Below are 51,208 nucleotides of genomic sequence, written 5' to 3'. Positions count from 1 at the left end.
CCGCTGAAACTTTTGAACCCCCATCCACCCCCCCTGCGCATTTGCGAGTCAATTTGACCGCAAGCCCGACAGCAGCTTGCTTTCCCGCCAGCTCGCTCGGTAGTTTATTTTTTTGTACGGCTCTATTTTTTGTTTGTTGGCGTTTGTTATTATATACATGCGCAACTAATTATCCTTATTTACAATTGTTTCGCGAGCATTGGCCCTCAAGCGCTGCCGGGGGGGAGGGAGGGTTGATGCTGATGTCACGTTCTGGTGGCGTCTCCTGCAGCAGCAGCAGCATCAGCAGCAGCATCAGCAGCAACATCAGCAGCATCAGCAGCAGCAGCAGCACGGGGTCACTGAGGTCGCGAGGCGCAGTGTGTCACGCAGTGTGATGAAGCGTGCGATGACCCAGGTAACACACGCGCGGCGTGACCATGATGGTTGTGACGATGACGTTAAATTGTGATGGTGCAGCTATTGAGATGAGGATGTTGATGCTGCTGCTGCTGAGATGTTGATGATGATGCATGTGATAGTTCTGCTGCCAAGGTTGATGATGATCGTGGCGATTGTGATGATGTTGGTGGTTGTGAAGCTATTGAATGCTGCTGATGCTGCTGCTACTGCTGTGGTTGAGTGGATGTTGCTGCTGGAGATGATCCTTATCGTGGAGGTAGTGATGATGATGTAGATGTGGTAGGTTTGCATTGTGTGGTGATGGTGCTAATGATCGGGATGATGGTGATGCCTTTGCTGCACGCCATCGCAACCACTGCTGCTGCTGATGATGATGATGATTACCCTCGATTCACAGGTTGGCGTGCTCTGTATAACAGCTCCAGTAACTCCACACACATGCTTACACACACACACGCACACATCACCCCGCATGATTGAACACAGGTTCAGTGGCAGCCCGCGTGCGCACGTGTTGCGTTTGCAGAGCACTGATTGAAAACTGGATTACTTACACGTATTAAGAGCGCCGCTTTAATTGCTCGCGGGGTCTTTTTTTTGCATCTCTCTCTCGCCCTGCTGATAACGTAGACGGTGTGTGTAGGGGGTGCGTGGGGTGGGGGTGCGTGGGGGGGGTGCGTGGGGGGGTGCGTGGGGGGGGGTGCGTGGGGGGGGGTGCGTGGGGGGGGTGCGTGGGGGGGGGTGCGTGGGGGGGGGGTGCGTGGGGGGGGGGTGCGTGGGGGGGGTGCGTGGGGGGGGTGCGTGTGGGGGGTGCGTGGGGGGGGTGCGTGGGGGGGGTGCGTGGGGGGGGGGGTGCGTGGGGGGGAGGGTGCGTGGGGGGGGGGGTGCGTGGGGGGGGGGTGCGTGGGGGGGGGGGGTGCGTGGGGGGGGGGGGGTGCGTGGGGGGGGGGGGGGGGCTGCGTGGGGGGGGGGTGCGTGGGGGGGGGTGCGTGGGGGGGGTGCGTGGGGGGGGTGCGTGGGGGGGTGCGTGGGGTGGGGGGGGGGCGTGGGGAGGGAGGGGGGGGTCAGCGGGTTGAGGCGCTCACGTGGCGGAGCGCCGTCCGTGCTGAGCACTGCCCCGCCTGCTCTCCAGGTCTGGCCACCGCGATAATTAATCCATGGGCGAGGTAGGGGGGGGGGACTGCGTGGGTACGGAACTTGGGGCAGCAGCCACGGCAGCAGCAGTGCGCACGTGGTTACATGCGGCGATTGGCGAGCACGTGGTGTTCCTGGTGGTGGCCGGTGGTGTAGATGATGAAAGTGGTGGTGGTGGCGGTAGTGTAGATGATGATGATGCTGTAAATGCGGGTGGACGTGGTGATGATGATAATGATGATAGTGTTAGATCCTGATGACTGTGATGGTAGTGTAGATGATGGTTGTAATGTAGATGGGGTCGATTGATGATTGTGGTGGTGATGATGGTGGCGGTAGTGATGATGATGATGGTTGCGTAGGTAATTGTAAAGGGGTGGAGATCATAGTGTAGATGCTGTTGACTGTGTTGGTAGTGTCGATGGTGGCTGTAATGTAGATGATTTGTGACGCTTGATGGGTGCGGTGGGGTGATGGTGGTAGTAGTGTCGGTGACGATGACAGCGATCATTGGTGTCGGGGTTGGTGGTGGTTTGTGGTGTCGACGCTGATCATGCTGACAGAATGCCATTTCGAATGTGTGAAGCGTCTAAATGCAGTTGCATCTCAACACGGAAACTGTGGAAGAGACGGTGTTCTGTGTGTGGGTAGGAGGGGATGATGGGTGTATTTGATGACGCTCATAATATTGCCGCTACAGCTGCTACTGATAATGATTATGGTGCTGCTGCTCATGCTGCTGCTCATGCTGCTGCTCATGCTGCTGCTCATGCTGCTGCTCATGCTGCTGCTCATGCTGCTGCTCATGCTGCTGCTCATGCTGCTGCTCATGCTGCTGCTCATGCTGCTGCTCATGCTGCTGCTCATGCTGCTGCTGCTCATGCTGCTACTGCTGATACTGCTGCTACTGCTGCTGCTACTGCTGCTCATGCTGCTGATCATGCTGCTACTCATGCTGCTACTGCTGCTACTGCTGCTGCTACTGCTGCTCATACTGCTGCTCATGCTGCTGCTGCTGCTGCTACTGCTGCTGCTGCTACTGCTGCTGCTCATGCTGCTGCTACTGCTGCTGCTACTACTGCGGCTGCTGCTACTTATGCTGCTGCTGCTACTCATGCTGCTCATGCTGCTGCTACTGCTGCTGCTGCTGCTCATGCTGCTGCTGCTACTCATGCTGCTGCTACTTATGCTGCTGCTGCTGCTGCTCATGCTGCTGCTGCTCATGCTGCTGCTGCTCATGCTGCTGCTGCTCATGCTGCTGCTGCTCATGCTGCTGCTGCTCATGCTGCTGCTGCTCATGCTGCTGCTGCTCATGCTGCTGCTGCTCATGCTGCTGCTGCTCATGCTGCTGCTGCTCATGCTGCTGCTGCTACTCATGCTGCTGCTACTGCTGCTGCTGCTCATGCTGCTGCTGCTGCTACTGCTGCTGCTCATGCTGCTGCTCCTGTTGCTGCTGCTACTGCTGCTGCTACTCATGCTGCTGCTGCTGCTACTGCTGCTGCTGCTCATGCTGCTGCTGCTACTCATGCTGCTGCTGCTGCTACTGCTGCTGCTGCTCATGCTGCTGCTGCTGCTACTGCTGCTGCTGCTACTGCTGCTGCTGCTCATGCTGCTGCTGCTCATGCTGCTGCTGCTACTCATGCTGCTGCTACTTATGCTGCTGCTGCTGCTGCTCATGCTGCTGCTGCTGCTGCTCCTGTTGCTGCTGCTACTGCTGCTGCTACTCATGCTGCTGCTACTGCTACTACTGCTACTACTCATGCTGCTGCTGCTCCTGTTGCTGCTGCTACTGCTGCTGCTACTCATGCTGCTGCTACTGCTGCTGCTACTGCTCCTGCTACTGCTACTACTGCTACTACTCATGCTGCTGTTGCTGCTGCTGCTTATATGGAAAGTGTTGCTACCTGCCCTGGTTTGCCCAGGATCCGGGAGTGGGGAATTGGCTTCTGTTTTCAGGCGGCAGGAATCGATTTCTACCCGACGTCTGGTAGCGGTATTGCTGTTGTTGTAACTGTATCGCAGGACACTGCACACAGAGAGCTCGTGCAGACTGAGGAATATGTCCAGGGTTTGGTCTACAGTGGGACATGTGGCGAACCTCCACAGCGACGATGTTACTGTTGCCTGCAGCTGCTGCTGCTGCTGTTGATGATAATTGTGACGCTTTTACTGTTGCCACTAGCGATATTTGTTTTGCTGATGCTGATCTTTCTGCTGCTAATGCTGCTGCTGATATTGCTGCTGCTGCTGCTGTTGATCATGGTATTGCTGCTACTAATTCTGATGCTGCAGCCGATGATGCTGCTGTTTCCACTTATCTCAACACGGAAACTGTGGAAGAGACGGTGTTCTGTGTGTGGGTAGGAGGAGATGATGGGTGTATTTGATGACGCTGGTGATATTGCCGCTCCAGCTGCTACTGTTAATGATTATGCTGCTGCTGCTGCTACTCATGCTGCTGCTACTGCTACTCATGCTGCTACTCATGCTGCTGCTGCTACTCATGCTGCTGCTGCTGCTGCTACTCATGCTGCTACTGCTGCTACTCATGCTGCTGCTGCTACTCATGCTGCTGCTGCTACTCATGCTGCTGCTGCTACTCATGCTGCTGCTGCTGCTGCTACTCATGCTGCTACTGCTGCTACTCATGCTGCTGCTGCTACTCATGCTGCTGCTGCTACTCATGCTGCTACTGCTGCTACTCATGCTGCTGCTGCTGCTACTACTGCTGCTGCTGCTGCTACTCATGCTGCTGCTGCTACTCATGCTGCTGCTGCTGCTACTCATGCTGCTGCTGCTGCTACTCATGCTGCTGCTGCTACTCATGCTGCTGCTGCTACTCATGCTGATGCTGCTGCTACTCATGCTGCTGCTGCTGCTACTCATGCTGATGCTGCTACTCATGCTGCTGCTGCTACTCATGCTGCTGCTGCTGGTACTCATGCTGCTGCTACTCATGCTGCTGCTGCTGCTACTGCTACTCATGCTGCTGCTGCTGCTGCTACTCATGCTGCTGCTGCTGCTACTGCTACTCATGCTGCTGCTGCTGCTACTCATGCTGCTACTGCTGCTGCTGCTACTCATGCTGCTGCTGCTGCTGCTCATGCTGCTGCTGCTGCTACTCATGCTGCTACTGCTGCTGCTGCTACTCATGCTGCTGCTGCTGCTGCTCATGCTGCTGCTGCTGCTACTCATGCTGCTACTGCTGCTGCTGCTACTCATGCTGCTGCTGCTGCTGCTCATGCTGCTGCTGCTGCTGCTCATGCTGCTGCTGCTGCTACTCATGCTGCTGCTACTCATACTGCTGCTACTCATACTGCTGCTACTCATGCTGCTGCTGCTGCTACTCATGCTGCTGCTACTCATACTGCTGCTACTCATGCTGCTGCTGCTGCTACTCATGCTGCTGCTACTCATACTGCTGCTACTCATGCTGCTGCTGCTACTCATACTGCTGCTACTCATGCTGCTGCTGCTGCTCATGCTGCTGCTGCTGCTACTCATGCTGCTGCTGCTGCTACTCATGCTGCGACTGGTGCCAACGATTGGGCGGCAGGGTAGCAGTGGATAACCGAACTCGCCATAAGGGCATCGGGGGCCTTGTTTTTCCTCCCGGGGGGGGGGGGGGTTCCCGTGTGGGTATTCGGGGTCTAGGCGAGTTCGCGGGTCCGTGCGCGCTCGGTGCACGCACGCAGCGCGTTCCAGCGCCACGCCGCGACTCGTGTTGACGTCGCGATTAGTAACGGGACGCGCTCCCTCCCTCCCTCTCTCTCCCTCCCTCTATCTCGCGCGCGCAAAGACAAAGATCCCCCCTGTAGCCTTTCAGCAGGCTCATGTGGCAAGTGCCGTGGAGCAGGCAAATGTGGCATACGAGTGGGGGTGGGTTGGTGTTGTGGTCAGCGCCACGGCCGACTGGCTGTCCCGTTTGTTTGACACGCACCCACCACACCAGGACCTAGGGGAGGCCCAGGATCGGTTCGAATATTCGCCAATTATTGGGCCGTGAACCGGGATCGAACTTGGCTCGAGTGGTACGGATGTACATTGAACGTCTTTCGCACCGTACGTAGCCAACCGTGCCAACAGGGGGGGGGGGGGGTGGTAACGAGCTCTGTAGGGCGGTGCGCTAACCACTGCACGACCGCTCCTCCTCCTCCGCCACACGCACGCACGAATACACGCACGCACATGCACACCCGCACACGGACACGCGCGCGCGCACTCACTCACTGTGCAATAGCAGCAGTGATTGCACGATGAGCAAAGGCACCGTGCGAGGTTGTGTCATCACGCAGGTTTCTGCTCCCGACACAGATGGTCGCACTCGTTTGCTCGGGATTCCCCGTCGGCAGCTTGAGGATTGCAGTCCGGGTTCGGGTTGGGGGGGGGGTAGGTCGGACGGGGGAAGGTTCGTGGAAGAGGGAGGTTGCACGCAGCGGCAGAGTCGTCTTGGGTGGACGGCAGCAGGAGGAAGAGGTGTGGGTAGAGAAGATGAGAATGATGAGAGTCGCGGGGTTTCACCACATCGCTCGCCGTTCCCACGGTGTCCCTTCAACCCCCTCCCCCCCCCTGCCGCCAACCCTCCCCTGACATCGCCTCACTCTTCTGAAGGTGCCGCGTGACATGGAGGGATGGGAGTCGTGGCAGATCGACTCCCCGGCGCGGGTTACGAAAGCGTTGATTGAGACGCTTGTACGGGAATCGAGATGTGGACACGTTCCCTCAATAACGGCGTTTGTGTTCACGTTCAGGGCGGTGCTATCGACCAATGTGCCGTGATTTTTCTTTTACATTAGCGCATCACCGCCAACGCAAGGTTCACACTTTTTGTAATTTTTGTCTCATGCGGGCGTTGTTAATTTTCGCTCGTAACCGCCTCGCCGAGTCTCGAGACTCGCTTGCCACGAGGGTGCTGCTACACCGCGAGTGTTTGGCCAAATCCTTGAACGCGTGTTTTGGCTTCCTGCGAGAGGAAATCGGAGAAGTCGCTCCCCAGAGGATACCCCAGGGGCAAGGCAATCGCCCCGATTTTATCGACCTAGGATCGATGATGAGCGCGCGACGACGCACGCGACTCTGTGAGTCCACGTGTTTGCACGGTTCAGTTTCACGATTCAAACGCAAAGTGCCCAGCTCACTGTGCTGTCGACGGGACCACCTGGGTTTGATTCCCGGCCACCATCAGTTGGCAGTGGCAGCCGGAACCGGTCCTAGGACGAGATTTTTCCTAGGGCCACCAAACCGACACAGATCAGCGTGGCCAAGTATAATTAAACCAGTACCCCCCCCCCCCCCCCCGTTTCCGCGATATTCCGCGGAGGTCTTCATCTAGCAGTGGATGTGGAGAGGAAACGTGACATTTCCGTTACTGGACGTGGGAGACGTGACGGGGACGCGCCACCCACCCCCCCCCCCCTGTCTCTCTCTCTCCCTCCCCCCCACCCCTCCTCCTCACAAAGATATACCCCTGGAGTTGGTCTTACTCAATATTGCACTATTCGGGCTATTGCGGTTTAGGGTCTTTGCCCTCAATCGGGGGTGGGGAGTTTAACCTACTTTTCAACCTTGATGTTGTCACACGCACGCGCATTCTCGCACACGGCGGCGGGCCCGCATGTCGCAGATGTTGCAGCATGCCAAGCTCACCAGGCTGGCCACCGGGAGGGAGTTCGATTCCTGGGCCACGGCTCTGACATCGTAGTGGCGAGTCGCGCCTCTCCTTAAACCTTTTCTGGGCCTTCGCTAGGTCGAGCGGTGAGTACCTGATACATACGCCAGCCACGTGACTTTAAAACTACCATAAGACAATGATCACCCGTGTTGCCGTTACAGACTTTTGGGGCAAGTGCTTTTAGCGAACACCTATGAAGGCACTCCGCCCAGCTGCCTTTGTCTCCCTTGTGGCAATGTTTACAGATCGCGCTACGTACTAATTTTGAGGCCGAATCGATCTAGGGCAGGAGGCCCAGGACCAGTTCAGATAATCGTCAATTGGTGTTGGCCGTGAGCGGGAATCAAACTCGGTTCACCGGGTTGGTAGCGCTAACTGCTACACTACTGTTCCCCATGAAACCCCCATAACACATACACGCACACGTACAACTACGTACCCCACAAACATATTTCGTAGACGGAGATCCCCCATGCAGCTTTCACAGACCACAGCCGTTTCGAGGTCAAGAGGTCAGAATGCCACGTGCCCCCCCCTCCCTTATTCCACCATGCGCCGTACCGTTGTGGGTCCCTCTCTTGTGCTAGGCCTGGAGAACATTTCCTCTTTGACCCTTTCCCTGCACAACCCCCACGACCATCACCTCTGGGTGGCCCTGACATGGGCTGTTGGGGGTTGTTAGCGAGCACCTATTAAGGTTATGGTTATATTGCGCGTACACACACAGACACGTGCACGGCCATCGAATCGGAATCTTTATTGATCCTGGAGGAGGAATCTGATGAAGCTCTTTTTTCACAGATGTCCAGTCAGGGTTGTGGGTGAGCAAATTACATCACCAGCAAAAGTGCAATAGAGGCTACCAAAATAAGACGGCGAAGAGTCAAGCGAGTCGCCAAGACATGCATTTAAATCAAACGTGGAAGTACAAATTGAGAATGACCACATGGGATCAATCATTTATAGACAAATCACGTGTCATGACTCTGGGTTTCAGGGTCTTGTGGACTGGGAACAGTTGGAGAGCTCCCAAAGGGGGGAGGAGGGTTGGTTTGGGACTTTCGTCAAAGCTGTTTTTTGGACGGTGCTTCGATTGGTTTGGTGGGGAAAAAGGGGGGTGCTGGGGGAGGGGGGGGAAGCCGCGCGCGTGCTGACCCCAGCCCTCCGTGGATGTTGGGCAGGACACGTGCGGGCTCGTGTCCTGCCCCAACAGGGCAAGTGCGAACAGCACTTGCCCCAACAGTCTGTGGAAGGCTACAGGGGCATCTTTGTTTGCATGTGCACGTATCGATCCCTGTGTATGTATTTGTATGCGTTGTGCAAGTGTATGCGCTCTGTGAGATTCCCTCGATCTGTATGGCCGCGTGAACGTGTGTATTTATGGCTGCACGTGTTTATGTGCAATGTAGATCTAGGTCGCGACCCGGCCTTAGATGTGAGTCGCTGGTGTGGTGCTAAAATCATCAGCACTGGGGAGACAAAGGTGGCCGGGCGTGGTGTTGGCCACCCACCTCCTCCTGCGCCGTGGCGGCCTTTAGAGGCTACTCGCTCACAGCACTTGCCCCGACAGCCTTTTAAAGGCTATGAAGGGAATCTTGCATCTGTACAATGGTTAGCGCACTGCACTATAACCCCGACGACCCAAGTTCGACCCCCACTCACGAGCAATAACAACAGCGGCGAATATCTGAACCGGTCCTGGGCCTTCCCTCGGTCGACTCAGCCTTAAAATGAGCACCAGGTGCGGTGTGTAGAGAGACAAATGCGGCCGAGCGTGATGTTGGACCACACTTTCTCTCGTGCGCGTGATAGCCTTAGTAGGCACCCGATAACGGCACTTGCCCCCAGCGTGCTGTGCCTGTATGGGGGACCTTTGTCTTTGCCTTTGCGTCCCAAAGGGGCATTGGAACATCGGGTACTCGTGGACGTTGGCAGGGTGGAGGAGAGGGGAGGTTGGCGCTGAACCTTCACTGCCCCCCCCCCTCTTTAATTAATAACGGTCATTACCCCCTCGGCTACTCAACACGAGGCCCCAGATCTACTCCCCCCCCCCCCCCAAAAAAAAACATTCACAATCATTCCCAAACCCCCCTCCCCCAACAACATCCCCACCACCTCGTCCAAAAACAATCGTACAATCCTCAGCGCTCAACGCAAACGCCAGGCCACGTTCGCGCTCTGTAACGTTGCAATCAACCCGCCCAGGTTTCCTTCTTAACTCGTGCCCCAACGGTGTTCGTCGGGGATGCCGATGCTGGCTGAAAAACAGGGGCTCGTGCCGACACGGCAGGAGACGGCGTGATTGTGTGCAAGGGTCCGCGTGTGCGTTGGTGGGTTACCCGCGCACACCCATAGATTGACGAGTCACACCGCCGCCGTCCGGAGTGGTTGCGTGCGCACGCACGCGCTTGCAAGTCTGCGACGCCATACGCAAGTCCCGCGCTACTTTGGTGAGACGCGGATGAAGTTGACACCGGCCTAAAGTTTTGCTTGTGTTTCACGCTGCTAAGGTGTACCCGAAGACGAAGGCAGCGAGTGGCTCGTGAAGGGTTGTCAACAATAAAAAAATGCGGAGAGACGCATGGAGGAAGGAGGCGTGATGTTCGTTTATTTAGTTTGTGCCTTGAAATGTTCGCTTAGCAACTGAATGAGGCTCACGTAGACACGAGGGGAGACTGCGCGGTCAGAGATAGTGCGCGTTCGACAGTTTATCTTCGGAACGTTGTTTGACAAACTTGTCACGCCGCCATCATCATCGTCATCATCCGGTGTGGCAGTGTGCGCGCGCGCACACGTGCTTGAAAGTCTGTGTTGCGATGCAATTCGATACTGATGTACGCAACGACCGTGAGTCGGTGACTGATACGAATTTGTATGCGTGTGTGGGGTGGGGGGGGGAATCTTTGTTTAAAACGACTCTCATTGTTTCCACAATTTTGTCCTGATTGTGCTATCGACGTCTCTCACAGAACAGCGCAACCCATGCTTTAGAAAAATGACCCGCAGAAGCGGATATCGCAGGGCTACCTCCCAGATCCCTGCAAGCGACGTCTGGTCCACGCAAGTAGGAGAGGGGAGCACTGTCGCATGGGAGTAAAAGCAGTATTTAATTCTCGGAGCTGGAATTCAGCCAACTGAAGTGCAGACCCACGTTTTATCTAAACACGTCCGTGTGCAGTCATCGGTGTCTGGGATCCTGAACGAACTGCACCGTGGAGCTGGTGTGAGCACAGACCACTCGCTGCCTGAATCCAGTCACCCGGCCACCTACAAATGACGCAAAATGATCGGCAACTATCTCTGTCGTGGCTAGAAAGATGACAATTAGCACAGTCGAGCCTGAGCGCACGACCTAGCCACAATCCAAAACGTTAGAATTTGGAACCACGAGGAATGTTGAAACCGGAGAAAACCCACCACGCATGCCGGAGGTGTGGTGAGGGGGGGGGACATTCAGTCGCAGCTATCTACTGGCCTCGCCTTGCAGCCCCGTGCCCACAATACCTCCGATTAGCGCGGTTGGCTACGTACGGTGCAAAAGAAGTTCCAACGTACAACACATGGCGACCCCTGGTGCGCGCCCGCCACCAATGACGGGACGTGTGTACCTCGCTGACATTGCGCCTTGTGTCTCTTTCCACCTGCCCCCCGTGACCCCCCTCCCCTCCCCGGTGGTAGAAGAAGCATGGGCACAGCCCGCGTCGCTCAGCTCGGTGTTGCCGCCGCGCTTCTCCTGTCGCTCCTCGCAGCGCGCGCTGCCCCTCTGCCCGTCGCCTCCTCCGTGCCATCGTCATCTTCTCCCTCGTCCTCTTCATCCACCTCGTCGGAGCCGTGCATATCGGCCGATCTGCACAAGGTCATCCGCGGCAACATGGGGCTGCTGCAGTTTAACGCGGACCGGGTTCTGCGGGCATTCGTGAGTAGTGCAGTGTGTGTGTGTACGTGACTCTGTGTGTGCGCGTGTGTGATAGGTGCTCGCTAACAGCACTTGTCTCAGTCTGTCAAGGCTATATTGGGGATATTTCTCTTTGCATGTGAGCCGGTACTGTGACCACTCAAGAGTGATTTCCTGCTCAATCGCCTGCTTGCAGCAGCCCTGAGCCAGTGGTGGAAATTCCAGATTCCACAGAACAACAACCACCCTTTGGCTCAACCTCACAAATTTGTAGTTATTTTAGCGACCACAGCGGCAGGGATGATGGGCTGAGTTAACCCCCCTCCCCCGCCCACTTGACCAGGATTTGAACTTGTAACTTTCCAATTGTGAGCCGCTCGCTCTACCGCTGAGCCAACCTGATCTCCGACACCACTATAAATTGCCATAAACTTTCACAATATCTCTGTTAAAATCTTCACCCTCCACCACGACCCCAGCTTGCCAGTCGCTGACTACCTCCGGAGACTCGGAGCCGATGCCGTTGGTCGGCAGAGTTGGGACGGAAGGGGTGGGCAACGAGAGGATTTTTTGATCAGGCGTAATGTTTAGAAACGTGCTTTTAACGTATTTTGCTCCTGCTGCTGCTGCTATACATGTCCACACGGGGCTAGGCCACTTCGTTGGGCTATACTTTGTGACAGCCAGGTCGCTTCTGAAAAAGAACTACGTGGCCCAGTGGGCCTTACCTGGTAAAATAAAAACTGGTTTTATCACTTTTTGTAGGTTTGGACTATTGGTGGGACAGACTTCTTTTGTGAGATCAGTGGCAGTAGGATTTGCGGGGAGGATATTTGTGGTCCCGGTGAAACTATGTGCGGTTGTGGCAGATGTTTCCAGCTATTAATTGTGGGCAGATAAACCATTTAGGAACTCATTTTGGTCAAACCAACACTATTCGGGTCAGACCACAGCCAATGGTTGTTAATTTATGTTATGTTCTAAACCGATGATTATTTATTTAAATGTCGGGGTGGGGCCTTGGCACGAGGTCAATGTTGTGCTGCTGGGCTGCCAATTTGTGAACCGTCACGCCTTCGGCATGACTCCTCGTACTCATCGCCGGACTCGACGCCGAGTCATGCTGCCGGTCTCGACGGTCGCGAAACCCCGGCGGACGCGTCTGAAAGGGGAAACGTGAAACGGGACGTTGAAACTCGTGATGAAATTTCAACAACAAAAACTGCTGATATCATCGAACGGGTTTGGCCCTAATTTCAGACAGTAACTCACCCGCCTCGACTTCATATCTGAGACGCCGCGCGAAATCAGTTCTGGCTTCAAATCGGGCGGAAATTTAAAAGTTTAGAGAGACAGACAGAGGCTTAGATGCAGGGTCGTACATGCAGAGTTCAGCTTAGTTGATGTTGTTTGTCGAGGTGAGAACTCAAAGGGACCAGGATGAGTCTCGCTTGCAAGAGCTATCCAGGGCATTCGTCTGCCAATCAGGCAAATAAGACTGTGGGAGAGAATACAACTTGAATACTGACGTGGAAAGAAGCAAACGGGGCAGACATGGAGAGAGACGGATGGACAATTTCCATGGCAGTCAGACATGACTGCAAATGCAACGCCACCATCCCCAGTGAATGTGCGAAGTGATGACATCACTTCGCACCTGATAGGCCCACAGTGATGACATCACCGAAATGGGAGGACTTTTGTACGAATCTGGCTATCGCCTGATGAAGCTGGTTGTAATCACTGGTGAAGCGCTGTACTCGAATGGCAAATGTTGTGTGTTTACTCTGCAGCGCACCGGTGTGCTGAAGTAGTAACTAATTGTTTACGTGACAAACCTTACCAATTGTCTGTGTCAGGTGGTGGCGGGTTTGACGACACGTTTACATTCACGCGATCTAACACATATTTGTTTTTTTATAATGGACAATATTGCTCGCGAAAGCCTACGTGTTAAACTTTCCAAGGGGAATCGCATTCTACAGTGATGCAGCCTTGCTCAAGGTTATGATGCACAAGGGACATTTTAGGGCAGTCATTGCCAGCAGACATCACCAGCAACGTGATCACTCCAAGAAACCATGGCAACTTGGTACGGTGGTGGCATAGAGTGACGTTAAGTTTGCCGAGCCTATGAAAACAAAGTTTGCTGCCGTAAACCGTAACCGTATTTATTTTAAATGTAATATCACCTCCACTCAAGGGAGTATCGAAACATTGTGGACTAAAATAAAATGCAAAGACAAAATTAAGCTTTAGTAATAGCCGTGAGAAAATAGTGAGTCTTGCACTCCCTCCTAAACACACTGAGTCTCGTAGCATGCTGGATCACTTGAGAAGGCCCGAACCCCAGCGTCGAGCACAAGAGCCGAGGCTGGGAGAGTGGTCGTAGGTCCTGCTCTGAAGAGCGTGGCGTATGAACCCCAGTCGTATGGCAAATCAGTCGGGCCCGCAAGGTACATTGGTCCGAGCCCGTGCAGAACAATCAAACTGAGTTTAATTGTAGTAGTAGATTTTTACCTTTTAAACTGGTACAAAACTGACACCTTTATACAAGGCATCATGTTTGCAATAACCATAACACAAGTAGTCAAAATGCAAACAAAAAGAAACAACTCTGATAATGATAATAATATGCACTGTCCTTGAAGTTGATTGGTCCACACCCGAGACAGCTTTCCTTAGAGCCTAGTCTCCATTGGTGTTGGACCAGATGACACCAAAAGGCGTACAACTACTTGTGTTGTGGTTATTGCAAACATGATGCCTTGTATAAAGGTGTCAGTTTTGTACCAGTTTAAAGGGTAAAAACCTACTACTATATTTTGCCACTGGTAAAGGAGGTCTAATAGTGAGTTTGATTGGTCAACAGAGCACGCAACCTCAGGTAATCATGTGACCTCCTTATGTGATCTCATTGGAAGCTGTCACTAGGAGCAGCAGCAGCAACCAGTTTTTTCCCAAGTCTACCATGGTCTAAAGGAAGTCCAACTCTTAAAATCCATTTGCAAAACGTTTGAAAATAAAAGTGCGGTAATATGGATTTTCTTAGCTCGGGCTTTTGCTAATCCTTTCCTATGAAAATGACTGTTTCAGTCCACGGGCCATTCGCAAATTAGCTGACCGCACTGAAAGAGCACAGGCGGGGGGGGGGAAAGAAAAAAATGCGGATCCAGCAGCGGCACAAAAAACGGCGTGTCTCAGCGGCGGCGAGCAGCTGCAAACGGAGACGATAAAGAGATAGAGGATGCAGGCAGCGCACTCGTTTGGCTACGTGCCCAGCCGCAGGACACCACCACCACCACTACCAGACACGTCGCCTTTGTATGTTGTAAAAAATAACAAATTCCCCGCTCATTATTTATGTTCTGTTTGTTTGCCGCCACCGCCGCCGTCACACGCAGAAAGGGATGGCCGACGTCGAGATCTCGGAGCACGTGGCCATCCTCTCCGCGGCGGAGCCCTGTGTGCGGCGGGCGGAGGCGGTGCCCTCGCCGTCCCACCTGAGCGGCGCCTTCGCGCTGTACGGCGCGCTCATCGCCACGCTGTGCGAGCGGGCGCACCTGCCCGACGGCTCCAAGGTGCGCGTCATCTGCCGCGCCGTCGTGGCGCTGCTGGAGGACACGCCGTTCCTGCCCCCCCGCAGCGGGGAGGAGCAGGGCGATGTGGAGGCGGCGGCGGCGGCGGCGGAGGTGACGACGGCGGTGGGAAGGAAGGAGGGTGAGCAGCAGCAGCAGCAGCATCAGACGGAAAAAAAGACGGTGAAGGCACAGAGCGGTGGCGGGAGCGCAAATGACTCCGTGGTGGTCGCGACAGAGGCTCCGGGAGTCGGGAATCGTACGGAGACGGCGGCAGCGTGGGTGGCCGGCACCAGCGCGGCATCGACGGCGCCCACGCTGAATCATTTAAGAGGGGAACAATATACTGAGGCCGGGATCGCGGACGTGAGGAACGTCACTGCGACTTCCGAGGAGGAGCAGTGGCGGCGAACAAATCAGCAGCAGCATCAGCAGCAGCAGCATCAGCAGCAGCAGCATCAGCAGCAGCAGCGGCGGCGGCCGCAAGCGGATGATAAACACTCGGAGGTGGAGAAGCATCGGAAGGAGGAGGTGGAAAAGGAGGAGGCGGACGAGAGGTCGCAATCACGTTGGCCTTGTTTGCCGTCGCACGTAAAACACGCGACCTCGTTGCACGGATCCTCTGACAGCCGCATCGTGATGTTCGCCCTCTTCCAGAGGTTCCAGCAGTTCCTGACAGAGGTCTCCAAGCGCCTCTACGTGTGCCGGCCATGACCGCTGGGGAGGGAGAACCTCCTTTCTCCTACTTCTGGCTCTGATTTCACACTTCCAACGCTCGACCTTTGACTCGATCTCTGACCATGATGATTCTGCACTCCATCGCGACCGCTGCTACCGCGTCAGACATGACGGAATGGTGTGCGGGGGAACAGTTGTCGTGATGATGGAGAGTCTTCTTAGCCCTGCTGCTTAAGGGACAATTGGTGGACATGGGTTGTGGCAGGAGAGGGATCAGGTTTTTTTTTATTAAGGAGGCCAGGACTTAGAGATTAAGACTTATCCCAGATTCAAAACTGAGGGTCTATCCAGGATCTGCAGTTGAGGATCGATGCGGGATCCAGGGCTGATAATCTATCGATGATTGAAAGTCTATCCAGAATCCAGAGATGACAGTCTATGCAGTATCTTCATCATCATTGGCAGCACCAGAATCGGAAGAATGAGTGGAGACCACACGGCTTGGACCTGCGTTCTCACCCCGGCCTTCCACACCGGCGATCACGTGACTTTTTTAAGCGTTGCATTTTTTTTTACCAATTTTTATAACGCGACTGGCGGAGTGGCACTGGGAGTGGCCGTGAATGTGGACATGAGGGGGGGGGGGGGAGTGGACACGAGCTCTGTCTTTTAAACAAATAAATGCTGCCTGGATTGCGTGGAATCGTGAAAAAAGCCAGTGTCTGTAAAATAAGACATTTCTGTTTAAAGTGAACTGAACAAAACTAAACAAAGCTCACAAAAAGTAAGGAACGCTGCCATTTAGCGGCACAAGAGAGGGCTCGGTGCAGCCCAGACTTTTGCACGATCTTACGAGAGCTCGTAACAGTTTAGCAAGATCCCATTATTATCTATTGTTTATGGTCCACATATATTTTTTTTATAAAAGACATATTCTCATTAAAAGAAAGACTGACCAATAATAAAATAATAATGCAGAGAAACGAACTGAAGACGGATCTCACTGCTCGTTCTTTTTATCATATCAGTGTTTTATTTTACTTAATGTTTTGTGTTGTTATTGTGAGGTGTAAGCATTGGCTTACAAGGGACGCAAGCCAGGGTTTGGCACCCACGTGGGTTAACGAGAACTGGCGAAGGCTGCAATGGATAGTAAGGTTTTATATTGCGACTGATTTTACAGCTAAATTGTACGGCTTGGTCTGTGTTTGGGAGAGATGTTTACAAGAATTGTTGACGTTGCACTTTCATGCATTATTGTAAGGCATTAAGGGAATATGTTTTGTAACAAATAAAACTCTTTTTTTCTTGCATCAAATAGTGGCGGTGAACGAGACGCGCTCTAAATCCAGCCACCCTGAGTTCGATTCAAGGCCAAAGGTTAAAATAACAAAAAATCAACGGCTAGCGAGAACTCAACTAGGCCTGGGCGCTCCAACTTTACACCGACACGCACTGACGAGTATGGTGAAGTATGGTCAAACAATACCCCCCCCCCCCCCGCGTAACCAGCAAAGTATGAGGAGGCCCTCATTTAGCAGCGTATTCACATGGCCTGTAAATTATTAAAATGATATGAAGACTATCCTTTCTACTTCGATGATAAAATATATAAGTCATTATGTAAGGCTGTGAAAATGGAATGGAGGACTGGTTTTATACGCGAGTATTTTTTTTTATTTAAGGCCACGTTTGTAATTGAGCGCATTGAATGTACCCACATTTTAAAATAAATTTGTTTAAAAAAGAGAGATGTTCTGTACTGACAAAGAAAAAGTATCCTGCTTCATGAACTTGTTTGACTCGAGTCCCACCATTCTTCCAGGGTCAATAAAGTGAGCACCGCTTTATGGGGTTGTCCTATGGATAGACTCGCCCTTGTCACGGGAAAGTGGAATTTCCACTCCTAGCTCAGTGCTGTGAACAGATGAGCACTGCCTCAATGCCCGTTTGAACAGGAAATCACTTTTACTTTTCTTTTAAAAGATATCAAATATTTTTTACTCGTTAGTTAATTCACCCACGCGTGCGTTCATACAGCCGTAACGATGGGATTGACTTTGTCTGGCATGAGGCCTGCTCCGTGTTTTGTCTCAGATTATGACTCGAGACCCGAGTCTGTAGTGCATGGTGACCAGCAATGAAGACCACTGATATGGTCAGGCACATAAACAAACTAAACTTTTATAGACATTGGTAAGGTTATTGGAACTTGGGAAAAGATGTAGGGGAGCGAGTTCCACAGACAGAAATATGACCGTACTCACGATTGCTTTCTTTCGTATGGCAACGAGTTGGCTGGTAATGTGTATGTGTTCATGTCGAGGTTAGTAAGTGAGCCAGTGGACGAACATCTTCTGGAATAGCATCGAAGTGAATATCTGAAACGCGACTGGCGAATGATTGAAGCAGGCAGTTGCATTATTATGTCTCTGAAGTTTTACCGTACTGTTTGAAACCCAACTCACGTTTCCTATACAGTATTCCGTTAATAATCTAGGATCCATTAATTATGGGGGAAACTGAAAGCAGGTTCTCCTGTGGGGTCGGCAATTTCATTGCTCGTTCGGGACATTGGTAATGTCTCAGGTTGATCTCCACCAAGTTTCGGGATTGAATGAGGGCGCTTTGAGGGCTTGTGCTTGATCACAGGGACGGGTTGCAAAGCTGTACAGACTTACGGAGATTCTGAAGGTCCTCTTGAATTCCATCAGTTACGTTTGGCCATAGCGTAGGTGTGCATACACGCGCGTGAGACGCTCTCGCTTCGAATGCTTTGCCAGGAGATGTGTCCGGCAGAATTAGCCGGCAAGTCGGCAAGCTTCTCGTCGTTTTTAGTGTCCCGCTTACGATGGCGCAATCGTGGCATTGGGTTGGGTGTCTACAACCCTTTGTTGAGGGTGCTGCTAGTCCATCAGAATTCAAGGTAAGACAATGGGGGGGGGGGGGGGGGCTTATTCTAAAGTCGATCCGTGTAAGGAAGCAATAGGGCTGATGTGTTGCACTGGCAACATGTGTACACAGCACGGTCATTGAACAGGTTGAACAAAGTACGGATGATAACGGGCAAATTGGTTGAATGAATCCTCAATATTGGCGAAGGTGTCAAGGTGTGAAAGTTCATGGGAACAATGACTATGATAGTAGCGGTAGAAGGGTGACACGGAAGTGGCTGGTTGAGGGCCAGTGACTGGACAAAATCAGCGATAGCAGAATCATCAATCAACCAAAGTGATTTATGTTGAACCACATCGTGCTGAATCATGTAGGAACTAAGAGCTCCACCCATGAAGTGACGTTATTTCAGCCTCAGCTGAACTCGTGCTTTGTAGAATCCGTGACGTGATGTGTGAAAAGAGAAGTCAGATTATCAATGTTGTGTTGCATCAACATCTATGCTGAAAATGTTGCCGAGTTCGCGATTATCAGGGCATGCAATTGGCTGCCATCCCAAACGCAAGATCCTCCTGAAAACAAAATCATTGGCATCATCTCATCAGCCATAATCTATCCACTACTGTATGAACGCTTTCCTGAAATAACAAATGTTATTATCTTCCTAGGTTCGTCTCTTCACATTCTCCAAACATTCTACACCCGAATGTGAATTAACAAATGAATAATTACACGTGCATGCTGCGAATGGAAGGACATACTCTGTGCCAAAGTGAGGAGCGGGGTTTTGGAAATCACGGTGGAGAGAATTCTCACCACCAGTGGCTCCCAAACTCTGCCCGCTCGTGTAAAGCCCCACTTCAATCCAGTACTGGATGAGAGCCTTCCAAGATCTGTTGGGATCGTGCATATTCCGGCCGATCTGGTCCATATCAGTTACAATATATACTACGTCAGTGGTTCTTAACCTTTACTGAAGCCTTGCACCCCTTTGGTTCTCAATTGTAAAAAAAAAACTATATGTTCAGAAATACGTAGGTTTGGTGAAACAAACTAGTTGTACCTACGTGTCTGTGCTAAATTTGTCTTTCGATGATTTATCTTCTAAATAAAAAACTGCCCATGTCTCACACCCCCAGGGGGTGCGTGCACCCCAGGTTAACAACCACAGCACTACATCAAAATTATTAACTTATGATTTCAATACAATACAACAATACAATACAACAGTACAATACAACAATACAATACAACAATACAATACAACAATGCAATACAACAATGCCATACAACAATGCAATACAACAATGCAATACAACAATACAATAACAATACAATAACAATACAATAACAATACAATAATACAATGCAACAATACAATACAACAATACAATACAACAATACAATTCCGTCCATTCGCCACTAAGTGACGATGGCGTCACCACGGTGCCCGTGCCAGGCCAGGTGCACTTTGAGGCCACGTGAGGTGTTGAAGGCTCGCTAGCAGGTCACAGCACAGACCCATGTGCCCATGTGTTGACTGACTAAGATGACTGGCAGATGCCTCAGCTGTACCCCCTACTTTGCCCACTTGCTACATTTTAGCTGCCCTGCACTCTGCTCGTTGTTGTGAGCGTCGCTCCGTTGCTGTTGGAGGGCGACTGCCTCAATTTATGATTGCATGCACATCTACAAACGCACATGCAACTATACATCTCAACGTTGAGTCATTGTTAGCCCAAATGGGGATAACTAATTGCAAATCTCACGTTGCCGCCAGTTGCCAAGCCATGGTACGCTTACCGGGGTTTGGTAACCACTGCCCTAGAGTTTTCGCAGAGGCAGATCGTGATTAAATATTGACCCAAAAGTATTTGCAAAGTTGCAGTGGCAGGGCGTGTAAAGCAAATGACAGTGGCCTCCAATGATTTATCTCTCGACAGCCACAGACTATATCAGCTGCGCGCTGTAAACACAAAGCGGTGGCTCTAAAAGCCGTGGCAGTAATTGTCTTCTTCAATATTTGCTTCGTCGAGGCGTGGAGCGGTGGGGCAGTGGTGGGCGCACTGGTGCCACAACTCTGCCGGTGGGTCCCTAGTTCGATTCCCGGCCACGTCTAACGTCAGCGGCGAGAGATATGTGAACGGGTCCTAAGCTTACCCTCCTTCAACGACAATCGCTGTGACCGACGCGACTTGGGAAGGTCTTAATCCCAGCTTGCCACGGCCAAACTCACGGTGGAGAGATGTTAACCCCCTCACCTGGTATGCAGGAGGTCGTGGGTTCGACCCCGACCCTGATGCCTGCTGTATATTTGGAGTTTGCTTGTTATCGCCGTGGTCGCGTGGATTTTTCTGCGGGTCCTCCGGTTTTTCCCTCCACATTTAGAATCAACATGCGTTGAGAGTATGTGGCTCCTATAAATTCCCACATGATCAGCCACTTCGTTGAGCTATCATTTGTGACCAGGTCGCTTCTGAAAAAGAACTATTTAGCTCAGTGGGCTTTACCTGTTAAAATAACAAAATAGTGAAAGTATAGTTAGTTAAATCCGGAGTTATTTCGCAGTCTCCCCAGGCCAATCACAACCGCGAAGTGTATATCTTGTACTGGTAGGAACGAAGTGAACCAGCCTACAATAGATTATATCGTCCGTCCGTCCGTCCGTGTAGCAGCATCGCCCCCTACTGCAAACACTTGGCAGGACCCTACAAAAACCTTTACACTCAGTGACGCTTTCCTGGCTAAACAAGTGTAACATTCCCTTATAATTCCCTGAGATAGCTTTTAATTAAAACATTCAAATTAAAAATTTACTCACAGCGGCCTAAAGCCTACAGCTAGGCCTAAAGCCTAGAACTAGGCCTCAAACTCTCCCTTCGTATCGTCCGATTAGGTGTAGCAGCATCGCCCCCTACTGCAAACACTTGGCAGGACCCTACAAAAACCTTTAGACTCAGTGAGGCTTTCCTGGCTAAACAAGTGTAATAATACATGATGTTGGTATTCTTTGGTTATTCGTTCCTACCAGCCCACCCCGCAGGGCCCTGTTCATAAAATGACAACGAAAACGATATCTTATCATGAAGTTGCAACACAATATCAGCACCAGATCTCGGCCAGGCAGGTGGTAACGCTACCCTAATGCAGCAGTGGAGTGATATTGGCTGATGATGAATGACCTTCAGGACTGCGAGGTCAGAGCACCCCCCCCGCACCCCCCCCACCACCCCTCATCACGCCTGGGCGGCCCGACTCAGTCCGGCAGGGAATCTAGGAAAAGAGGGGCGAGGCAAAGCGTCTACTGGGCCTACTAATAATGAGCACTTCATCTGCACGAACTAAAGAATAAATAGGGCAAACTTTTGAAAGGATGATAACAAAACAACAAAGAGCATTCTGTGAAGCTACTGTGTAAATGTTTGCTTCGCAAAGGCAGATGAATCAAGTTTTTAGCAGAGGTGTGGACTCGAGTCATGTGACTTGGACTCGAGTCAGACTCGAGTCATGAATTTGATGACTTGCGACTCGACTTGGACTTGCATAACAATGACTTTGTCCCACCTCTGGTTTTTAGCATAAAGGATCTTATCAGACCATCATAATGACAGCGATATCCCGCCGTGTTGACCTCTGTTGCCATGACAACTGCGCAACCCCGTCCCCGCATCGGAGCCGTTGATTGTGCAAGAAGAAAGGACAGTCAGTCATCGATCCAGTCAGTCATCTATCCAGTCAGTCATCTATCCAGTCAGTCATCTATCCAGCCAGTCATCTATCCAGTCAGTCATCTATCCAGTCAGTAATCTATCCAGTCAGTCATCTATCCAGCCAGTCATCTATCCAGTCAGTCATCTATCCAGACAGTCATCTATCCAGTCAGTCATCTATCCAGTCAGTAATCTATCCAGTCAGTAATCTATCCAGTCAGTCATCGATCCAGTCAGTCATCTATCCAGTCAGTCATCTATCCAGTCAGTCATCTATCCAGTCAGTCATCTATCCAGTCAGTCATCAATCCAGTCAGTCATCTATCCAGTCAGTCATCAATCCAGTCAGTCATCTATCCAGTCAGTCGTCAATCCAGTCAGTCATCTATCCAGTCAGTCATCTATCCAGTCAGTCATCTATCCAGTCAGTCATCTATCCAGTCAGTCATCTAGCCAGCCAATAATCTAGCCAGCCAATCATCTAGCCAGTCAGTCATCTATCCAGTCAGTCATCTATCCAGTCAGTCATCTATCCAGTCAGTCATCTATCCAGTCAGTCATCAATCCAGTCAGTCATCTATCCAGTCAGTCATCTATCCAGCCAGTCATCTAGCCAGCCAATAATCTAGCCAGCCAATCATCTAGCCAGTCAGTCATCTAGACAGCCATCCAGTCATCCAGCCAGCCATCCAGTCAGCCAGTCAGCCAGGCAACCAGCCAAACTTTTTTTTTAAACCCATGGAACCTTTTTGCTAGTATCAAACTGATGACCCTTTCTGGCAATAAAACAAATAGATACCTTCTGCTTTGCAAAAGGTATCTATTTGGTGTTTGAACATCTGTTATTGCCAGCGAGGGTAAAGCATATTGTTAATCTTTCATCGGGCTTTTCTTTCGAATGAAGTTTGAAGTTGCTCTGAATTGCAGAGCCAGGTGCAACTTTATTTCCCCAGTGTCGCATGCTCGATTGGACGGAGCAAAACACGGGGGCAACGTTGTTACAAGCAACGTTCATCATCATCATCAGCTGTGACAATATTACCCCTGGATAAACGCTTGTCCTAATTTCTCACCGCCTCCCACGATCCTGCAATGTAACAATCCAACTCAGCGCCCACACTAGGGCGAACTTCCATTACTCCATCTCTCTCTCTGTGGGACGTCCTTACCGGACACGATCCCTCCCTGGGCTCTCACTGGATCGTTATTCTTGACCCATCCCGCCAGCATCCCTTCTCGTCCGTGAAGTGTTCTGCCGAGGCCCACTTGTCCAAGCAAGTTAGAATCATGTATTTAACCTGGGCGCCATGCCTCATATACAGGAGGTTCGTGGGTTCGATCCCGACCTTGACGCATGTCTAGTTCGAGTTTGCGGTGTCTCTCTTTCCCCGTGGCCACGTGGATTTTTCTCCGGGTCCTCTGGTTTTTTCCCTCCACATTTAGAATTTGACTGCTATATTTGTGGTCAGGTCGGTTCTGAAAATGAGCTCTATAGCTCAGTGGGCCTTACCTGGTAAAATAAAAACTAGATCAGTGGCACCAGCGTATTTTCTCCGATCCGTGTATTCCTCTTTCTGCCTCTCAGTGGAAACTCCGAGCGTGCATCTCCACGCATTTACCCAAATTGCTTCTCTGCGCCTTTGAAAATTTTCAAATTAATTTTGTTCCATTTTCCTCGTTCGCGTCCATGTTTCTGGACATTATATATCTCTCCCTCTAAAAAAAAGTGGCACCGTTTAACTTTGTCGTAAAAAAAAATGACTCAACACTGACTCCCCCCACCTCACCCAACCCTCCCTGCAACCTCGAGCAAATTCCGTGGCCTCATTTCCTAATCACGGCTTGGAGTGAGAAAATGTGCAGCTCTTGCTATCTCCACCAGAGGAGGGATTGACCTTTTCTCTCTCCAAATTAAGTAGAACATCTACTGTGTACAGCAGAGCCCTGGGATCTTTGCTTCTTGATAACGGAATGGAGTCTGGCAATTTAATGCATAACATCCGTAAGCATATGTCTTATAATAGCCTTTTTCCTGTGTGTGCTTCTGCCTTTGTGTGTGCGGGGGTTGGGGGGGAGCGGTAATGTAGCGGTTAGCGCGCTGCACTACAAACCCGGTGATTCGTTTTTGATACCCACCCACGGCCAACACCAGCGACGATTATAATCTGAACCGGTCCTGGGACTCCCCCAGGTCGACTCAGCCTCAAAATGAGTACCTCGTGTGGTGTGTAAAACATCGCCACTGGGGTGGCAAAGGCGGCCGGGCGTGGTGCTGGCCATCCACCCCCTCGTTAGCCGTGCCGGCCTTCATAGGTGCTCGCGAACAGCACTTGCCCTAACAGTCTGTTAAGGCTATAAGGGGAATCTTTGTATCTATGTTTTGCGTGTGTGGGGAGAGGGGGTGGTTTCCATAAACAGGCCACCACTTGGACTTCCAAAATTCCACACCCGGTCATCTCTGCAGGTCCATACACTGGGCTTACAATGAAAAGTATTTTTTTTATATATCATATTGAGATTATTAAAGTATTTAGATGATATACCAATTACACATATTAATTAAAGTTGTTGTTATCACTGAGGAGAAATTAATGATAGAAATAAAAATTAACTTGTCATAAATAAAAATGCTACAAACTAGCAGCCTGCACGTTCTTAGGACGTGACCGTCCATCCGGCCGGTCATCCAGCCAGTCAGCCAGGCAGCCAGCCAGCCAGCAAAACTTTTTCGAATAAAGTATGATAATAACGACACTGCTGTCCCTGTAGGTGCAGGGTACATCCACCACTTTAGGAACTATTGTCCCAAATCCTAACGCCGAACCCCTAAACTTATCAAAATAAATTATTTATTTTACTAGATAAGGCCCACTAAGCTATACCTGGCCATAAATAATAGCTCATCGAAGTGGTTTATCACATGGGCATTTATAGTCGCAAAATACTCTAAACGCATGTTTATTATTGTGGAGGGAAAAACCAGAGGACCCGGAGAAAATGCCACACAACCACGTGGAGAGAGAACATGCAAACTCCAAATATATATAGGCGTCAGGGTCGGGATCGAACCCACAACCTCCTGTGCACCAGGCGAAGTAGTTAACATCTCGCCACCGTGGCGCCCCCGTTTGGCATCTGGAGAAACAAAGACGGCCAGGCCATTAAAAATCGCATTCCCACTACAACTAGTTTCAACAAATGTTGCTTTTCCATTCCTGTCATACGAAAGAGAAGAAAGTCGATTTAACACGTGGGCTTTGGCGATCAATATTATCCACAATAAAGGGTTGTTTTAGTTTAGATCGCGTAAATATAAATGTGTCTTTGTAATCGTCAGCGAAACGTCACAATACTCAAATTCATCTTCTTGGTTCTTTCGGTAAAGTCACGTAGAAGGGAAGTAATAAAATAATAAAAATCAAACATGTTTTATTTTTATTATTTTTTTATTATTTTATTACTTCCCTTCTACGTGACTTTACCGAAAGAACCAAGAAGATGAATCCCTGCAGTCACGAAAGCTTTAAATCGAAAAACAGTACTCAAATGGTAAATGTTGTGGGTTTTCCTCCCCAACCCACCAGTGTACTGAAGTAGTCTCACTGATCTTACTAATTGGCCGTGTCGGGTGGTGGCGGGTTTAACGACACATTTACGCGATCTAACCCAACAACAACAACAAAAACCCCCTTTCTTTATGAAGAACGTCGCTCCATATTGTGCGGTGAGCTCAAGAATAGTTTCGGATTCATGAATGCGTGCAGCGTGAACATTTACGATCATTTAAACTTTTAAACCTCAGGGTTCAGAAGGCCGTGCGCGCCGCCTGGTGGTTACACGGAGAGCGAAAACAAATCTCAACATTTGTCAAAACTGTGACCTTTAAAATAGAAAATAATATATTTATGATAAGCAACGTTTCGTGCAATGGCCCTTCGTGACGGCACACATAGAGAGGCGGGAGAAGCCGAGTGGACGGCTATTGAGATCCGTATCGAGAGCCGGAGCGATCCGTGTCGAAGATTGCGTCGTTTGCTTTCTTTGTATTGTGACTCCGCTCGTTCACCGAGCAAAGTGTCATTGAGGCTCAAGAGTCGTTTTAAGGAAGTTCCTGCCACGCAATGGGGGCGCGGTGTGTGGGGGGGGGGTGCTGGGGGTTACTGTGTGTTATCCCACTTGAGTAATTTTGCTGGTTGGTGTTTCAAATAATAAGATAGACGACAAATTGTTCAGAATGTGGCAGTTGGGTGCTCATCCGAACCTCACGACGTGACCACGTGCTTCTCCTGTTCTCTTATCATTACACTCGTCGTGAAACGGGTTGAGTTTAAGCGCCTTCGACACGTTTTTGTGTTAATGCCTTGCATGGGCTGGCAGCACGAGTTAATTCGTCCGTACCACCCCCTTCAAGGCCCGTTAATATCTGCAGACTGCGCCCTTGTGCGAGTCGCTCGATCCCGACTGCGTTCCTGGGGTGAGCGTCCACTTGCCGAGTCTGCGCGCCACGGTTTGTGGAATTCCCTCCCGTTCGAAATGTGTTGATCCGACAATGTGGATACTTTTTAAGTCTCGTCTAAAAGCAACATCGTCTTAAGTCAGTTTAATCTACTTCGCTTCTACTTCTCTCTTGGACTTTCCTTATTCTTACAAGGCGCCTTGGGACATTTGCGGAAGGAGCCACACAAATAAATGTTAATTATTATTATTATATAAATGATTATTACCCCAATTGAGTAATTTGCGGGTATTTTTTTAATATTAGGAAGCCACTGGAGCTATGCACTTTTTAAATCTAGATTGAAAACTAATACTGGTAGGAACCTCCTGGTTACATCAGCCCACAGGGGGTTGTTGTGTCCGTCGTGCAGGGATGGGCTGGGTGGGGAGGGAGGGGCTGGGTGGGGAGGGTGGGGAGGGGCTGGGTGGGGAGGGTGGAGCTGGGTGGGGGGTGGGAGGGGTCAGGCTGGGTGGGGAGGGGCTGGTCACCCCGTGGTGCCCTTGTGAAACTCAACGTTTAACCTACTCACGCCGGCTTGTGCCCGCCCTCACAGTCGGCCATATTTGCGGAATACACCACGCCGCCATTGACCCTGGCCATTGACCGAGCAACCCAACGTTCCTACCAGCTCCCTCCGCAGGACAATGTGTTTTATTTGGAACTGCTTTTTGTGTGTTTAGTTTGTTGTTCTCCCTCCGGGATCTTCGATCGACACTGTTAGCTACGTACGGTGCGAAAGAAGTTCAACATACATACAAACATTGGATTGTTTGACCAATACCAGTTAGAGCTGTTGTATTTGTGTAGCGAAGAGAGGAAATCGGGAAACGTGCAGGAAACCCGTGCAGAATTGGGGAAGAACACACCCCTAGGTCGACTCAGCGTCAAATCAGTACCTGGTACGGTGTGTAAACATTGCCACTGGGGAGACAAAGGCGGTTGAGCGTGATGTTGGCTCCCCACGCCCTCGTGTGCCGTACCGGCCTTCATAGTTACACACAAATACAAAGATCCCCCCGTATAACCTCAACAGACTGTTGGGGCAAACGTTGTTAGCCAGCACCTATGAAGACACACACACACAAACAACACATATACACGGTAACGGAATCAGACAGCATACAACAACCACGTGCATATCGCGGTGGGCCTGAGCAGTGGCGCAGCGAGAGAGTGTGCAGACGATGCAGAGTCTATGGCAATAGAGAAGGAGAGGGGAGGGGCGGGGGGCGGATTGCATCGGGGGCCCCCCACTTCATTGCCTGCACGAGTGCCCATGCCAAACCCATGGGTGGAAAAAACCCGATTTTTCAGCGGCAGGCATCGGGTTTTTTTTTAATACAATTAAACCCGATTTCGGGGAATTAAAAGCTGGTCTAATGAATACGAAACTCTGATCCAAGGCTTAGGCTGCTTCCTCGTCGGTGCTGCTATCATCGTACTCGGGGGGCCGTCGGGCACTTGGTAGTCGTAGAATGCGGCGGGCAGGTTGGTCGTGATGAACACGAGGAGCTTCTCCTCCACAATCGTGGGCGCCAGTGAGTTCCTTAGCGTGGAACGGATGAAGCCCATCGAATCCCAAACACCTTCATCGTGAATTAATCTGGGTGTGTTGAATCTGTGTGTGTGTTGAATCTGTGTGTGTGTTGAATCTGTGTGTGTTGAATCTGTGTGAGTTGAATCTGTGTGTGTTGAATCTGTGTGTGTGTTGAATTTGTGTGTGTTGAATCTGTGTGTGTTGAATCTGTGTGTGTTGAATCTGTGTGTGTGTTGAATCTGTGTGTGTTGAATCTGTGTGTGTTGAATCTGTGTGTGTTGAATCTGTGTGTGTTGAATCTGTGTGAGTTGAATCTGTGTGTGTGTTGAATCTGTGTGTGTTGAATCTGTGTGTGTTGAATCTGTGTGTGTGTTGAATCTGTGTGTGTTGAATCTGTGTGTGTTGAATCTGTGTGTGTTGAATCTGTGTGTGTGTTGAATCTGTGTGTGTTGAATCTGTGTGAGTTGAATCTGTGTGTGTTGAATCTGTGTGTGTGTTGAATTTGTGTGTGTTGAATCTGTGTGTGTTGAATTTGTGTGTGTTGAATCTGTGTGTGTTTAATCTGTGTGTGTTGAATTTGTGTGTGTTGAATTTGTGTGTGTTGAATCTGTGTGTGTGTGTGTGCGTGTGTTGCATGCGTGCGTGTTGAATATGTGTGTGTGTTGAATCTGTGTGTGTGTTGAATCTGTGTGTGTTGAATCTGTGTGTGTGTTGAATATGTGTGTGTGTTGAATCTGTGTGTGTTGAATCTGTGTGTGTGCGTGTGTGTTGAATCTGTGTGTGTGCGTGTTTTGCATGCGTGTGTGTTGAATCTGTGTGAGTTGAATCTGTGTGTGTTGAATCTGTGTGTGTGTTGAATTTGTGTGTGTTGAATCTGTGTGTGTTGAATCTGTGTGTGTTGAATCTGTGTGTATTGAATATGTGTGTGTGTGTGCGTGTGTTGCATGCGTGTTGAATCTGTGTGTGTTGAATCTGTGTGTGTTGAATCTGTGTGTGTGCGTGTGTGTTGAATCTGTGTGTGTGTTGAATATGTGTGTGTTGCATGCGTGTGTGTTGAATCTGTGTGTGTGTTGAATCTGTGTGTGTTGAATCTGTGTGTGTTTAATCTGTGTGTGTGCGTGTGTGTTGAATCTGTGTGTGTGTTGAATCTGTGTGTGTGTTGAATCTGTGTGTGTGTTGAATCTGTGTGTGTTGAATCTGTGTGTGTGCGTGTGTGTTGAATCTGTGTGTGTGTTGAATCTGTGTGTGTTGAATCTGTGTGTGTTGAATCTATGTGTGTTGAATATGTGTGTGTTGAATCTGTGTGTGTGTTGAATCTGTGTGTGTTGAATCTGTGCGTGTGTGTTGAATCTGTGTGTGTGCGTGTGTGTTGAATCTGTGTGTGTGCGTGTGTGTTGAATGTGTGTGTGTTGAATGTGTGTGTGTGTTGAATCTGTGTGTGTGCGTGTGTGTTGAATCTGTGTGTGTGTTGAATCTGTGTGTGTGTTGAATATGTGTGTGTGCGTTGAATCTGTGTGTGTTGAATCTGTGTGTGTGTTGAATCTGTGTGTGTGTTGAATCTGTGTGTGTGTTGAATCTGTGTGCTTTGAATCTGTGTGTGTGTGCGTGAGTTGACGTGGGACTCCCGGAAGGCATCCGAGTGTCAAGATTCACCAGTTCTCCTTTGGAGCGTGCGATGAGACAGAGCTCATTTCTCGTAAACGTCTCTGAGCACACGCCACTGCCACCCCTTGCGACGCTGACGCCACCCTAAATTTAAACCCGTGACCGCACCGATGACACGGAGAGCGCCCGCAGACGCGCTGGGGCTATTTTGGGCTCGCGGCTCAACCGCGTGGCTAATTGCAGCTACAATTACAGCATCATACGCCGCTCTGCGTCTGTTCTAACCGACCCCCCCTCACCGCCAACCCTCTACACTCCCCCGTCTGTCTGAAAGTTTAAAAGGAGAAGCTTATAGCGCCGAGACGACCAGTACGGAGCGGAGGAAGAGGAGAAAGAGAGAGCGAGAGAGAAGGAAGGGACGGACGGACGAACTTACGAGACGAGGCTGTACTTGATCCAATCAATTGATCTACCAATAAGCAGCGGCTAGTCGGTATAGCAATAATCTCAGAAAGCAGCTTCTGCATCAGTAGCTGCAGCAACAGCAGCAGCAGCCTCAGTAACAGCAGCAGCAGCTTCATAGCTCATCGGATTTCTCCGGGATAAATACAAAATTTGATTCTGCATTAGCAGGGCCAGCAGAGAAGCAAGCAGCGGCAACAGCCTCTGCAGCATCAGCATCACCATCAGCAGCTTCTGCAGCAGCAGCAGCGGCAACAACAACAACAACAACCACCGCAACATCCACGATCACATCCGCGTCGCCTCTCGAGTCGCCGGTATCGCGACGTTTCCTGCCGCCTCTCCCTCGACAGCGATGTCGACGACGACTACGACGATGATGATGATGGAGGAGGAGGTTTTTCCCAAGCTGCCTTCGCGTTCTCCTCGGCGCCTCCACCGCCGTCGGGTGTCGGGAGGAGGAGGCCACAGCGTGGGACGCCGCTTCATGACGCAGCCCGTGACCCTGGCGGAGATCCGAGAGACGGACGAGGAGGCGTACTGCTCCCGCGGGAACTCCACCACCACCACCAACACCGGCGGTGATGATGATGTGAAGAAGGAGGAGGAGGTAGAGGAGGAGAGGGCGCGTCGGAATTTCAGCAGATTCTTGGAATCGCTCGGCCGGAGAGGTTCGTGTCCGTCGGCCCGGCTGGAACGCAGCGAGATCCTGGCTTGATCATCGGCCCGTGACGATGCCAAGAAGGGCATTGCCCCGAAACGTCGCCTGTTTTTTTTTTGGGGGGGGGGGTTGGTTTAAGGGGCCCGGGGCAAACCCCACACCGTGTGCTCCCCCCCCCACCGACGCCTTCACCTAAACCGGGAGTATTACATCTGATACCGCGACGTCGAAACGTGCCCCCCCCCCCCCCCAGCGCGGGGCCCGGGGCAGTCGCCCCCATTCGCGGTACCCGAGGGACGGCTCCGACGACGCCCATCGCTTCATTGGACTACATTTACGGCAATATTTATTGTTACTTGATACACATTTTAATTGGTGGGCACTGGGGGCGGGGGGTTAGTGAAAGGGGACCCGTGAAAGGGGGCTCCGCTTTCTTTTAGACATCGGGACAATCGCTGGACGCGATGCAGAGACTGTGCGGGTGAAGTATGGCGTGTTCGCGCACGCCCGTGATGACCGGGGGTTGGTGGATCACGTCGAGATTTGTGAAACTCGTATCCGCTGCCCGGCTGGCTGCGAGGGTTCCGGTAATGGGGAGGTGGAAGTCCAGCAGGTGAATTTTCATGAATCCATCTGTGCGGAGCTGTGCGCGTGTTTTATATGGTTGGTGAGCGTTGGGTGTTTTTTTTCGCCCGGTCCTGCGGTTTATATTCCTTGAGAAAAAAAAAATAAACCCGCTCATTGATGTGGAATTGATCAAACATCCAATGGCAGGACCCTCTTAAAAAATAAACAAAAGTTCTGTCACATGAAGGTGTTGAGATGTATGCACCGACCCTAAAGAGAATCTGGATGTCGTCAACATTAACACGGTTTTGATGAATCACACTCACGATACTTTTATTTAGTGATGTTGCTGCTGCTGCGTTTGTCATTGTGTGCAAATACAAACTAAACACATTCGTCAATAACACGGTGGATTTAAAAATAAGTATTTTTATAGGCGACGTTTCGGGCAATACACCTTCTGCATCTTTTCACCGAGGTGTTATTGGCAATTGTGAGTTTTTTTTTATTATTTACGGAAATATTTAACACTGATGTCGAATTAATCGCGTTTATCTGCACTACGGTATTTAGTAACAATTGTGTTAAATAGATGTGATTTTGTATTATTAAGCGTGATACATGCCACCGGGTCTGTAGAAGTAATTAGGGTCAAATGTATTTATTCAGATTGTGCGCGTGTATGTGCATCACTGTTACACTCTGAAGCCACTTTGAAGTCACGTGTCGCACCAAGGTGAACCTAGCCTGGCACAATCGCCGAGGTGACGACGCCACTGCCCTTTGTGAATGGCAGCTACTCTTGTCATGCGAGCGATATTACAACCGCAGCATTTTGCTAAAATGTATTAATATTTTCTCAAGGCATAGATGACTATTATTGTCACGTAGCCGAGATGAATTAAAGATGATTTGTTTGAGTCTGTGTTTGTACTTTGCTAGTGTTCTTTCTCCAGTGCAATGTCGCATATCCGTCATTCGCGTATCCGCCCGGACTAATTCACCGCTCGCTCCCAGTTCCATATTTGTGTCGCTGCCATTCTATAGGGACGCTCACGCATCCAAACATTTTTGCGCATTATTCTCAACTCACTTTCCAGCGAGTCGGAGATCAGGTAACAGCGCCGCCACCACCAAAGACAAAGATCCCCCGTATAGCCCGAACAGGCTGTTGGGGCAAGTGCTGTTAGCGAGCACCTATGAAGGCCGGAACAACACACGAGGGGATGGGTGGCCAGCACCACGCACGGCCTCCTTTGTCTCCCTCGTAGCGATGTTTACACACCTGGTTCTTTCGGTAAAGTCACGTAGATAGAAAATGAATAAATCACGACGTTTCGATCGCAACACAAGCAACCGTCATCAGGTGAGACAAACACAGCAGTAGAACTGCTGACGCAGGAGGTACTAATTTGAGGCTGAGTCGACCTAGGGGAGTCTCGGAGCCGGTTCAGATAATCGCCACTGGTGTTGGTGACCGCGAGCGGGAATCGAACTCGGGTTCGTAACGCAGTGTAGCGCTAACCGCTACGCGACCGCTCCCCACATACTGCAGCCGCGTACGCGGCCACACGAAGAGAGACAGAGAGACGGACACGCGTGCACAAGGACAAACCCCCTCGCGTCGCCTTTAGCAGGCTGTGGTTGGGGCCAGTGCTGGTAGCGAGCAGCACCTGTGGAGGCCGGACACGGCACACGAGCGCTACGTCGGACAGACAATCGGAGACGATCGTCAGTAGTGTCCGGGGGAATCGAACTCGGGGGGTCTTTGGGTTTCGGAGCGCAGAGCGCGAAGCGCTCGCACCACCGCAGTCCTCAACGTGACCGGAGGGGGGCGATAATCGACCACCCAAGCGAGAGAGGGAGAGGGACAGTGGCCTACAGCAAACATGCTTCCGAACTAAATGTAGTCCAACTTTACTAATTCTGGGTCACCGAGAATGAAAATGATGGTTAAAATTGCTGATTGGTTCTAGTTTTCAAGATATGCTACTGGGTCGCAATATACGACCCTTGACTTGGGAATGGCGGAGGATTAGTGAGTTATAAAAAGGGATCTAAATTTTAACCAGAAATGACAAAATACATTTTTGAATAAATCTACGACTGGGTTTGGACAGGTACTTGCTTTTTGAGCAAATCAATGAATGATGCAATCTGAACTTGGTATTGCGTCATACGTGATATAAATTTCATCATGTTATGCCTAGAAGTCATGGATAATGCAATCATAACTAGGCTTACATCCCTCTGCTGAACAAATTGCCCTACATCAGCTCTAGAAATCATACAGTGTCGTGCTCTCTTGTTTGTCAGTGTTTGATTTTGCAAAGGGACACATTTCTCTTCTGTAAAGTCACGTAGAAGGGAAATAATTAAATAAGAAAAGGTAACAATTATTTATTTATTTATTATTTCCCTTCTACGTGACTTTACCGAAAGAACCAAGAAGATGAATCCCTGCAGTCACGAAAGCTTTAAATCGAAATTTGGACACATTTCTGTTTAGCCAAAGTGAGCAGAGATGCCTCGTAATTGTGTGAACGAAGCAGATAACGTCTGCGATGTTTGCGGTGAAGTGACTTAGAATTGCCGGCAGTGGCAGCCACAAGGGACGGGAGACCTCGCATACGACGGCAGAACGTCCATCGCGGAGATGGAGCGATTGACATCGCCATCTGGTGCGTGCAGGTACATCTCAGGCTCGTGAGAGATGGTGGTGGCGGCATTGGAAGGCTTTCATGATATTAACATCTGTCCTCATCCACACATCTAAGCGTCAACGTTGTTTAAATCATCATCATCATCATCACAATAGTTATCAGCCACGATCCATAGCGGTGGAAATTACACATTCCTGCGGCAGGGCTGAGTCTACCCGTAGGGGATGCAGCGATAGTCGTGGGTGTGAGCACGCCGCTCTGTGTGTAGGGTAGTGCGGAGGAGATCGATGTTAGTGGCGTTAGGTCAACAACAACATCCAACGAATCAATCGGAGATGGCGACCTGGCTTGCGAGTGCCATGAAAGAGTTTTGGTTCGCCGGGTGAGTATTCTCTCTCCTCTACAGCGCTGGTTTCCAACCCGTGTTCTATTTAAAATCTGGCTGTCGCCTGATGAAGCTAGTTGTCATTACTGGCAAAACGTCGTACTCAGATTTTAAATGTTGTGGCTTGGCACTCCAACGCACCAGTGTGCTGTATTAGTGACGAATTGGCCACGTTCTGTTTAAGTGACAACCCTTACTAGTTGGTTGTGTCGGTTGGTGGTGGGTTTTAACGACACATTTATATATTTACGCGATCTAACCCGAAACAACTCTGTTATGTATGATATCGCTCGCGAAAGCCTCCTCCGTGTTAAACATACACAGGCGTGGCGGAAACCTCGTCCTCTTTTCGTCCGAATAGGGCTCGCAAATGCCATTGGCGGAGAGCCACTCGATGACGACCCACGGCGCCTGGGTGACCGCTGTCACTTCATAGTGACCGCGATTGGGGGTGGCCATAAACACAGCGGTAGCGGCGTAAAAAAACCCACGGTTTTGTTAGAAACCGTGAAAAAAAATCACGGTTTTGTTAGAAACCGGTTTTGTTTGAAACCGGTTTTGTTTGAAACCGGTTTTGTTTGAAACCGTGATTTTTGTTGTTATTGTTGTTTTGTTTAAAAAAGCCGGCGAAAAAGATCTCGTTGCCACATCACAAGTTTTCCCTCGAGCACCCGATCAGTGCTACGAAGTTGCCCGCAGGCCACGTCGATGGTGGCGCGCGCCCCGCGTGGCCACCACGGGGAGGGGGGCGTGGCCGAGATGAAAAACCGCGTCGGGTCACGACCCACGGGACTTGGACAATAGGTTCCCTCCGCACCTGGTGTAAGGTGGTAGAGCATTAACGAATACGACCCTAACCCTCCGTGACCCTGACGTTGTAATTCCAACCGCTGACCATAAACTCCAACGGTCTCGATGCAACGGCGACTCCAGATACCGTGCCGTTAAACGATTGTATTTTTTTTTATCTCGATTGTCTGTGTGTGTGTCTGTGTGTGTGTTGTTTGTCAAGGTGCACAAGGTGCACAAGGTGCACATGGCCTGGCACAAGCGTCGTGGTGACGTCACCGCCACTTAGTGGCGAATGGCGGCAGTTGTTTGTCTTTTAGTTGTGTGGAGCGGTAGTGCAGCGGTTAGCGCGCCGCACTACGAACCCGGCGTCCCGAGTTCGATCCCCGCATACGGCGAACACGAGGGACCGATTATCCGAACCGGTCCTGGACCTCCCCTGGGTCGACTCAGTCTCAAATGAGTACCTGGTGCGGTGTGTAAACACTAAACATCGCCACTGGGGAGACAAAGGTGGTCGGGCGTGGTGCTCACAGCACTCGCTCTTATCGTGTTTTTCAGGATATACGGGGGATCTTTGTCTGCGTGTTTTAGTTGGGGAATCTATGCGCATAGCCATGCACAACATCTTGCCTCTAAAATGTTTAACGAGCTGCGTTCGGTTCCCGGCCGTGATGGACATTACGTATCTCGCGTCACGGGAGAATCTCACAGTCTCTCAACCTGGCGCGAGAACGTATCTCCGGGAGACTAAAATGAAGCCCAGGCCACGAGGTCACAGTGGCCAGTGGCGCTGGTGTCGACATGTACCACTTCCTTCCTGCCTCTGTTGGGAGATCACGCATTTATGACAGAGTTGACATCTGACCTCAAAGGAGAACTCAACATTTCATCACCAGCACCATCTAACCCCTAGCACTTAATCCAGGTTACACAGACAACGTGTTTTCGGATTGTACCACGTCTTGTTCTGCACGATGTCCGACGTTTCGGGAAGGCGGGGGGACGGGGGGGGGTGGTCCATGAATGGTTCAGAATCGTGGCTGGGGTACTGAACTCGGGAATCGTGGAGTTTCGTAAGCGGAGTGCGCTAACCACTGCGCCACCGCTCCGTTTAGCATTGCACGTCCCGCGAATGAGATTTGACGCCTTCTAAAAAACTTAAATCGGCCAAGTATCGTGGCGCAGGACCCTCCTGAATAAAGTATCTTGAGACTCAGTAAAGATATATATTTGAATAACATTATTTTTACTACTACCTATTCGCAACCGTAAAATATTAATAACCATATTCATCATGTAAGGGAAATACAATACACGTGTTTCTAATAAAACGTGGAATATATTTAAATAAATAAAAGCGCCTACATATTGTAATTTGGCATTTTTTACTGTGCAATTAAGCCGTCATTTGATACAAATGATTGCATGTCAAGTGCCAGACAATGAACTGTACTGTGTGAGTGTATGTGTGGGTGTGTGTACGTAGGTAACAGCACTTGCCCCAACAGTCTATTTAGGCTATACGGGGGATCTTTGTCTTTGTACATAGGTACGACTCAGCCTTTAAATGAGTGCCTGGTGCGATGTGTAAGTCTCGGGGAGACCCCGGACCGGTTCAGATAATCGTCACCGGCGTTGGCCGTGAGCTTGAATCGAACCCAGGTAGCCAGATTCGTAGCGCAGCGCGCTAACCGCTACACTACCGCTCCCCATACACACGCACACGCAACACGTGTACACGAAAACCTCTGGCCACTGCATGTACAAATCGCCGCAAAAGCGAGGGTCGTGCAGCAAACGCGAAGGGTCGCGAAGGTCGAGGCGGGTATCGGGTGTCCCTGATCTGACGAATCGCTTCCTCCCTCCCTCGCCCGCACAAAGGGCTCCCTTCTTGGAGCCGCGAACTCGCCCCGGCCCGAACCCGAACCCACGCGGTCCCCTCTCGTGCCGTGTTGATACAGATGTCGTGTTGTTTATATGGGAGCCCCAACCGCTAGCTACTACTAGTGGGGAGGGTGGGTTGGAGTGGGGGGGGGGTGTTTCTTTATTTGTTTTATTTTTATGAACCCCCAACACAAAGGAGACGAAGATGACCCGTGTCGCTGTATAGGTGCTGTACTACAACAACAACAACCGAGTGGTGGTGGTGGCGCGTTGGTAAGCCCACAACGGCCTGTGGCCACTCAGAGTTTGGAGTGCCTGATGTCTGTTGAGGCTATAGGGGGGGTCTTTGTTGTTTTGCTCAGACTTCATAGGTGCTAGCGAACAACACTTGCCCCAACAGTCTGTTAAGGTTATACGCTTGGGGGTCTTTGTGTGTAACTATGAAGGCCGGCACGGCACACGAGGGGGTGGGTGGCCAACACCACGCCCGACCGCCTTTGTCTCCCTAGTGAAAATGTTTAAACATCGCACCAGGTACTCATTTGAGGCTGAGTCGACCTAGGGGAGGCCCGGGACCGGTTCAGATAATCGTCACTGGTGTTGGCCGTGAGCGGGAATCGAAACCGGGTCGCCAGGTTTGTAGCGCAGCGCGCTAACCGCTGCACTACCGCTCTCCACTATCGGTCACACACAGTCACACACGCACAGCCACGCACAGTCACACACACCCAGTCACACACAGTCACGTACACGCACACACAGTCACACACACCCAGGCACACACGGTCACACACACAGCCACACACACACTCACACACAGTCACACACACAGAGTCACACACACAGAGACTCGGAGTGGCGCCTGCCCTGTTGCGGCGTGAGTGTCGTCAAGGGCCATCTGCGTGCCAAGTCACACACACACACAGACACACACAGTAACACACAGTCACACACAGACACAGTCACACACAGTCACACACAGACACAGTCACACACAGTCACACACACAGAGACTCGGAGTTGCGCCTGCCCTGTTGCGGCGTGAGTGTCGTCAAGGGCCATCTGCGTGCCAAGTCACACACACACACAGACACACACAGTCACACTCACACAGTCACACACACTGCGTGTCATCGCGGCCGCGCGTCAGTTCACGAGGTCCGGCGATAGTGACAGGTCCCAGGTGTGACCACACGTGACAACCACGCGTCTCTCTGGCTTCTCGCCTCTGTCTCACGAGCCCATCGGGATGACGATGCTGCTGCTGCTGGCCATGATGATGATGAAGATAGTGCACGCACACACAAAGTGCGGGCATTGTTGATCGACTGGGCTATCGTCAAACATCGCGTCTTCTCCGTCAAAATCCACCGCGTGGCATTTGACCAGTAATGCCCATCATCACACTGATCAACACACTTTTTCTGGCATAAGGTATTCCAACGGTTTTAAGGTAATTTTGGGGTGCTGATTCCAAATCTGGCATCAGTTTTTATCTATCGCATCAGGTTTTTGAGATATCAAATATTGCATTTTCAATAAAAACTGCAGAAGAAAAATATTAAATAAATGTGGATATCTACATAAAATTATGTTATAAACACAATATCCTAAAAATACAGCACCATATTTTAACACTAAAGCAGTCACTGACTCGCAACAACTTGCAATCATAAGTGACAGAGTAAATTTCGGGTAAAATCAATGAAAATGGGGTATGCCGATAGCATAAAAATGAGATGTGATAGAGCAAATCTGAGATCAGATTTGGACGGCTCTGCCCCCGGGCGTTATAGGTCACTTTTTCGGGAGGCCTTTTTGGGGGGCCCTAATTGCGAACATGTTGGTTCTCCGATTTCCCGAGTTACTTAGGAGAATGCACGCGACTGCCATTGTCACCACAGGCCCGCGATGATCTCTCATCGCCATGCGACGTCTCAACGGAGGTTGTTGCGAGAGACGGCAGCTTTCTTAGCCCTTCCAAAAACACGACCAAGATATTTGTCATTGCTCCCTTCACGGTAGTCTAGACGCGTTAGCGGATGTCCTATTAAACATGTCTGGTCCCCGTCATATGAACGTGGAATTTACATCGAGGGTTCAGGGCTGACGAAGGGTGACGTGGAACTTGACTCAGGCTACGATGCCTGGATGTTATTGATGTAAAATTTTAGACAATGATTTGTGTATTTTCTAGTTCTCTCGTTAGCTCCACTCTCGCCCCCCCCCCACCGCCTCCACCTACTTTTACCCCCCCCCCCCAATCCTGTTATCTTCATCTCCAACGACCCCTCCACCCCAGACACCCACCTCCTTATCAGTCGCAGCGGCTTAGTGAGTGCACGGCTGTCACCGCACATCAGCTAGAAATCGATTCTTAAACCACCGCCTCTGACCCCACATCGAAGTTGGTGCTTTCAGCCTTCGCTCGGTGTGTGTGGTCGCTCCTTCTCCTGTGCCGCTCCCATGGTCTGGAATTCCCTCCCCCGCCCGTGCTCCCGACGTCCCTCCTGCCGGTTCAAGTCCAGGGTCAGTGACCTCATTTGACTCCCTCTTTCTCTCATCATCTGTTACGTCGTCTTGAGATGTAGGCGCATTTTAGGTTAATCACGTAGCAGGCTTTCACGACCAAAATCATACATAATAGAGGGGGGGGGCGGGTTTTGGGTTATATCCTGTAAATATATAAATGTGTCGTTAAAACCCGCCACCACCCGACACAGCCAACTAGTAAGGGTTGTCACGTAAACAGAACGTGGCCAATTCGTCACTAGTACAGCACACCGGTGTGTTGGAGAGCCAAGCCACAACATTGACAAACTGAGTACGACGTTTCGCCAGTAATTACAACTAGCTTCATCAGACGACAGCCAGATTTGTGGAGAAGTCCACCTGTTTCGTTCCTTATATAGAGGCGTAGATGTGGTGACCACGCTTCTGCGCTCTTGCACAATGTGGGGGGGGGGGGGGATTACTGAGGCAACGCACATTATGCATGTGCATTATGCGAGCCCTTTGAACTTTCCCTTCCTGTCTATTGTGTTTATCAAAATAGCCCTACATACGGGAATCGCTATTGAAGTACGCTGCCCTTTGTAGGCATGCATTTAAGCAATGTATTACAGTATTTGATGATTCGCTTCCACGCAGCACTAAGGCGGTAGCTATCCGAACGGTTAAAGTTATTTTGATTTCTTTATAAAAAAAAAACAACTTTATTACGCGTTTTAGCCTTTAGGTGCTATGTAAATCCAAATTGTATTACCGTGTCTTATGAACCCTTACTTAGATTAGCATGGAGACCCATACACCAACGCATGCATCCATATAGAAGGCCTGATAGTCACACAGAGAGCCATTTCCAGTTCTCAAAGAGAGTCATATTCACAAAGACAGCCATATACGCATATCGAGACCCATATTAAATAAATACGCCCTCGTCTTGAGGTGCCCGATCCCACTGAGATACCGCTGTAGACTTTCTCGCGTCTTTTCCAGTATAAATCCGACTCACAATTCCTCTTTCTCTCCCGGTCCCCCAAGTCTGCTGTCAAACCCACGCTGCCTCATCCGTGCACTCGCTATGCATTATGTAAATAGCTAAATAACTAAACAGCCAGCAGACGTGCCCTGCCACAGTCTACGTGTATGTATGAAGATATGTACAGACCAATATACGCGTGTGTGTGTGTAGGGGGAGCGGGAGTGTCGTGGTTTTAGCGCACTGCACTACCAACCCGGCCAGTGGCGAATATTTGAACCGGCCCTGGGTTTCCCCTTACGAAGTCGACTCAGCCATAATTGAGTACCCGCTGCGGTGTGTACGGCATGAGACATCAGCTATGGGGAGACAAAGGCGGCCGGGCGTGGGTGCTGGCCACCCACCCCTCCCCCCGCCCCCCCGTTGTGAGCCGTTTCTGGCCGTCGTAGGTGCTGCTCGCTCACACGAACTTGCCCCAACAGTATGCTTGGGCTATACGGGGGACCTTTGTCTTTGTTTGGTTCTCGCCAATCCCAGCACCACTGGTTAACACTTCCACTAACACCCCAGCCGGACGCTCAGACTGTGCAACACAAAAAACAACACACACACAACACACACAACACACACACAACGCACTCACAAACAACACACAAGTAACACACACAAATAACACACACACAACACACACAAACAACACACACAACGTACTCACAAACAACACACAAGTAACACACACAAACAACACCCACAAACAACACAACACACAAACAATACACACACAAACAACACACACAACACACAAACAACACACACACAACACACAGACAACGCACACACAACAAACACAACAAACAACACACACACAACAAACACAACACACAACAAACACAACACACACAGACAACACAAACAGACAACACACACAAACAACACACACACACGCGTGGTCTCGCTCACGGACGAGACGGCTTAGCGGCACGTGTTTGCAAGTCGACTTCGGCTTCCGTGCGCAATGATCCGCGCGACTCGACCCCGCGAGCGACTCACCGCGGGAAGCAGAAATAATTTCGGTCCTTATTTTTAGACACACGGAGTCTGAAGCCCCCCATAGGCACAGATTCATGTTTTAACGGTGGCTGCCTTAGAGATTTGGGCACATCCCGTGGGCTGATGTAGCAGGATTACACGTGTGTGTGTGTGTTGTTGATCTGGAGACCGGGCAGATCGATGATCGATGATCGATGTTCGATCGCTGAGTTGATGACATTCCGTCATTTAACAGAGTTGCCATCTTCCACCCCTCCGGGAATTTAGGCTGAGAGACAGAGGGGGGAGGGGGAGAGAGAGACACGCGTGGGTGACAGATCGTAGCCAGGGGTTAGAGACACCGCGTTGGACTGTCAAAAAGAAAAGTGAAAGTGGGGCTTCGGGGGGCGGGACACGGTGGCCAGACGGGATCATTCGTGGCCTTTGGTCGAGACTAAGGATGGAGCGGCAGCCGAAGGAGGGAGAAGGGGGGGTGGGGGAAATGCGCCCGAGGAAAAAAAACCACGCGCGCTGCGGAGCCGGAACGATTGAATCAGCTCGGGTGCAATGGCTACAGACGGCGCGTTCACATCGCGAGGAACTCGTTATTCTCCTGGGAGAGGCCTCCATCCGCGCCGCCTAAGATGACAACCAATTCCGATTCCGGGGAAGCGGAGGCGAGCGGGCGTTGCTTAATTGCGCGAACGTGCGAGCGAGCCGTGATGGGTGCTCGCTAACAGCGCTCTCGCCGCCTCGACAGTCTACGGCGAAGGGGCTCGGGCAAGCTGGTGCCCCGGTGCCCCATGCAGGCTCGTCATGGACTGCTTCCGCGACGTGGTGTTTATCACGCGCATTGCGGCTGTTGAGCTCTTGAAATATTGAGTCTTGTATCGAATTCGAAATGAAACGTGAACTCGTGCCATTTCGGATGCTGACCCCCTGGGCTACAGCGATTGTCAGGCTAGCGGGGGGTGGTGGGGTGGGGGTATTTGGTTTTGACCTCCACGGCGAACCCAACGCTGCGCAAGGGTTTTTTTTTTATTCCCGCGGTCTGGGGAATGAATGGAGAAGAGATGAGGCACAGCGCAGGGACTGTGCTCGGTTGGGCCATGCTGGGTTACGCGAGGCTTTACTATACTGGGCTAGGCTGCACTGGGCTAGGCTGGGCTAGGCTGCACTGGGCTAGGCTGGGCTAGGCTGCGCTGGGCTGTACTGGGCTAGGCTGCACTGGGCTAGGCTGGGCTAGGCTGCGCTGGGCTGTACTGGGCTAGGCTGCACTGGGCTAGGCTGCACTGCACTGGGCTAGGCTGCACTGGGCTAGGCTGCACTGGGCTGGGCTAGGCTGGGCTAGGCTGCACTGGGCTGGGCTGCACCTGCCGTTCAATGAGCGTCACCCCGCTTCGCCGCTCACAATGGCGCTGTGCAGGTTTCAATGAATGAAGGGCGGTGGGAGGGGGCAGAGGCGGGGTATGGGGGGGGGTCTAAAGTGGGGGGTGGAGGGGGGGGGTATGGGACAAAGGGGGGTAGACGTGGGGGATCTTTGCTCCAGGGTAAGAAATGGGAAAAGGAAATAATAATTAAAGAATAGTTTCGGTGTACAGAAAGAAAATATTGAGAGCGCGAGAGAGTCACGCAAATTATTCGAGGCGGAAAGGGAGCGGAGTTAAAGAAATATTTGGGTATTTGATGAGGCGAGGGAAAGGTAGGGAGGGGAATGTGGGATGGAGGGGAGGGAGAGGAAGAGAGGGGAGAGGAGGTGAGGGGAGGGAGGGGAGGGAGGGGAGAGGAGGGGAGGTGAGGGAGGGAGGTGAAGGAGCGAGGGAAGGGAGGGGAGGGAGGGGAGGGATAGGTAGGGAGGGAGGGGAAGGTGGGAGGGGAGAGGAGGGGAGGTGAGGGAGGGAGGGGAGGGGAGGTGAGGGGAGGGGAGGGAGGGATGGAGGGAGGGAGGGGAAGGTGGGAGGGAGGGAGGGGAGGGGAGGGAGGGGAGGTGAGGGAGGGGAGGAGAGAGGAGGGGAGAGGAGGTGAGGGAGGGGAGAGGAGGGGAGGGAAGGGGGGAGGGGAGGGGAGGGAGCAAGGAGAGGGAGCGAGGGGAGGGAGAGGACGAGGGGAGGGAGAGGACGAAGGGAGGGAGGGAGGGCAGGGGGCTCACGCGGCGAGAGAAAAGGGAGCGCGCAGGGAGCAGGCGCCGATTGTCGCGGGCAATTGGTGGAAAGTTCAATTCGACTTCGCTGCGTCGCTGCTGCGTGTGCGCCAAGTCACTCGCCAGCCTCCACGTTCGCCCGCCGTGTTAACTCGACCGCCGTCAGATGCCCTGCGCCCGGGGTGGGGCAGAGGCCCCCAGGCCCCCCCCCCCCCATGCCACCTTCGCAAGCCTCGCCAGCACTCCCCCCCGCCACGTGGTTCTCTTTTCAGTTTTACTGCGGTGCAAGGGCCAAACCATCGCTTGTGTAAAGATGGTGGGGAGGGGAGGTGCAGGTGGTGTAGTGGTTAGCACGCTAGCCACGACAACTCGGCGACCCGAGTTAGATGCCCGCTCACGGCCAACACCGGTGGGCGATTACCTGAACCGGTCTTGGCTTCCTCTAGGTCGACTCAGCCTCAAAATGAGTACCTGGTGCGGTGTGTACAAACATCGGCACTGGGGAGACAAAGGCGGCCGGGCGTGCTGTTGGCCACCCACCCCTCGTGTTCCGTGCCGGCCTTCATAGGTGCTCGCCAACAAACACTTGCCCCCAACAGTCTGTTCCAGGCTATACGGGGGACATTTGTCCTTTGGTTCGGACGTGAACCGGTCTTAGTCCTCCCCTAGGTCGACTCAACCTTAAATGATGCGGTACGTACGGTGCGAAAAAAGTTATACATGCATACATCAGACAAAGGCGACCGGCCCGTAGTGTTGTAGGTCTCCCCCACCTCGCTTAACAGCTCTTGCCTCAACCGTCAGTTAAGGCTTTACGGGGGATCTTTGTCCCCTTGGTGGTGGTGGTGGTGGTGGTTTTGCCGGTGGCAGGGTAGGCTGTCGGTATGTTCGACTGAAGATCAATGCCGGAGTCTATGTCTAAGTGGTGATCATCCGCCTTCGCAGATGGATAATTAAGAGCAGCTCACAGTGCGAATGCGGTCACAGATCTCAAAACCACGGCCCCGCTTTTGAACAATCTTCCGGCAACGTTTCAAATACCGCGTGTACGTGTGTGTGTGTGCGAACCTATGGGTGTCTACGTGAGTTTATTGGTCTATATGTGAGTCTATGGGTTGATAAATCTCTATGTGAGGCTCGCCCACGCTTAACTTACAACTCAGTTTATGTGAGTCTATAGGTGTCCTTGTGTGTATATGGGTCTCTGTGTATGTCTATTGTCTCTATACGAGTCTATGTGTCTCGATGTGAGTCTGTGGGTCTCTGCGTGAGTCTATGGGTCTCAAAGTGAGTCTGTGTGTATGTGAGTCTATGTGTCTATACGTGAGTCTATGTGTCTCGATGTGAATCCATGAGTATGTGATTCATCAGTGAGCGGGATTAATCCATCAGCAAACTCGATACACTTGAGAACCCGGTGTCAAATTCGAAACCCAAAATCTCAGCGGTGTCGGCTCAGCATCTCTGACCTCTGAGTCACCCGGCCTACCTCGCGATACAATTTTTTTTTTAAATCTCCCCCCCCCCCCAAAAAATATCAACCGCTCACAAAGTCACATCGCGGGCCAGATAATAGCATTCCGCGTAGAAGCAGCGCATTCAGAATCACCGCCGCACAATGAAACTGTCAGCGCGACGTGAGACTCGGGGGCGAAATTCAAGCCAGCGGCGTCTCATCCGAGGGGGCTCTCTTAACCCCCCGCTGACCATCGCGTTAGATCTGAGTGCGAGCTCGCGTTACGCTGCAGGCACTAATTGGGCGAAATGAAATACTCCGCTGATGCCCGCGTCCCCTTTGTGAGCAACGCCCGGGGGGTGGTTAGCGGCGGCGGTGGTATTCGCGCAATGCCCCCCGGTTAAACCAACAAATAAAACACAAAGTCAATCGCCCGGTACTTTTGCGTGATGATTTTTTTTACCCAAAACACCTCTATTATGAATGATTTTCTGTTAATATAGTAATAATGGTGATGATTTCAACTTGGAACCGCGCCGCCGCCACCCGCTGCCGCTGCACGGTTATTCGCTGCTAATTCTCGGAGAGAGAGAAAGAGAGGGGACGACTCAGAGAGAGAGGACGACTCAAGAGAGAGAGAGGGGTGAGGGGGACGACTCAGAGAGAGATAGAGGGGGAGGACGACTCAGAGAGAGAGAGGAGGGGGCGACTCCAGAGAGAGAGAGAGAGAGGGGGGGGACGACTCAGAGAGAGAGAAAGAGGGGGTGGGCAGGGGGACGAACGACTCAGAGAGAGAGAGGGTTGAGGGCGACGACTGAAGAGAGAGAGAGAGAGAGAGAGAGGGGGGGGAAGGACGACTCAGAGAGAGAGAGGGGTCGAGGGGGGACGACTCAGAGAGAGAGAGAGGGGGAAGGACGACGACTCAGAGAGAGAGAGAGAGGGGTGAGGGGGGACAACTCAGAGAGAGAGAGAGAGGGGGGGCGACTCAGAGAGAGAGAAAGAGAGGGGGGGGACGACTCAGAGAGAGAGAAAGAGAGGGGGGGACGACTCAGAGAGAGAGAAAGAGAGGGGGGGACGACTCAGAGAGAGAGAAAGAGAGGGGGGGGACGACTCAGAGAGAGAGAGAAAGAGGGGTGGGGGGGGACGACTCAGAGAGAGAGAGAGAGGAGGGGACGACTCAGAGAGAGAGAAAGAGAGGGGGGGACGACTCAGAGAGAGAGAAAGAGGGGTGGGGAGGACGACTCAGAGAGAGAGAGAGAGAGGGGGGGACGACTCAGAGAGAGAGAAAGAGAGGGGGGGGACGACTCAGAGAGAGAGAAAGAGGGGTGGGGGGGACGACTCAGAGAGAGAGAGAGAGAGGAGGGACGACTCAGAGAGAGAGAAAGAGGGGTGGGGGGGACGACTCAGAGAGAGAGAAAGAGAGGGGGGGGACGACTCAGAGAGAGAGAAAGAGGGGTGGGGGGGACGACTCAGAGAGAGAGAAAGAGAGGGGGGGACGACTCAGAGAGAGAGAAAGAGGGGTGGGGGGGGACGACTCAGAGAGAGAGAGAGAGGAGGGGACGACTCAGAGAGAGAGAGAAAAGAGGGGTGGGGGGGACGACTCAAAGAGAGAGAGAGAGAGGAGGGGGCGACTCAGAGAGAGAGAAAGAGGTGGTGGGGGGGACGACTCAGAGAGAGAGAGAGAGAGGGGGGGGACGACTCAGAGAGAGAGAAAGAGGGGTGGGGGGGACGACTCAGAGAGAGATAGAGGGGGAGGACGACTCAGAGAGAGAGAGAGAGAGGGGGGGACGACTCAGAGAGAGAGAGAGAGGGGGGGGACGACTCAGAGAGAGAGAAAGAGGGGTGGGGGACGACGACTCAGAGAGAGAGAAAGAGGAGGGGGCGACTCAGAGAGAGAGAGAGAGAGGGGGGGACGAACTCAGAGAGAGAGAAAGAGGGGTGGGGGGGACGACTCAGAGAGAGAGAGAGAGGAGGGGGCGACTCAGAGAGAGAGAAAGAGAGGGGGGGACGACTCAGAGAGAGAGAAAGAGAGGGGGGGGACGACTCGACGACTCAGAGAGAGAGAAAGAGGGGTGGGGGGGACGACTCAGAGAGAGATAGAGGGGGAGGACGACTCAGAGAGAGAGAGAGAGAGAGGGGGGGACGACTCAGAGAGAGAGAGAGAGGGGGGGACGACTCAGAGAGAGAGAAAGAGGGGTGGGGGGGACGACTCAGAGAGAGAGAGAGAGGAGGGGGCGACTCAGAGAGAGAGAAAGAGGGGTGGGGGGGACGACTCAGAGAGAGAGAGAGGGGGAGGACGACTCAGAGAGAGAGAGAGAGAGAGGGGGGGACGACTCAGAGAGAGAGAGAGAGGAGGGGGCGACTCAGAGAGAGAGAAAGAGAGGGGGGGACGACTCAGAGAGAGAGAAAGAGGGGTGGGGGGACGACTCAGAGAGAGAGAGAGAGGAGGGGGCGACTCAGAGAGAGAGAAAGAGAGGGGGGGACGACTCAGAGAGAGAGAAAGAGGGGTGGGGGGGACGACTCAGAGAGAGAGAGAGAGGAGGGGGCGACTCAGAGAGAGAGAAAGAGGGGTGGGGGGGACGACTCAGAGAGAGATAGAGGGGGAGGACGACTCAGAGAGAGAGAGAGAGAGAGGGGGGGACGACTCAGAGAGAGAGAGAGAGGGGGGGACGACTCAGAGAGAGAGAGAGAGAGGGGGGGACGACTCAGAGAGAGAGAGAGAGAGGAGGGGGCGACTCAGAGAGAGAGAGAGAGGGGGGGACGACTCAGAGAGAGAGAAAGAGGGGTGGGGGGGACGACGACTCAGAGAGAGAGAGGGTTGAGGGCGACGACTGAGAGAGAGAGAGAGAGAGAGAGAGGGGGGGAAGGACGACTCAGAGAGAGAGAGAGAGGGGAAGGACGACTCAGAGAGAGAGAGAGAGAGGGGGGGGGGGAAGGACGACTCAGAGAGAGAGAGAGAGAGAGGGGGAAGGACGACTCAGAGAGAGAGAGAGAGAGGGGGGGAAGGACGACTCAGAGAGAGAGAGAGAGAGAGGGGGGGAAGGACGACTCAGAGAGCGAGAGAGGGGTGAGGGGGACGACTCAGAGAGAGAGAGAGAGACGGGGGGAAGGACGACTCAGAGAGAGAGAGAGGGGGGGAAGGACGACTCAGAGAGAGAGAGAGAGAGGGGTGAGGGGGACGACTCAGAGAGAGAGAGAGAGAGGGGGGGACGACTCAGAGAGAGAGAAAGAGGGGTGGGGGGGACGACTCAGAGAGAGATAGAGGGGGAGGACGACTCAGAGAGAGAGAGAGAGAGAGAGGGGGGGACGACTCAGAGAGAGAGAGAGAGGGGGGGACGACTCAGAGAGAGAGAGAGAGAGGGGGGGACGACTCAGAGAGAGAGAAAGAGGGGTGGGGGGGACGACTCAGAGAGAGAGAGAGAGGAGGGGGCGACTCAGAGAGAGAGAAAGAGAGGGGGGGACGACTCAGAGAGAGAGAAAGAGGGGTGGGGGGGACGACTCAGAGAGAGATAGAGGGGGAGGACGACTCAGAGAGAGAGAGAGAGAGAGGGGGGGACGACTCAGAGAGAGAGAGAGAGGGGGGGGGGACTCAGAGAGAGAGAGAGAGAGGGGGGGACGACTCAGAGAGAGAGAGAGAGAGGAGGGGGCAACTCAGAGAGAGAGAGAGAGGGGGGGACGACTCAGAGAGAGAGAAAGAGGGGTGGGGGGGACGACGACTCAGAGAGAGAGAGGGTTGAGGGCGACGACTGAGAGAGAGAGAGAGAGAGAGAGAGGGGGGGAAGGACGACTCAGAGAGAGAGAGAGAGGGGGAAGGACGACTCAGAGAGAGAGAGAGAGAGGGGGGGGGGAAGGACGACTCAGAGAGAGAGAGAGAGAGAGGGGGAAGGACGACTCAGAGAGAGAGAGAGAGAGGGGGGGAAGGACGACTCAGAGAGAGAGAGAGAGAGAGAGAGGGGGGGAAGGACGACTCAGAGAGCGAGAGAGGGGTGAGGGGGACGACTCAGAGAGAGAGAGAGAGACGGGGGGAAGGACGACTCAGAGAGAGAGAGAGGGGGGGAAGGACGACTCAGAGAGAGAGAGAGAGAGAGGGGTGAGGGGGACGACTCAGAGAGAGAGAGAGAGAGAGAGGGGGAAGGACGACTCAGAGAGCGAGAGAGGGGTGAGGGGGACGACTCAGAGAGAGAGAGAGGGGTGAGGGGGACGACTCAGAGAGAGAGAGAGGGGGAAGGACGACTCAGAGAGTTCGAACCGATCCTCAGGAACCCGCAGACAAAGCTGCCGTCCACCACCGCCACCCCCGGCATGGAGAGGCGCCTCACCAACGCGCGGCTCACCAGGATGGGAGATCTGGTGGAGCCTGGAACACGGGGCCGGTGGCTCGGACCAGCAGACATGGCCACAAAGACAGGGCTGCAATCGCTCCGGGTGGCTGCCCGGATCCTGGCCGAAGCCAAGGAAGCCTTCTCAGCGGCAGCGGGGAGAACGCCCCCCATCGGCGTTGGGGACGACGAGGCCCCTCTCGGTCCCCCTCCACCGGAGCTCTCCGTCGTGCCGCTGCAGCGCCAATGCCGACAAGCGAAGGCGGATCACAACCTGTGCCGGCTGGAAGACCTACCAGAGGTGGCCTTCGCAAATGTCAAGAGGAAGGTGCTCTACTCCTACATGGTCCGGTTTCACCAACAGGACACCCTGAGGAGCCACAAGGACCATGCCTGGAGGAAAGCCCTGCCCTGCATCTCTCCGGAGAGGCCTCGCTGGAGGCAACTCTACTCCAGCCCGACGTACAACCGCATCGGCGACCTCAGCTGGAGCATCGCCCACGGCACCGTCACCACCAACGCCTCCCTGGCGCGCTTCACCGACACGCCCCCGGAGTGCCGGTTCTGCGGTAAAGTGGAGACGGTGGCGCACCAATACGTGGAGTGCAAGAGCCTGGACTCGCTGTTCAAGGTCCTGAGAAACATCCTACTAAAGTTCAGCCTCCACTTCTCCCCGACGGTCCTCATCTTTGGATACCGAAAGGGCGACGGATCCCAACATCTTCAGGGGCTGGTCAACGTGCTCGTCGGCTACGCCAAGCTCGCCATTTACAGGGCGAGGAAAGTGGCCCTGGAGGGGAAACGTCCGGCCAGCAGCCTGGGCATCTTCCGCGCTCTGGTCGGAGCCAGGGTGTGGCTGGAGTTCCGCCATGCACGGTTGACCCACGCCGTGCCGGCCTTCATGGAGCAGTGGGCGATGGAGGAGGCCGTGTGCTCCGTGGCAGATGACGGGGAGCTCTGCATGCTGTTATGAGCTACCCGTCGGAGGCCGTCGGACTGCGAGGGGGGCGCCGTACATAACGAGAGAGTGAGCGAGAGAATGAGCGACAGAACGAGCGAGAGAGAGAGCGAGTGAGAGAGAGAGCGAGAGAGCGAGCGAGAGAGTGAGCGAAAGAGCGAGCGAGGGCTACATAAAGCCCAGTTTAAAAAAAAAAAAAATTTTACGAAATGATGACCGAAACAAAGTGCCGAATACACCGAGCATCTTCTTGTTTCCACTGATCGTAAAAAAAAGAGAGAGAGAGAGGGGTGAGGGCGACGACTCAGAGAGAGAAAGAGGGGGAAGGACGACTCAGAGAGAGAGAGAGAGGAGGGGGCGACTCAGAGAGAGAGAGAGAGAGGGGGGGAAGGACGACTCAGAGAGAGAGAGAGAGGGGTGAGGGGGACGACTCAGAGAGAGAGAGAGAGGGGGGGGGACGACTCAGAGAGAGAGAGAGGGGTGAGGGCGACGACTCAGAGAGAGAGAGAGAGAGGGGGGGAAGGACGACTCAGAGAGAGAGAGAGAGAGGGGGAAGGACGACTCAGAGAGAGAGAGGGGTGAGGGGGACGACTCAGAGAGAGAGAGAGGGGTGAGGGGGACGACTCAGAGATTGGGGGCACGCCTCAGAGGCGCCAGGCGGAGGAACCACAGACACGCGGTAAGGCAGCAGCAGCAGCAACCACGTGGTGATGAGTCGGCGCTCCCAACAATTGCCCAAAGCGCTGTGGTCCTCTATATATTAAGATGTTTTCAGCCAACACATGAGTGTTGACCATGTATTTGGACA

General features: G+C 52.2%; 1 protein-coding gene across 1 annotated transcript; it reads left to right on the top strand.

Annotated features, from left to right (window-relative positions):
* The first annotated feature begins 353 nt into the window (after positions 1-353).
* On the top strand, positions 354-15,394 carry LOC144933991 (uncharacterized). Its single transcript, XM_078859386.1, has 3 exons — positions 354-397; positions 10,886-11,123; positions 14,507-15,394. Exons 2-3 carry the CDS (start codon positions 10,893-10,895, stop codon positions 15,392-15,394), a joined length of 1,119 nt encoding a protein of 372 aa, XP_078715512.1. The 5' UTR covers positions 354-397; positions 10,886-10,892.
* The last annotated feature ends 35,814 nt before the right edge of the window (positions 15,395-51,208 follow it).

Source organism: Lampetra fluviatilis, chromosome 8 (genome assembly GCF_964198595.1).
Source record: "Lampetra fluviatilis chromosome 8, kcLamFluv1.1, whole genome shotgun sequence".
NCBI lineage: Eukaryota > Metazoa > Chordata > Hyperoartia > Petromyzontiformes > Petromyzontidae > Lampetra > Lampetra fluviatilis.
This window is presented reverse-complemented; position numbering and strand designations above follow the sequence as displayed.

Excerpts from the sequence above, each read along its gene's own strand:
- LOC144933991 (XM_078859386.1), top strand. The coding sequence starts at position 10,893 with ATGGGCACAGCCCGCGTCGCTCAGCTCGGTGTTGCCGCCGCGCTTCTC. Across the intron at positions 11,124-14,506 it reads ACCGGGTTCTGCGGGCATTC|AAAGGGATGGCCGACGTCGA; the intron begins GTGAGTAGTGCA and ends CGTCACACGCAG.